The sequence below is a fragment of the Tachyglossus aculeatus genome, chromosome 5 (genome assembly GCF_015852505.1).
Source record: "Tachyglossus aculeatus isolate mTacAcu1 chromosome 5, mTacAcu1.pri, whole genome shotgun sequence".
Lineage (NCBI taxonomy): Eukaryota > Metazoa > Chordata > Mammalia > Monotremata > Tachyglossidae > Tachyglossus > Tachyglossus aculeatus.
Window position 1 is genome coordinate 75,289,363 of NC_052070.1, and position 72,089 is coordinate 75,361,451.

Sequence of the window (72,089 nt, forward strand, 5' to 3'; positions counted from 1 at the left end):
AAAGTGCTTGGCCCATAGTAAGCTTTTTAACAAATACCATAAAAAAGCTTAGAATGTGCTGATTGCTGTGTTAAGTGCTGTGATCCCTATGGTACCCCAGCAGCATGATAAACTGGAACCACAGTGGTACCTCATGTTAAGTGGGCACCTATGGATTCAAATGTTTGTCAAAGTCTTTCTCGGGAACAATTGAAAACTAAAGGGTTTGCCCTTAAGAGCATAAAGCTAACCACTAGAAGGGTGGGGTAGAGAGACGATTTTCCACATCAGCTTTTGGTAAATGGAATTCCAATCAGAGCAAACCCTCAGGCAATTTGTATGTTGCAAACCTGCTAAAAATAGAATTCACCCTAGCCCCGCAGGATATAGAAAAGTCACTTTCTCAGAGCTTAAAGGAAGAGAGAAAGCAATTTGTGAGCAAACAGTTCTTTGAAAGGTTCTCTTGTGGAATCTCACCTTCATTTCTCAGAGGTTCATATTTCTGCTGAGCCCAGCAGCAAGGCAGTTCTGGTTTTTTATCTATTTATTTTACTCCATGTTGCAAAAAGCACTTTTTTTTTAACACCCCAGGCCATTTCTCATCCCACCTGAGAGTTTAATTGGGAAGTTTTCAGGTTTTTCGTGCACCATACCTAATACGGTGCTGAAATATGTCCCTGCCTGGGCCTCTAAGGTCAGTCTGAACAAAAACCCTCCTAAGTCCTTATTTGGGTGGCTGCAGGTGAATCAACAGAACGGACAGTAGCTCACTTTTTTTTTCAGTTCATATTACTTTTAAGCTAGACAGACTGCAAAAAATAGGGTCTGCATCCTCTGGGGAGTATTTCATTGAAATAAACAGTTATCCCAAGGGGAATGAAATCAGAATGAATAATCACTGATTTTCACAAACTCTGAAATTCCAGGAAAAGATGACTATGCTAACTAATGATTACCCAAGTGATATAGGGTTTCTTTTATCCTGGAAATGGTTCTTCTGGCCTTGATATTTTTGCTTTTCTCTTCTTAATTTTTCTTCTTTCATTTCTTGTTTAATGTCAGTAGCTACTGAAACAATTTGACTGGGAAACTTAAATTGAAGTTTCATTCCTCTGCATCAGATAAATTAAGATTAAACAATTTCATCCTTCACCCTGGATGTCTTGATTTTTATGGAAAGGGATTATTTACTGACTGCTGGCATTGAACTAATCTTTGTACAGGGGATTGTTCAGTTCCTGTTATTCTTCAGTAGTTGGTTCAGAAGAACTGTAACTAACATTTTGCCATCAATGGAGAGTAGTGAGGTGTCACCAGTAGTTACTGTGATCTTGGTGAGAGCTGACTGAGTGCCTTGAAAGTTACGGTAAGGAGTTTCTGTTTGATGTAGAGGTGGATGGGCAAACACTGGAGGTTTTTGAGGACTGGGGAGATGTGGATTAAACATTTTTTTTACAAAAATGTTCCAGGCAGGAGGATGAAGTATGGACTGGAGAGGAAAAGGACAGGCAGCAAGGAGGTGGTTGATGCTGTAGTTGAGGCAGGATGTAAGTGCTTTGATCAGCATGGAAGCAGTTTGAATGGAAAGGTGGAGTCTAGAGATATTGTGCAGGTAGAAGCAGCACAGTCTGGTGACAAATTGAATATGTGGGTTGAATGAAAGATGAGCTGAAGATAATGCCAAAGTTACAGGTTTGTGAGTCAGGAAGGATGGAATTGTCTAATGGTGATGAAAAAGATGGGGTAGGACAGAGTTTGGGTGAGAAGATAAGGATCTCTGTTATGGATATGTTAAGTCTGAAGCCTTGGTTCGGCATCTAGGTAGAGATGTCCTGAAGGCAGGAGAGAAATCAGGACTCGAGTGATAGATTTGGGAATCACCCGCATAGAGATGGTAGTTGAAGCAAGAGGAGAAAATAAATTCTCCATGAGAGTGGGTGTAGATAGAGAATAGAAAGGGGTCCAGAACTGAGCTTGAGGGACTCCCACAGTTAGAGAGTGGGAGACAGAGGAGGAGCCTTCAAGGAGACTGAGAATGAGTGGTCAGAGAGATTGGTGGAGAACCAGGAGAGGACAGTGTCAGTGAAGCCAAAGTTGGATAATGTTTCCAGGAGAAGGGGGTGGTAAGCAATGTCAAAGTCAGCTGAGTGGTCAAGAAGACTGAGGGGGGAGTAGAGATCACTGGATTTGGCCAAAGGAAGTCGTTGGTGACCATAGGAAAATTTCCATGTAGTGAAGGGGAAGGAAACCAGATTGCAGGGGATCGGGGAGAAAACTGGAGAAGAGGGAGTGGAGGCAATAAGTGTAAAAAAGTCAAGGTGTTTGGAGGGGGATGCTAGGATGCAGTTGGGTTGATAGAGGCAGCCATGGGGTAAAGGGAAGACTTATTTAAGATGGGATAAATGAGCGTATTTGCAGCAATGAGGAAGTAATCATTGGAAAGTGCGCTGTTGAAGATGGTGGTCAAAGAGGAGACCAGTGTTTTAATAACGGGGCTCCGAGATGGGGTTAGAGGCACAGTTGGAGAGGGTAGATTTTGATAGGACCTGAGAGATCTCCTCTTGAGATATTGCAAGGAAGCATGGGAGAGTGAAAGAAGGGACAGGAGGAAGGTGAGACTGGAGAGGAACAGGGGAGATTTTAGGGCAATCGCACCTGATGGTTTCAATTTCATCTATGAAGTGTGTGGTCGGGTCATCTGGGGCAAGAGATGGAGGAGGCAGGGAGGACGGGGGGTGAAGAGGCAGTTAAAAGGCAGAAACAACTGGCATAGGCAGTGGAGTTTGTATCTACTCCAGAGCTTGAAACAAAGTAAGCACATAACAAATACCATCATTATGGAGAAGCAGCATGGCCTAGTAGATAGAGCATGGGCCTGGGAGTCAGAAGGACCTGGGTTTTAATACTGGCTTTGCCACTTCTCTGTGAAATGGGGATTAAGACTGCGAGCCCCATGTGGGGCAAGGGACTGTGTCCAACCCAATTATTTTGTATCTACCCAGCACATAGACCTTTGCCTGGCACATAGTAAGCACTTAACAAATACCATAATTATTATTATTATGGGGAAGTATTGTTGCTGGATGGGGGAAAGGGTAGAGTTGAAGCAGGTAAGAGTAAGTCTGAGATGGATGAGGTCGGCCTGGTCTCTGGATTTCTGCTAGCAGTGACCCACAGCTCATGCACCTGAGTGAATGAAGCATATCATGGAGGTCATCCAGGGCTGTCGGTGATGGCATGAAGAGACTGTAAGCTCCTTGGAAGTAGGGAACATGTTTTCCAGCTCTGATATTGCATTATCCCAAGCACTAAGTACAGTGCTGTACACACAGCAAGTGCTCAATAAAGACTATTGATTGAGAAGGGTTGAATTAAGTGGAGAGGGTGCAGTTGAGGGCATGGATTTGTGTGTCAAGGGAAGGTAGGTTGGGTATGGAGATAAAATGAGGCAAGGTGTCTTTGGAAAATTGAGGGGGTTGAAAGATTGGTGATTTCTGGGGGAACTACACTGATTTGTCAGGAGGGGATGTGTGGAAAAGAAGACAGGTGAAGAAGTTGTTTTAGGAAAGTGAAATTTGGAGTTGGCAAAGTTAGGTATTTTTCAGTAATTAGTGATGATGAGATCGAGTGTGTGTCCAAGTTGGTTCCCTAACTAAGCCTTCATTTTCCCTACTCCCTCTTCTTTCTGTGTCACCTGTGCACCTTTAAACACTTGACATTCACACTACCCTCAGTCCCACAGCACTTAGGTTCAAATCCCCATAATTTATTTTAATGTCTGTCTCCTCCTCTAGACTGCAAGCTCCTGGTGGGCAGGGAACATGTCCATCATCTGTTATACTATCCTTGTTTGGTACGAAACTCTTTACCCATTAAGAGCCCAAGAAATACCATCAATTATTGGATCTTGGTTTTGGTATTCCACCACTTGTTGTTCATGTTGCTTAACTTGTTTGCATATCGCAGTGCAGGTTGTTTTTAGTGTCTCTCATCAGGAAAATGAGAGGCTGCAAGGTGGTGTTGGTATACCTCCTATTTTGCTCCAAGTAGTTTTTTTTAAATCTATGCATTATTTTCATCAAACTAGTCCTGGTGGCATGGACTTGGCAGCTGTCAGGTAAACAAGTATAGAAAATTGCCAATTCAATACTTATATTGGTCCTTGTGGATAGGGTTCAGTGTTCTAATAGAGGTGCTGTTAGTTGCTGTGGATCTCTATGCAGACGTCTTTGTTCTCTAGGAGTTCAACGTTAAACCATGTTGGTAGTTTGGAACTCAATTTTTCCACCTACTTATTTGTCAATAGTATTTATTGAGTGCTTACTGGGTGCAGAGCACTGTACTAAGCATTTGGGAGATTACAATGCAACAGAGTTGGTAGATTTGCTCCCTGCCCCCCAGGAGCTTATAGTCTAGAGGAATAATCAGACATTTAAATACATTTTGGGTATGTACACAAGTGCGGTGAGGCTGAGGGTGTGGTGAATCTCAAGTACTTATAAACAGTCTACATATCCAAGTACATAGGTGATGCAGAAGGGAGAGGGAGGAGGGAAAATGAGGGCTTAATCAGGGAAGGCCTCTTGGAGGAGATGTGATTTAAATGAGGCTTTGAAGATGGGGAGAGTGGTGGTTTGTAGGATGTGTAGGCCTATAGCAGATTGTGGGCAAGGCGTTGATGGTGAAATAGACAAAATGGAGGTACAGTGAGTAGATTGGCATTGGAGAAGTGAAATGTGAGGGCTGGGTTGTAGTAGGAAATAAGTGAGCTAAGGTTGAAGGTGGAAAACTGAGTGCTTTAAAGCTGATTGACGGCAAGGAGGTTTTTTTTTTTTGTAGAGGTGGTTGGAAAAGAAATTTGTGGAGAGTGGGGAGATATGGACTGAGCATTTGTTCATAAAGATGATGAAGTTTGGGACACTGTTGATTTCACACTAGCCAAAACTAACATCATTTCCCCCTCCCCTCTATGCATCCCCCTCCACACACACCCTTTGATGTGCTTGGGATATTTCAACAAGGTCTTGCCCCTACTACTACCTGAAACTTCCTCCCCACCTCTTCACTAACTCTTTCCCTTTCATTTTGCCTGAGGAACTCAAGGGGAAAGATAAAAGCAAGGAAAATGGGACAACTTTTCCTGTCTCCCTGACCAACTGACTGAGGGATCTAGTGATCTCTTGAGCTTCCTCAGCACACATCTCCAACCCAAGTCTCCCCTCCAACTCATATCCTATGTATTGAGGGCTTGGTGGCTAACTATTCTCCCTCCCCTATTAGGCCCTTGACCACAAAAAACATGTCTGTTCTTTAATATAAACCCCAAGGGCCCAGCAGAGTGTCACTCACCTTGTGGATTGTTAAATACATGATTTCTGATTGAAACTCAATGGTTGAATGGAGAAAAGATAGTGATGCTCCTTCTTAACCAGACTTTAACTCTATCTTTCCAAAAGGCATTCCAGGCAGTCTTTAATGGTAGAAGTCCGGGTGGGGGGGAATTATGGGTCAGTAGGTTCAGCCTCCTCTCTTCAATAGAGTAGGAGCACCAATCCACAGAAGTGCCCCCTGTGAAATAGCTCGTCTCCTTTAAAGTTTGCCAGTAACCTAGTTCCATCAGAATGGGCCAAAACTACTGGGAAGAAGACCAGAAGTAGAGTGATCTTAGGGATGGGTCTTGGGAGTGTTGAAAGTAGAGTCTGCTGCCCCAGACCCAACAGTGATGTAGGTACCTCTGGTTTCTGGAGGTTGCGGCACCTTTAATCAGTACCCCAGGTAGGGTAGCTGGCATATATGCTACTGAAGCCCACTGTCTCTTTGATCAGGCATTTTCCACATCCAGTAGTTGGTCGAGTGAGTCTCAGGCAGGCATTAGATGGCTCTTGGTTTGGAGACTCATTAAGGGCTGAGGTGGGTTTGGGGAATCCCCATCCAGGGTTTCGATGGGGCCCAGATGAATGAGAACATCTCCAAGACCACCCTTCAAGCTCCCAGGTCCCTAATCCACTCATTTGTTGCCATAATAATCTTAAGCATTTACTATGGTCCAGGCACTATTCTAAGGGCTGGGGTAGATAAAAGCAATGGGGTTGTACACAGTCCCTGTTCCACATGAGACTCATAGTCTTAACCCTCATTTTACAGATGAGGGAACTGAGGCCCAGAGAACTTAAGTGACTCACCCAAGGTCACACAGCAGACAAGCGGTGGAGCTGGGATTAGAACCCATGTCCTTCTGACTCCCAGGCCTGTGCTCTATCCACTAGGCCATTCTGCCACCCAACTTGGGTGCAAGTATGAGGAGACTCAGTTGTTTAGGTGGCCAGCATTTGGCTTGTTTAGTTGAGGTGTTCTTTCAGCTAAAGACAGGGGGAAGGAGGTTGGTCATCTAACTTCCTGTGGTCCCTTTAGGTCCCATTATCCTATCACTTCCCCCAGATCAGACAAAGATGCCTGAGGTTGGAGCCCAGCTCTCTGGCTTCTTAATCTAGCCGCCTAACCATCAGACATAGAAGTAGCACTATTCTGGTGCATTTTAAAAAATAATCAAAAATAGCTTGTCAGAATAGTATCATGCATTTGCCCTGAAAGTCTTTAATTTTTAAGAGTGGTGAGGAGGAGGGAGAAGATGAAAAATTCATGATCTGGATCAGGCAAATTAGTAAATTTAGAAATCTAGTGTGAGCATCATCGTCAAAGCAGAGGAAAAAGCAAAAAAAGGAAACGCTAACACACCATCTGCACAGCCAGCACAACCCCAAAGGGAAAACAAAGTATCAAGGAGGAGAATGTAAATATTGTTAAGGGAAAGTCAGAGAACCCTCGTTAGAGAGAAATGAGAAAACAGTTATCTGAAAATAGGTCTATTTAGAACTTCATTATCAGTAATGAATAATCACCAACAGCAGTTATGAAAAGAGTAGGTGAAAATTCCTGAGTGAAATCCTCTTCTAAGAATTGAATTTTCATTTCCAAGAAGAGGTTTGAACTGTCCATTATCTCCCTCCTTCTCTCAAAATGTTAAAACCTGCCACCAGCAGATTCTATTTGCCTAGGTCTACTTGATAGGATCTGAAGGGAAGTTTAAACAAGGTGACAAATTTAAGTGTGGGAAATAAGGTTTAAAGATGATCATTCAATGGTATTTCTGAAGCCCTTACTCCATGCAGAGCATTGTGCTAAGTGCTTACAGGAATACAATAGAGTTAGTTAATACAACCCCTGGTCAAACGGATCTGACAGACTAGAGTGGGGAGACAGACATTAAGATAGTATAATTCTGGTATTTAAGTGCTTCCTATGTGCCAAGCATGGTATTAAACTCTGGAGTAAATACAAGATAATCAGTCCAGTCATAGTCCCTGTCCCACATGGGACTCATAGTCTAAGTGGTAGAGAGAACATGTATTTTTTTTTTTATAATATTTGTCGACTATGTACAATGTGTCAAACATTGTACTCTGCACTAGGCTAGATTCAAGTTAATCAGGTTGAACACAGTCTCTGTCCCACATGGGGCTCACAGCCTAGGAGGGAAAACAAATATTGAATCCCCATTTTGCATTTGAGGAAAGTAACACACAGAGAAGTTAAGTGACTTGCTCAAGGTCACACAGCAGGAAGTAACAGAGCTGGGATTAGAACCCAGTTTCCCTGACTCCTAGGCCCTTGACCAGACCATGCTAAATATAAAATACCTTCCTTCTGGGTAGGGAATGCTCAGATTCCACTTATTACATCATCCCCTCTCCTCTCATATACAACCCCCATTGCTCTCATCTTGAGGACTGGTAAAGTAATCATTAAGAGGTTGTTAAAAAGTAGAACCTAAGGACCTAAAGTGTGCCTCATTTTGAAGACATCTATGACCTTTCTAGACTGTAAGCTCCTGGTGGGCAGGGAACATATTTGCCAACTCTGCTATACTGTATTCTCCCAAGTGCTTAATACAGTAAGCACTCAATAAATATAATTGATTGATCCCAGGGCTAGGAGATAGAGAAATGGACTGGGAATGGTGAGTCTGAGGGAAGTCTTAGGGAAACAGACACCTGTCTACTTGTTTTGTTTTGTTGTCTGTCTCCCCCTTCTAGACTGTGAGCCCGTTGTTGGGTAGCAACCATCTCTATATGTTGCTGATTTGTACTTCCCAAGTGCTTAGTACAGTCTCTGCACATAGTAAGTGCTCAATAAATACAAATAAATGAATGAAAGTCTCTGGTACCCAGTGAGTTGTTTGTAGTTTGTCCTCTAGACTGTAAACTCACTATGGGCAGGGAACATATCAACCAACTCTATTATATTGTATTCCTCCAAGCATTTAGTACAGTGCTGCACAAACACAGCAAGTGCTCAAGAAATGTGATTGTAGGTAAGCAGACAAGCCACTTTATCCTCTCTGGGCTCAGTTTTCCCATCAACAGAAGCCACAAAAGAATACTCTCACCCTTCCTCAGAAAACTGCTCCATGGACAGGTAGAGGGGATCATTTAGTCATATCTATTGTGTGCTTACTGTGTGCAGAGCCTTTTACTAAGTGCTCAGGAGAGTACAGTATAAAAATAATCAGACACATTCCCTGCCCTACACAAGCTTACAGTCTAGATCACTGTACAATCAGTGTTTTAATCAAGAGCTTTGTTTTTCTTGAGAAAATGCTGGGTAAGGTGACTAAAAGACTGGTATAGGGATTTGATATATTTCACCTATTTGTTTTGTCACCTGTCTACTTGTTTTGTTGTCTGTCTACCCCCTTCTGGACTGTGAGCCCATTGTTGGGTAGGGATCGTCTCTATATGTTGCTGATTTGTACTTCCCAAGCTCTTAGTACAGTGCTCTGCACACAGTAAGTGCTCAATAAATATAATTGAATGAATGAATATATTAAAAGTTGGCATATAAAAGCATATGGAAACTATATTCATGAGAACTTTATTGCTTTCACACTGCACCATTTCTTTGAATCCAGTCACTCATGTGAATGAGTACTCATAATTGACTAAAGTAAACTTTTTCCAGAGGATCATTTTAGCATTTATCATCCATGCTTTTGTCAGGAAAAAATATCGCAGGTCACAATAGGGGCTAATAGGCCTATGACCCTTGAGGTTTGATCTGGAAGAAATTATCCAGTCACTAGGATCAAGAGTGAGAACTGCTTCATTGTGGTCCTGGCTCTGCTCCTGTTCACCGTGGCCTTGGACAAGTCACTTAGAAATTCTACGGTTCTCAGGGTTTTTTTTTTTTTGTTGTTGTTGCTTTGCCTTTTTTTTTGTAAACGAGATGCTAATACTTATATGTAAATCACTTTGAAATCCCTAGATGAAAGATGCTATATAAATGCAAAGTGTTTTTATTTGATGCTTTGTAGGTGTAACATGAGTGAGTGAAGGTTCTTATGAGGACCTTCACTTTTGTATTTCCTGACTTTCATGAATTTAAATAGGCAACCATAACATTGTTTTACTGGTGATTATTTTCTTTATGTCATTTCCCTGTTGTTTTTGAGACACTGAGCACATAAACAGAAAACCCACTTGCTATGCTAGAGCAGACCTTCTCAGCCAAGGGGACTAGGGGAGTTGGGGCAGTTAACCAAACAATTCAGAACTCAGCCCCATTCTTCAGCTGGGAAGATCTGGAATTAGATATCAGAGATGTTAGCTTATTACCTTGTTGCCCCAATCTTTGCTTGGACTTTGATAATCCGCATTCATTCCTGATTTAGGCTTCAAATATTATGATTTCTGTAGGTTCTCTGTGGGCCAGGTGGTTTGAAAATAAGTTAAGGAAATGGAACAATCATGCTCTTGTTTGTCTTCACTGAGAAGAAAACCAGTCTTCAAAGATTGTGTCAAATAAATAACTTATTTAAAAGATGAAATTCTTTACAAGTAAGATGATGCCCAAAATATGTATGAAAGTGCTACTGGAGGGGAAGGGGGCTGAATACTTGTAGGTGATGTGGAAGTGCCAGAGTGGCCAATAATAGGGAGATTCAAGATTAATCAGGGAAGACCTCCTGGAGAAGGTGTGATTTTAGTAGGACATTGAAGATGGGAAGAGCAGTGGTCTGCCAGATGTGAAAGGAGAGGGAGGTTCAGGCAGAAGGGAGGGCTTGAGGTCAGTGGCAAGAAAAATGAGAAACAGGAAAAATGAGTGGGCTGACATGACAGGAGGAGAGCGTGTGAGCTGAGGTGCAGGAGTAGAGTAGAGAAGATGAGTAAGGGGTAATGGTGATTGCATGCCCTAAAGTCCATTTATTCAATTGTACTTCTTGAGCACTTACTGTGTGCAGAGCACTGTACTGAGCACTTGGGAGAGTACAATACAATGGTAGACACATTCCTTGCCCACAATGAGCTTACAGTCTACAGCCAATGGTCAGGAGTGGCCAGCCACTGGAGGCTTTTGAAGAGTGAGTAGATGTGCATAGAAATATGTTTTAGAAAAATGATGCAGGCAGCAGAATGAGGTATGGACTGGAGAGGGGAAAAGCAGTAGGCAGAGATGTCTGTGAGGAGGATGATGCAACAGTTAAATTGAAGTATTACAAGATGACTGTGTTGTGGCAGTTTGGGTGGAGAAGAGATGCTATGGGTTTGTGAAGAGCTGACAGGATTTGCTTAGTGACTGAATATGGGGTGAGGGAGGGAGAGAGAGACGAGTCCAGGAAGATGCTAATGCAATGAATAAATAGTGCTATTTCTAAATTCCCTGAAATTAGGTTGCTCACCAAGATCTCTGGGCTCTGATTTTTAAAGCCTCATACTGTGTGAAGTGGGATGGTGTCTAATCACTTATAAAAACAATTGCCTCAAAAATTTGCCAATTGTGACCCACTCAATCACTTTGAAGGGCAATTGAAGCAAGTGTCTTTCATTTAAGGGTGTCCAATGCCAATTTTGTCTGATTAGCCAATTAAAGGGGCAATTATCTTTTTAAAAGAGTTTGGACTCCATAAATACTGGGAGTTATAAAACTTGCATGAGGGGAAAAAGTAAGGTAAGATGGCCATCTGGTCAAGCATGGAACCTCTCAATCAATCAATCAATCATATTTATTGAGCATTTACTGTGTGCAGAACACTGTACTAAGCGCTTGGGAAGTACAAGTTGGCAACATATAGAGACAGTCCCTACCCAACAGTGGGCTCACAGTCTAGAAGGGGGAGACAGAGAACAAAACCAAACATACTAACAAAGTAAAATAGAATAGATATGTACAAGATAAATAAATAGAGTAATAAATATGTACAAACACATATACATATATACAGGTGCTGTGGGGAAGGGAAGGAGGTAAGATGGGGGGGATGGAGAGGGGGACGAGGGGGAGAGGAAGGAAGGGGCCCAGTCTGGGAAGGCCTCCTGGAGGAGGTGAGCTCTCAGTAGGGCCTTGAAGGGAGGAAGAGAGCTAGCTTGGCGGATGGGCAGAGGGAGGGCATTCCAGGCCAGGGGGAGGACGTGGGCCGGGGGTCGATGGCGGGACAGGCGAGAACGAGGTATGGTGAGGAGATTAGCGGCAGAGGAGTGGAGGGTGCGGGGTGGGCTGTAGAAGGAGAGAAGGGAGGTGAGGTAGGAGGGGGCGAGGTGATGGAGAGCCTTGAAGCCGGGGGTGAGGAGTTTCTGCCTGATGCGCAGATTGATTGGTAGCCACTGGAGATTTTTGAGGAGGGGAGTAACATGCCCAGAGCGTTTCTGGACAAAGACAATCTGGGCAGCAGCAAGAAGTATGGATTGAAGTGGGGAGAGACACGAGGATGGGAGATCAGAGAGAAGGCTGATGCAGTAGTCCTGACAGGATAGGATGAGAACTTGAACGAGCAGGTCAATCATAATAAGTCTTTAACCATTCTTGCATGATGCATAGAATAAAATATCACCAGCAAAGCCAGCATCTTAATCAAATTTGAAACATCTATTAACAGATGTCCAAAATCAGATATCTCAAAGGTATTGCTGAGGAAGGTATAATAATAATTATGACATTTGTTAAGCACTTACTATGTGCCAGGCACTGTACTAAGTGCTGGGGTGGATACAAAAAAAAATCTCCAGTGGCTACCAACCTATGCATCAAGCAAAAACTCCTCACTCTTGGCTTCAAGGCTCTCCATCACCTCGCCCCCTCCTACCTCACCTCCCTTCTCTCCTTCTATAGCCCAGCCCACACCATCCACTCCTCTGTCGCTAACCTCCTCACTATGTCTCATTCTCTCCTGTCCCACTGTCGACCCCCGGCCCAGGTCCTCCCCCTGGCCTGGAATGCCCTCCCTCCACACATTCACCAAGCTAGCTCTCTTCTTCCCTTCAAAGCCTTACTGAGAGCTCACTTCCTCCAGGAGGTCTTCCCAGACTGAGCCCCCTTTTTCCTCTCCTCCTTCCCATCCCCCCCACCCTACCTCCTTCCCCTCCCCATAGCACTTGTAAATATGTTTGTACAGATTTATTACTCTATTTTACTTGTACATATTTACTATTCTATTTATTTTGTTAATGATATGCATCTAGCTTTACTTCTATTTATTCTGATAACTTGACACCTGTCCACATGTTTTGTTTCGTTGTCTGTCTTCCCCTTCTAGACTGTGAGCCCGTTGTTGGGTAGGGACCGTCTCTATATGTTGCCAACTTGTACTTCCCAAGCACTTAGTACAGTGCTCTGCACACAGTAAGTGCTCAATAAATATGATTGAATGAATGAGTGAATACAAGCAAATCAGGTTGGATACTGTCCCTGTCCCATGTGGGGTTCACAGTCTCAATCCCCATTTGACAGATGAGGTACCTTAATATTAGCCTGCAGCTTAAGGTAAATATGATCCGATTTTAGATATTTGAAAAGTATGAAGTCCTGATTGGACCAACCTGGTCGTTAAATTAATCAGGGAGTTATCAGGGGGTAAAACTAAGGAAAAGTTTCAGCCTCTTGGCCACCACATTTTATAATTGGTTCAGAACCCCCCAGATTTGCACCCCTACCTTCCTTCCCTACCCAAACATGGCCTTCCTCCATTCTCCCAGGATGATAGTAATGATGATAAAAATAACGATAATGATAACAATCACCCTGCTAGTTGTGGTTAGGGAGTGTATCTATTTATTGTTGCATTGTACTCTCCCAAGCACTTAATACAGTGGTCATCACACAGTAAGCACTCAATAAGTACGACTGAATGAATCTTTCTAAATAGAAAACTGCTTTGGGGTCAAAATCTGTTCCAAGGCAAAAATATTTTAGCAGCACACCAAAGGGTGGGGAAACAGGAAATTCAACATGGAAGCTGTGGCAACAGTCACAGAAATTTTATTTGGAGGCAGTATTGTTGGTTATTAGTCTTACTAATTATCCCTTATTAATCTCTGAAATTCATCATTCATATGGTCCATAAAAAATTGATTTGGTGGAATGTCTTTGCTTGCTTGCTCTCCTCTGTAGGATTATCTACCACTGTGAAATAGTCCTTTTTTTTTGCATTTTATTGAGTCTACTGAGGCAATTAAGCCTATGAGAACAACCACAAGAGTTAACTGTCTGGGACACACTGTTACATGAAGTCAGGAGAGCTAAATTCTGTCCCTACTTCACCACTGTGTTATCCTGACCAAGTAAGTGTCATCTTATGCCTCTGTTTTTATTTGTAAAATGGGTGGTGAATGAGGGAGAGATATCTGAGTGTTCCTATGTGCAGAGGACATGCTAAGCACATGGGAAAATACAGTATAGTTTGTAGACATGGTCGCTGTCCACAGAGAGCTTACAGTCTGGGGGTGGGAGCAGATACTAAAATGAATTAGACATTTGGAAAGAAACAGAGTATAAAGATATGCATACAGCACTCTGGGGGGTGGTGTGGGGTGAGTATTAAAGTGCTTGGGGTGCAGACCAGAGTGCTTGGGCAAAGCAGAGGGGAGGAGGAATAGAATAGGGAAGTGAGATGCAAGTCAGGAAAGGCTTCCTGGAGGTGATATGATTTTAGTGGGGCTCTGAAGATGGGGAGAGGGGTGGTCTGATGTGTTGAGGATCATTGCAACCAGCTTTATGAAATGGTTTAAGTTCCTCAGAAGAAAGCTAAGTCAATTTGGAATTTTATTATACCTATGACTTGAAGTAGTTTAATGAATTAAAAAGCTGACAAGCGGAAGTTAGGCCAAAGACCTTTAAAAATGCTGTTCTGCCAGAAAGTGCAATTAACAACTGTTCTCCCCACCTATGGCTACAATTGGTGGATTTAAATTATACTAAGAAAGAATCAGTGGTTCTTTGAACATGAGGAGATTTTTCTCAGTTCAACTCATTAGCATTATTGATTAAGGGAATCAATAAGCCATGCCCTAATAGTTCCGAACCAGATAATGGCATCAAAGTGTTGGCATTCTCAGTTGACCAACATTGAAAAGGAAGTAATTCCCATGAGATTAAAAATCCTTGTTCTGGAGATATAGTTGCTGATGGAAGCAGCCTCAACTATCTAATTTAAAAGTAGCCCTTACTGACAGGGTTTGGAAACAGTTCCTTTAATCTGATTCCTAATCTCCCTGGCTTTGAACAACTGTAAATAATTTAACTTAAAATAAATTAGTTGAAGCATGGATTTTTCAAGCTTTAAGTATAACGTGCCCCTTCACCCCTACCCAAGCCCAGGTAAATCAGATATTGGGTGCTTCATTTCACACTGGAAAGCAAGTTGAAATGCCAATTAAACACACTTACTTAAAAAGAGATATTGAACACTAACTCTGAGAATACTCTTTTAGAAATGTGCTGATGTTCTCGGTGCAATCTGGGTAAGCTGTTCATGTGAGGGAGGGGAACAACTTTGGGCTCACTGGTTCAGGATTACCTCACTCCACTTTGTCTCCAATGTTTTCTGTGATTTTCTTTAAACTCCAAATTAATTATTTCAGATTAGTTAGGAGGTTGGAAGCTGAATATCTACAGTTGGCAAGTGACTGGCAAGGATTTTCAAAAAAGCCATGCAGTGATTCAAAGATATTACTTATTCTCTAGACTGTAAGCTTGTTGTGGGCAGGGAATGTTTCTACCAACTCTGTTGTACTCTCCAAAGTGTTTAGTTCAGTGCTCTGCAAACAGTGAGCATTCAATAAACATGATTGATTGATTACCTCAGAAAAATCTCAAATCTAGTCTATGCCAGGGTTGCCCTGCTCTGTGCAGTAACCACTGGTCAGACATAGAAATACCGGGACAGAAATAGGCTCAGTAGCTACTGCCATCATCTTTGTTGGCTTAAAGATATTTCTTATTGCTACATGTGTACTATTTTTGTAGCCTAATAATCTTTCTTGTGGTCCCCAATGGCCAACCCACCTGCCACCTCCTGCTGCCCCCAAGAAGCCACAGGCAATAAGTTCTTGCCTCACTTGGCCATCAGATCTGACCTGTGCTCCTGGCTTGCACACAATTCCTGTGATTGATTAAGCCATTTTAAATAATAATAATAGCATTTAAGTGATTACTATGTGCCAAGCACTGCATTAAGTGTTGGGGTAGATACAAGATAACTAGGCTGTATATGGAGCTCAGTCTAAGCAGCGGGGGGAAAAGGTTTTAAGTCCCCATTTTGCAGATGAGGGAAATGAAGCACAGAGAAGTTTCGTGACTTTGCCAAGGTCAAACTGCAGATATGTGGTGGAGCTGCGATCGTCACCCAGGTTCTCTAACTCCCAGGCCTTGACTCTTTCCACTAGGACACATTGCTTCACGTAACTTAAGTTGTGTTCCTAAAGGACGGTTCTGGTGGGGTCCAAAGACTGAGAGAGAGGTGATGAGGGGGGAAGTGGGAGAAAGAAAAGGGGACAAAAAGTAGTGGAAGAAAAATGGGGACAGACATAAGGAATGGGAGGGAGGAGGAACTTAATTACTCTTCTTCTTCCATGAAACCTCATTGAGGGCAGGATCATGTCTACTTACTCTATTATACTCTCCCACTAGGAATAATGAGTGATATTTGTACTAAGTACTGTACTGAGAGCTGAGGTAAATACAATGCAATCAGATTAGACACAGCCCCTTTCCCACATGGTGCTTTCATTTTAAGTAGGAGGGAAATAATAATTATGACACTTAATTGCTTATTATGGGCCCCAAATTACAAGAAGTGCTGAGGCAGATGCAATGCAATTAAATTGTCTATAGTCCCTGTCCAACAAGGAGCTCATAGTCTGAGAGGGAGGAAGAACAGGTATTTAGTCCTCATTTTACAACTGAGGAAACTAAAGCTCAGAAAAATTGGGACTTGCCCAGTGTTACACAGCAGGCTAATATCAGAGTCCAGTTCAGAGCCCTCATCTCCTAACTCCCAGGGTTATGCTCTTTCCATTGTTCATTTATTCATTCAGTCGTATTTATTGAGCACTTACTGGGTGCAGAGCACTGTTCTAAGCGCTTGGAAAGTACAATACAGCAATAATGAGAGACAATCCCTGCCCACAATGGGGTTATCGTCTAGAAGGGGGGAGACAGACAACAAAACAAGTAAACAGACATCAATATAAATAGAATTATAGATATATAAGTGTATACATAAGTGTGGTGGTGGTGTGGGGGGGAGAACAAAGGGGGCAAGTCGTGGCGATGTGGAAAGGAGAGGGAGCAAAGGAAAAGGGGGTTTAGACCTGCTTAGTACAGTGTTATGCAAAGAGTAAATGCTCAGTAAATAATATTGATTATCTTCCTCTGCTATTGCCACTATCCACCCCCAGCATTTCTGCCCAGATTGGGAGACCAGGGGGCTATTGCCCCTAAGCCTTATGACTGTTAACCTGAACATGGCAGTGGGAGCGGTGGGTGTAGTGCAGTTGCTGAGAAAGAATCCCAGTGTGATTGTACTGTAGTCCCCAGATCAGGCCATCTGGGTGCCATTAGAACCATCAGAAAGCCTGGCTGAACTCACAAAGCAGCATATAAGATTAGATGGCATCTTCTGCCAACTTGGCCCAAAGAAAGTCAGCTTAAGGAATACCCATTAAAATAGGTGTCTTTATTGAACAATGTTAGGGACACATTTTTGGCTATCTAGATGATCATTCACTGCATAATTTGCAGGCCTTGACTGCACTTCTCTCTAAGAATGTTTTAATTTCTGGCTTTATTTAATATAGGCTTTCCCTTGAAAAGTGATGTAAGATGCCCAATCATTTCTTTTTAACTGATGGGCAACTTATAGCAAATGCTCTGTCTGAACACACATTGCTCATTAGTCATGTTTAAGTGTTACTGTTCTAGGAAGCAAAAATTTCAGTGCATCTGGACCCTTTCCTTTGCAATCAGGATAAAAGCGTACCTTGTTGGAATAGTAGGATTAGTAATAGCACTATATTAAGCATGGATGAGAATTGGACGTGACTCCTGGACAATCAGGGGATTTGCCATAAATAAAAATAATGGAAGGGCATCCAGACAATCTTGTCATGTCACTAGTTAATGAAAAAGGGTAAACAAACATGGAACAGTAAGCCTGGTGTGTGCGCAGGTATTGTCTCTATTGCTGAATTGTACTTTCCAAACGCTTAATACAGTGCTCTGCACACAGTGAAGGCTCAATAAATGCAATTGAATTAACAGTTAGTTGATTAAAGATTCTCTAATTCCAGCAGATCTCATCTACCCCAAAACTGGGAGTGGAAGTGTGGGAATGAACTTTCTATTCCTTACCCATAATTTGGTATCCACAAAAGACTTTATTTTAATTTTTCTGTACCTGTTTTTTTAAAATGGGGGTAAGCTTCCTGATATCCCTTCTGCATAAGTAATTTCCACTGGAACAGGGACTGTTTCTGAACTGTTTATCTTGTACCTATCCCAAAGTTTAGCAGAGTGCCTGCCATAGAGTAAACACTTAAAATACCATAGTTTTTTTCATGTCACACTGGATGAAAGGCTAAGAAAAGGAAATGGTTACGTGAACAAGAAATAGAGGTGCTTTAATCCAATCTTTAGAGTCAGGTCTCCCAGAAGTCTCAACAGATTTTTACTGAAGTGATGTCCCCTTTTCTTCCCCAGAAGGAATTACGTGGGAGTAATAATAATAATAATAGTTGGGGTATTTGTTAAACATTTACTATGTGCCAAGTACTGTACTAAGCCCTGGGGTGGATACAAGTATATTGGATTGGACACAGTCCCTGTCCAATGTGGAACTCCTTTCCTAGTCCTGTCCAAGTGCCATGACATTAGTCTGATTGGCATTTCATTTGGAGTGCCTTCTGCCTTAGCAATGAACCTGCACCCTGCTATCACCCTAGGGAGCCTCAGAAGACCTCCAGAGTCCTAGGTTTGGTGGGTGTTTTTTCTGGAGTCAAGGCTTCAGAAAGACTCACAGCCAAGGAGGTGGGGCTCAGAAAGCCAGCTGCTATCTGTGGTGATCCAGAGTACAGCACACACTGTGGAAGGGACTGTTGGCAGTGCATCAACAAACTGCACTTGCCTCTGGACAGTCTTTCCCCAAAATGGAAGCAGCTTGGCCTAGCAGGAAGAGTACAGGGCCTGGGGGTCAGAGGACTGGCTTGTTGAACAGAGATGCTATCCTGTCTTTTGAAGTACTAAAGCAGCGTGACTCAGTGGAAAGAGCACAGGCTTTGGAGTCAGAGGTCATGGGTTCAAATCCCAGCTCTGGCAATTGTCAGCTGTGTGGCTTTGGGTAAATCACTTAACTTCTCAGTGCCTCAGTTACCTCATCTGTAAAATGGGGATTAAGACTGTGAACCTGCCGTGGGACAACCTTATCACCTTGTAACCTCCCCAGTGCTTAGAATAGTGCTTTGCACATAGTAAGTACTTAATAAATGTCATTATTATTATTATTACTAAATCTAGAAGTCACAGTGTGCTAATGTGGAACCCTAAGAGAGTCCCTCACCTGTCTCTAAATAGCCATGGGCACCTGGACCCTGGGGCTAGAAACTAGGCATCTATTCTCAAGTGTCCAGAGATCAGCCCTCCATGATGAGACTTACACAATCAGTGGCAATAAGAATGCTGTTAAAGATCCAAGCATCTTCTAATCCCAGCTCACCAGTTTACTGCTGTGACCTTGGGTGAGTCACTTGGTTTCGCTGCCTCAGTTACCTCATCTGTAAAATGGGATTTAAAACTCTGAGCCCATATGGTATGTGTACTACCTGATTAGCCTGTATCTTCTCCAGTGCATAGTACTGTGTCTGGAACATAGGAAGTGCTTAACAGATACCATAAGAAAGGGGCATTTGTTCTTCAAGCCTCGCTGAACTCCATTTAGGTTGGGGCAAACAGTCCTCTGTGATCAGATCCACATAAGCAGTGGCAATAAGAATGCTATTAAAGATCCAAGTATCACCAGGAAATTGACTTTCATTAAGGATTAAAGTGTTCTGCTCCCTTCCCTTTCAGTTCCTAGGTGGCATGCCCACTCATTTCATTGGCAGCTGTGGGTTTGGGGGCTAGGGTGTTTGAGGGGGCAGGGGTGATCCAGCCTAATGATTGTGGAAAGCTCTCTGCGAAGAGCCCTAGTCAGGGATTCTCTCCTGACTTTGAGCCAAAGCCTGAGCCCAGAGGGATAAGCCTTGAACAACTCAGCTGCCTGAGCTGCCTACATCTGAGAGGGCTACTCATGGCGTATTCAGCCTGCTCAGCCCCAATCAGCCCCCTGTAGCATAAGAGCTCTTGGCAGGCTGTGACTTGGGAGTTTAAATACTGTTGATGCAATTTGAAAACCGTTAAACTTGCCTTGCTCGAAAACAGTCTTTGAATACACTCGTTTCCTTCACAGAGCTGAGAAATTTGTTCCACTCAGAAACCGAGAGAATCACTTCACTAAAGGGCGGTTAACTACTTTGATGAGTCTATTTAGAGGGCAATTTATCGCCTTATTTTGTTGCCTTTCTCATATCTTTGGGAAAATGGCTAACTACTAGAAAAGCATGGTCTAGTGCAGCTGGAAATTCGGTGTCTGGGCTGGCAAAAGTTAATTTTATCCTCGAGACACTTTCCAGTGGAACTATCCATTTTGGAAATTAATTTGCATGGGGCAAAGCAAATCCCTGGAGGAAAACTAATATGGCCAGGCCTGCCCTCTGGGGAAAAAACTAATGCTTCTCACACCCCTCATTATTTATCAAGAACCCAATGCTAGCAAGCCCGCCTTATACCTGACAATCAATCAATCAATCGTATTTATTGAGCGTTTACTGTGTGCAGAGCACTGTACTAAGCGCTTGGGAATTTGTACTTCCCAAGCGCTTAGTACAGTGCTCTGCACATAGTAAGCGCTCAATAAATACGATTGATTGATTGATTGATTGGGAAGTACAAGTTGGCAACATATAGAGATGGTCCCTACCCAACAGTGGGTTGACAGGCTACATCTACCTACCTCTGTGTGCCCTGCTTCCTTATTCTTCCTCTGAATGTCATCCATGACCATCATCAGGGCCATTCCCCTAGATTGTAAGCTCTTCGAAGGCAGGTATCCTGTCTACCTACTTTAATGTATTGTTCTCTCCCAAGTACCTGGCCCAGTGGAGAGAGCATCGTCCCGGGAGTCAGAAACACCTGAGTTCTAGTTCTGCCTCACTACTTGTCACTGTGTGACTTTGGGCAAGTCTCTTAACTTCTCTTTACCTCAGCTCATCTGTGAAATGGGAATTTAGACTGTGAGCCCTATGTGGGACATGGACTGTATCCAACCTCATTAACTTGTATCTATCCCAGTGCTTAATATAGTGCCTGGCACATAGTAAGTGCTTAATAAATACCATTAAAAAAGTGCTTAGTTCAGTGCTGTGCACACAGTAGGTGCTCAATCAGTACCACTGATTAATTCAATCCACTCATGGAACTGGGCTCTGTGCTTGCAGGGCTCTCATTCCTCCTCTTGCAGTGTGAATGCCTACACCCAGTGGGGAAGAGCCAGTGGGAGAGCTAAGAGAGAAAGGAGGGAGAAATGGCAGGATCTGGAGATAGAGCAAAGTGGGGAATCCAGTCCACTGCCTCCTGGCAAAGCATTCAATAGAGAAATTGTCCCTAAAAGAAAGAACAGAACAGCCAGAGTAAAATGGAAAAAAAAGGAAGTTCTCCAAAATTATAGAACTTCTCCCACTTTTCTAATTAAAAATGAACTGCTAAACCACAAGGTTGTCCTTGAAATTTCACACACTAGCTTTGAATTGTCCTCTTCTAGGTAATCATTGGTTACAGAGAATTGGGACAGCCAAATATTTACTTTTGGAGTGTAAAAGAACAAATATTTCAAGGTTTGCAGCATTTCCTTCCTGAGGATGGCTCAGGGGAGCTGTCATCCAAGAAGCAGGTCCCTCAGCCAGACAGGGGCCAGATCCTAAAATGTAGTCTCCCAGAAACAAGGTTTTGGTCTACTCTGTAAACAAATGGCTTTCCACCCATCCATGCAAATGGCAACAAAAACAACTAGCTGGAAATCTCCGTTTGATTGGACTGCAAACATGAATATGCTGAGAAACATTTGGATGGGGGATTTTTTTGGTTAAACAAAAAAATGTTTGGTTAAACATTGGTTCTCCCTGCTGCAAAGTCAATCTATTTATCCATCATGCTGTAGGCAAGTAAGAAACATTTTCTGTCCCAAAGGTTCAGAGAAACTTTTGTGAATGAAGTTGATTTTAGTAGTAAGAACCTGAAATATCATCACTTTTCCAAAAAATCCTTTACTGAAGACAGCTAATGAGGAATAAAGTAAGTTTCAGTCCATTTAGATGGAGAACAGATGTTTATCTTTTTTCTTACTGAAATGGCATGAGGAAAATTCAGTATCAAATTGAAAAATCTTTAGGGAATCCATTTTCTCTTAGCTTAACAGATGAGCTGCCTATATTAGTTAGCCCAGTCCAACATTTTTCTATTGGACTATTCTATTCTAATCTATAGGTTATGTCTTTGTATATTCTGATTGTCCTAGGAGTCCACTGATTAATAGCCAGCGGCTCTTGTGTCTTATCCCCCTCTCCCACCAGGTGCACTGTGCTGAGTGTTTGGGAAGGGTAAGTCGAAGTATGAGAAAAGTTACCAGCCGAAAAGGTGTTTATGTTCTAAATGGGAGAGGCAGACAGACAAGTAATTACCAGCAGTGAATCAGAATGAATGAATATTCAATCACTGCAAACATACAAAGCAGACTATGGATGTAAATAGATACATAGGTGTAAGAAGTGGGTGATGGGTTGATATGAATTGGAGTGTGGATAATTAGAAGTCAAAAGCTTATGTGAGGGCTCTGAAGGTCGGGAGGGCTGAGGTCTGGTAGACTGCTTCATTCCTTCATTCAATCAATCATATTTATTGAGCGCTTACTGTGTACAGAGCATTGTACTAAGCACTTCAGTGTTGGGAGACTAGCTACACTCCAAGGTGTTACTAGGAATTCTGCTATGCTATTTATAATAATAATAATGGCATTTATTAAGTGCTTACTATGTGCAAAGCACTGTGCTAAGCGCTGGGGAAGTTACAAGGTGATCGGGTTGTCCCACATGGGGCTCACAGTCTTAATCCCCATTTTACAGATGAGGTAACTGAGGCACAGAGAAGTTAAGTGACTTGCCCAAAGTCACACGGATGACAAGTGGTGGAGCCAAAATTTGAACCCATGACCTCTGACTACAAAGCCCGTGCTCTTTCCACTGAGCCACGCTGCTTCTCATGTTTGTTGAGTGTGGCTCAGAAGGTGTACTGATCTAGGCTGTTTGTGTGGGCAAGATATATGTCACTGTTTTGTATGTCCCAAGCACCTAATACTTTTGTCCACTACACCCAGGGAAGAGTCAATAAATGATACTTTTCATGGAACTGGTCAAGAACCTGTAATGGCTGATTGTTCATTAGAGATCTCAGCCACGCTGTTCCTTGAGACTGTTAGCTCATTACGGGCAGGGAATATGTCTGTTGTATTATACTCTCCCGAGCACTTAGTACAGTGCTTTGCACAAAGTAAGAGCTCGATAAATACAACTGAATGAATGAATGAATGAAACACTTCCACAGACTTCAGAGTTGTGGTTCTCTGAATCTCATTTGTCTGAGGCTGGGGATTTTTTAGCTTCTTTCTCATCTTGGTTGAGAAGTGCATTCTTGGATAGAGGTTCTGAATTACACTACTATTAAGAGGAGGAGGAGCAAGTAGAGCCCAAGGGAAAGAGCTCCAGTCCTAGTTCCAGTCCTAGTTCGGCAAGAAGGAGAATGCCTTGGGAATATTTCTGAACACTTTCCAGAAGGTGGACAGACCCAGCAAGAATTGTGAAAATAACGGGCTGATGTGGATGGTGGAGACCACAAAGGTTACCAAGACAACCACCAGCTAGGTCTTGCTGCTTCAGCACAGCATTGACACTGTAGTCATTTTGGTCATAATAATATTGGTAGTATTTGTAAAGTGCTTACTATGTGCTAAGCACTGGGGTAGATACAAGGTAATCAGGGTGTCCCACGTGGGTTTCTCAGTCTTCATCCCCATTTTACAGATGAGGGAACTGAGGCACAGAGAAGATAGGTGACTTGCCCAAGTGGATCCTCACTTTAAAAAGCAGCATGGCCTAGTGGAAAGAGCACAAGCCTGGGAGTCAGAGGTTCTGGGTTCTAGTCCCGGATCTGCTAACTGCTTGCTGTGTGACCTTGGGCAAGTCACTTAATTTCTCTGTGCCTCTGTTTCCTCAACTGCAAAATGAGGCTTAAATTAAATCAGATTGTTAGCCCCATGCGGGACGGGGACTGTGTCCCAACTAATTAACTTGTAGTTTCCCCAGCACTTAGAACAGTGTTTGACACATAGTAAGTGCTTAACAAATACCATAAAAAAAAACTGAGTGTGCCTGAACAGTCAACTCTTTCATTTCATTCTGTGTCGTAGCAAAAACAAAAATGGCAGGGAGGAGAGTGGGGCTGTGCAGAGCTCTTCCTTTAGAAGGAAGTGTAAACTCTAGGCTCTAAGCTTGTTGTGCGCAGGAAATGTGAATGTTATATTGTACTCTCCAAGAACTTAGTACGGTGCTCTTTACACACTAAGTGCTCAGTAAATACAATTGACTGACTGACTTTCTTTGTGCATGGTCTTTGTCCTGAAGTTTTCTTGACTGGACCTAGCCTCTACCATTGGTGGTGGAATCTCCCATCATAAACAATCATGCACATCTTGGGCTTTCTACTTGTTTTTGCCAATAAGGGTTTATAATGGACTTATGCTGGTATTTGCTTATGCCTCATAACATGATGATGTCATGTGGAGTGTTGCGGGCTGGCAGTGTGACTTGACCTTATTGTGCCTCTCTGGACAGTCCTCAATTCAGCCCCCTTCCTCTAGTTTTTCAGCCCTGTCCCTCTCATCTGGCACCCTCCCCTCCCCCAAAATCCTACCCCACCTCAGCACACTCCAATCTCCATCCCAACCCACCCCAACCCTGTCATCCTTTTCCCAGTGCTGCTCTTATCTCCCTCCCCACCTGTCTCACCCCCCATCAAGTTCACTCCCAACCAACTACTTTCTACCTCCACCCTGCATCATACACTTTTTGCACCCCGACCCTAGCCTCAGGCACCTGCAGTCTATGGAACCCCTGCTTCAGCATGGGAAAGCTTCCCTTCATCCATGATCTATTCTTGACCCAATCATTGCTCCTCTTCATCATTAGAGAAGCAGCATGGCTCAATGGAAAGAGCACAAGCTTGGGAGTCAGAGGTCATGGGTTCTAATCCAGCCTCATCACTTGTCTGCTGTGTGACCTTGGGCAAGTCACTTAACTTCTCTGTGCCTCAGTTCCCTCATCTGTAAAGTGGGGATTAAGACTGTGAGCTCCACGTGGGACAAACTGATTACCTTGTATTTCCACCCGCCCAGTGCTTAGAACAGTGCTTGGCACATAGTAAGCACTTAACAAATGCCATTATTATTATTATTATTATTATTATTATTATTGTTATTATTATTACTGAGACCTGGCTCTCCCCAGATGACAATGTCTCCCCTGCTGCTCTGCAGAATGGGCCTCATCTTTTCTCACGCCTCAAGATTTACTTGGAAAGGGGGAAGAGTTGACTTCCTTCTTGCTCCCCAATTCTGCTTTTGTCAACTCATCCCCCCCACCCCTCTCGTTCCCTTCCTTTGAAGCCTATATCATCCACCTCCACCAACCCATTCCAGTTACTAGTCACAGTCATCTACCACTCCCCAGACCCTACCTCCAATTTTCTGAAATAATATTTCGATCCATTTCTCATGTTCCGTCTCTTTCTTCATGTTCACTTTGATCCTTGGGAACTTCAATACCAGTGTGGATGACCCTGATGACCCTTCAACTATCCACTTTTTCTCATTCCTCAGCTCCAGTAACTAATGTCCCACCTCACTCACCAACTTGGACACATGCTCAATCTCATTATCTCTAGTCACTTTATATTTCTACTCTCACCAACTCTGAAATACCTCTAGTTGAACACAACCTCCCCATCTGCCTTCTCTTCCACTCATTCACTCTCTGCAACTCTGACCTGTTTCCCAAAAGAGGGCTCTGATCTTTTGACCTCCTCCAACCTCTAGTCATTTTTCCTTTTGGTTGCTATACTCAAACTAACTTCTCTTAAATGCACAGATAGATGCCTTCAACTCCACCCTCTCCACTGATCTCAACACCCTCACTCCTCTGTCCCTTCACAGATCTTGTACCACTAACCTACAACCCTGGATCACCTCCACAGTACAGTTACTCCACTTCTATGCTCAAGCTGCGGTGCACTGCTGGTGGAAATCAAGACACCTGGATGCCCTGTCTAGTTTTAATTTGTCCTCATCTGCTTTAATTATGCCCTCTTCTCCACCTGACAATTCTTCTCCATCCATGACTTCTATACTCATTTCTCACATCAGCTGTTCCAGTTAACTCCCTCCTTGACACCCTGCCCCCCACCCTAATCCCCCCAACTCCTTGTCATCTTTAGTCCCTATTAACCTGGCCATGTAATTTATTGATAAAAATGTAACCATCAGCTATTATCTAGGGAAGCAATATGGCCAACTGGAGAGAGCAAGGGCCTGGGAGTCAGAGGTCCTGGGTTCTAATGGTGACTCTATTACATACTTGCTGTGTGACCTTGAGCAAGTTTCTTCACTTATCTGTCCTTCAGTTTCCTCAACTGCAAAATGGAGAGTCAATATCTGTTCAATAAAGCAATTGCATTTATGGAGTGCTTACTGTGTGCACAGCACTTTACTAAGTGCATGAGAGTACAATATAACAGAGATGGTTAGACATTCCCCACCCTCAAGGAGCTTACAGTCTAGAGTCCTACAGTCTTGCATTTCTGCTTACACTGAAAGACCCCCATGGAGCTTGCTTATCTTAAATCTACCCCAGTGCTTAGTGCAGTGCCTGGCATGTAGTAAGCATTTTATCACTATTATTATTTATCTCAAAATCTTCCCTGCTCCTCTCCAGTCCCTCTCTCCTCCTGCCCCTTTTTTCTATTCTCTCATTGTTCCCAGTAGTATAACAAGAGGAGATGTCTCACTTCCTTTCAAAATATATTGCCTCCACCTCTAATCCCATTGCTTCACATTTTATCACAACACTAGCCCCCTTCTTCCCTCCCTCACTGCCATCTGCAACCATTCATTTTCCAGTGCCTTCTCCCCAACTGCTTTCAAACATGCTCATGTATCCCTTATCTTGAAAAAAACCCTCTCTTGACTCCATGGCTCCTTTCAATTATTGCCCTATATCCCTCCTACCATTCTTTTTCTTATAATGGCATTTATTAAGCACTTACTATGTGCAAAGCACTGTTCTAAGCACTGGAGAGTTTACAAAGTGATCAGGTTGTCCCAAGTGGGGCTCACAGTCTTCATCCCCATTTTACAGATGAGGGAACTGAGGCACAGAGAAGTGAAGTGACTTGCCCAAAGTCACACAGCTGACAAGTGGAGGAGCCGGGATTTGAACTGATGACCTCTGACTCCAAAGCCCGAGCTCTTTCCACTGAGCCATGCTGCTTGCCATTCCTCTCCAAACTTCTTAAGTGAGTTGTCTACTCCTTCTGCCTCCACTTCCTCATCTCCAATATACTCCTTGACCACCTCCAATACACACCTTAACCTCCTTGTTCTAGCCCACCCCTTCTCTCCACAGAAACTTCCCCCTCAAAGGACACCAATGACCTCAATTTTACGTAATCTGAATCCTAAACCTCTTCAACCTCTCAACTGCCTTTAAATCTGTGGGCCACACCCTTTTTCTGAAATGTTATCAAATCTGTGCTTCACGGACACTGTCCTCTTCTGGTTCTCCTCCTATTTCTCTTATCACTCCTTCTCAATCTCTTTCACAGGCCTCTCTTCTGCCTCCTTCCCTCTAACTGTAGTAGTTCTTCAATGCTCATTTGTGAGTTCCCTTCTATTCTCCATCTGCACCCACTTCCTTGAATAACTCATTTGTTCCCATGGTTTTGACTACCATCTCGACGCAGATGATTTCCAAGTCTATATCTCCTCTCTCCTCCTCTACAAGCTCACATTTCTTCCTGCCCTAGGACATCCCAGTGACAGCCAAATGTAACATGTCCTAAACAGAATGCCTCATCTTACCACCCAAATCTTGTCCTTTTTTTTGTCTTTCCCCTCTTACAAGTAGTGTTGAATAAGTTATGGTTACTGGTAAGTTTCCAGGCTGTGGTATTCTATCTTGTGGAGATCTAAAGATGATGGGTTCTCTGTTGAAATTAAAGGGGTTGACCTTGCTGGATTATGGTCAGTTAGCCTTAGATCAGTCTCTAACATGAAGAGAGTCTTCATTGCATAGGTACCAACTCCAGAGGGGGTGATCTCCCCTACAGTTTTCTCAGTAGGACCCTCAGCCTCACCTATCCTCATCAGGAGAAGCAGTGTGGCTCAGTGGAAATGAGCATGGGCTTTGGAGTCAGAGGTCATGGGTTCAAATACTGGCTCCACCAATTGTCAGCTGAGTGGCTTTGGGCAAGTCACTTAACTGCTCTGTGCCTCAGTTACCTTATCTATAAAATGGGGATTAAGACTGTGAGCCCCCCGTGGGACAACCTTATCACCTTGTAACCTCCCCAGTGCTTAGAACAGTGCTTTGCACATAGGAAGCGCTTAATAAATGCCATTATTATTATTATTATTATCCCATGTCTCTGACAAGACCTAAGTGCATCCAGTCAGGGCAAAAAAGACCCCAAATATTGCCTTTCTGGCCTTACTCCTCATCCATGTCCTCATTTCACTCCCACATTCAAAATGAAAAGTTAGCACCAACAGTTCATTGGTGTGCACAGCACTGTATGGAGGTTTGGGAAGTTACCATACAAATAAAAGATGTGATTCATGCCCGCCAGGAGTGGTACAATCTCTGAAGGCAAGGAGGGAAGGGGTGATGGGTGGAAGGGACTGTACAAATATAAATTTCAGTAACCCCCACAATCAGCTGTATTTAAAGTTTGGGGAGGTGAGAAGGAAGGGAATAACAGGAGTTATTGGGCTAATCGAAGTGAAGCAGTTTGATCCTTAACACAAATGTTTTGAAACCGGACTCACACAATCCTGTAAGCAAGACCTTCAGCCCTGGGGTAAGTTCTTGCCAGTGAAGCGACATATGCTCATTAATTTGACTTGCTTACTGTTCCATCTGGAAAGAATTCACGCACTGCCACCCTTACAGAGTGGGTTCTGCAGTGTCAGTGCCCCTGCTGCAGTACATATAGGGGTTTGCAGGCAGTTGGGAAGAAGGGAGAGTTGTCAGGAATTTAAAAACAACTGAGGTATATGATTCATAAATAATTGTTTCTAAAGTTGATGATAATGTAATTAATTTTTCCAGTTAATTTAAATAATCTTTCATCAAGGACTCATGGTTATATGCAGTTATAGACTTGACCAGATGAGGTCTTCCTTTTATTAGTTTGTGAGTCACGTAGCAGGGAAATATATTGTGCTATGAATGATAAATGGCGATTGAGGGGCTGGGTGATGTCATAAAATTTTTAACCCTTCTGGCACACTAGATTTGTTATTTATTATCAGCAAAACAGCCATTTGTAGTGACTCTGTGAGTGATGGATCAGACTCTTAACATTTGGCTGTCTTATTACCCTTCCACTTGGCTAGATCATTGCCAGGGATGCAAATGTGCTCATTCTGTTTGTCTCTCTTCTTCTTCCCCTTCTTGCCTCCTCTCTCCCTTTCCCTCTTCCCTTTCCCCTTCCCTCTCTCCCCTCTTCTTCCCCTTTTTCTCTTCTCCAACTCTTTCCCCAGTATCGAGGGTTTTATTTGTGATCGCATTATGATTACTATAAAACAAATGGGAACATGAAACAATACATACCTAATTATGCTCTTTCCATGCCCCTCAGCCATGGAACCAAGATGAAGATTACTGGGTGGTGACATTAGTGTCTGTTGTTTGAGTGCTATAAATTCTGAAAAATAACAATCATAAATAAAAGCACTGTAGGTGTGGATACATATGCTTCCTGGGCACTTAGAGGCAAGTTTTGTGCTGGAGTGTACTTGCTGGAATTTCAGTCTTTGCAGCTTCCCTTGGCATTAGAGCTGTAAGTGATGATAAAATGTCTAAACAAGGACAAAGGAACTGTGATGGGAAAGTAGCACTCATTTGGGCTTGCCCATAGTCTTCCAACTAGACATTCCCTTCTCCATCATCAATCCCTCTATGTTGAACAAGGATAGTTTCCTAAATCTCTCAGTTCCATGAAATTATCATTAGAAGCAGAAGAGTAAGAGAAGAGTCTGTTACCTCATCTGTAAAATAGAGATTGACTGTGAGCCCCATGTGGGGCAGGGACTGTGTCCAACTTGGCTTGGATCTAACCCAGCACTTAGTACAGTAGCTGGCACATAGTAAGAGCTTAACGAATTCCATTAAAAAATAAAATTAAAAAGGTGTGGCCTTCATCCATTAAAATTGGGTTGGGGACTCTCTGGGTCATTTTGAAAGTAGTCAGGGACATTGTTGGACTTAGTGGAAAGAGCACTGGCTTGGGAATTGGAGGTTGTGGGTCCTAATCCTGCCACTTATTGTTGACTTTGGGCAAGCCCCTTAATTTCTCTGTGTCACAGTTACCTCATCTGTAAAATGGGGATTAAGACTAAGAGCCCCATGTGGGACAACCTGATTACGCTGTATTACCTTAATGCTTAAAACAGTGATGATGATGATGGCATTTATTAAGTGCTTAACAAATACCATCATTATTCTTATTATTAATTAGATTGTAATCCATCACTTGTATTTATTCATACACCTCTTGCCTATTGTACCTTGTATTCTCAGTGGAGAAGCTGCACTCTCTCTGGGAATGTTGGGCCCTTTTTGAAGTTGTTTCCATTCTCATTCTTTGTCAGTTGACAATGACACAACTAGGACTGAAATAGGGCAGCTTCCCCAAGTTCATCCAGAACTGGGACAAGAAAAGGTGCAAAAGGTCCACTTGCTCAGGCTGCAGCCCTCTGAGCATGAAACTCATAGGCTCTAAAATCTCTCTTTAATGCGTATGTTTTCTGTAAAGTATTCTCTGAAGGCATTGTGTGATATCTACTTAATCAGCTCTTCCCCTTCTACCTATCCTCATTCCTCTCCCAGTATAACTCAGCCTGCACGCTTTGCTCCTCTAGCACCAGTCTACTTCCTGTACCTCGATCTTGTTTCTCTTGCTATTGACCTTTGACCTTTTGTTCTTGCCTTCCTTCTTGTCTTGAACTCCTTCCCCTTATATATCCTACTCACCACTACTCACTCTCCCCATCTTTCAAACCCTACTAAAATTTTACTTCCTCCAGAAAGACTTCCCTTACCTCTCATTTCCCCACCCTAGTCTCCCTCCCTCATGCATCATCTATGCACTTAATTCCATACTCCCTAAGTACTTTGGTACTAACTTTCCCCCCATCCCCTCAACATTTATATACATATCCTTCTACTGGGTTCTGTCCCCTACCTGTATTTTATATCAATGCCTGTCTCCCCTACTGGGTTGTACACTCACTGGTGGCAGGAATCATGTCTTTCAAATCTATTGTACTCTCTTAAGCACTTAGTTCAGTAATCCACACACAGTAAGTGCTTGATAAATGCCATTGATTCAGCCATTTCTCGTGTTTTATAGACCACAATTTATTGTAGCTTTAGCTGTTTCACTTTGTTTACCGGCAATATTCTAAATCAAGAAAACAGAGGTACATATAGTTTTCATTTTTGTGATGCTCATAAGGGATGTTTGATCAAAGGGAGTCAAAAATAAGACTCTAAAGATAGGAAGGAAGGACATAAATTCAATATGGACAGGAATTGGACATGGACTGTGTCTAAGCTGTTTAACTTGCATCAACCTCAGCAATCAGTCTGGTACCTGGAACGTAGTGTATAAAAAAAATCTTAAAAAATGATTGTGTTATTATTATCATTATTACTAATATTATGATATTTAAGAACTTACTATGTGCCAGGCACTGTACTAAGCACTAGAGTAGATACAAGATAATGTATCTACATTATACAGTAATGTGTCCCTGGGACACAGTCCCTGTCCCACAGTCTTAATCCCCATTTTACAGATGAGGGAACTGAGGCCCAGAGAAGTGAAGTGACTTGCCCAAGGTCACAGAGCAGACAAGTAGCAGAGCTGGGATTAGAACCCATGACCTTCTGTGTCCCAAGCCTGAGCTCTATCCACTAGGCCCTGCTGCTTCTCAGATTATCTTGTATCTACCTCTGCGTTTTATACACATAGTGCTTAGTAAATACCACAGTTCTCTGTGCCTCAGTTACTTCATCTGTAAAATGGGGATGAGTGTGAGCCCCATGTCGGGCAGGGACAGTGCCCAATCTGATTAACTTTTTTCTACCCCTGCGTTTAGAATAGTGCTTGGCACATAGCAAGTGCTAACAAGTACCATCATCATTATTATTACTTTGGTAGCTGTCTTTACTTCTTTCCCATGGTTTCCTTCTTGAAGGCCTGTTGGAAAAGGACTGGTGTTTAATTGGTTCTGGTGAGGGGCTGGGGCCCTGAACACCAGGCACTCCCCGTGGTCTCCAGTGCCAAAAAAAGTTGCTGCTCACTGGAAGGCTGGAGCAGGGGATGAGGGGAAGGCCAGAGGTCTGGGGAAGCTGGAGAGAAAGTCTGAGGAGTGGGATCAGGTGTAGGTCTGCTGGGAGAGGCAGTCACTACTGGAAAAAAATTTCTTATTCAGATTTGTGGGTGTGCCCATGTGTGTCTGAGCCCCATCAAGCTCTGCTACAAATTAGGCTCTGGAGGAGATTGGCTCTAGAGATAAAGTGTCCCTAAAAGAAAAAAAAAGACCTTTTAAACCAGCAGAGCTCAATTGACAAAAGATACTTATGTTCATTGCAGATCCATTATTTTTCAATTAATCAGTGGTATTTATTGAGTTTTTACTGTGTGCAGAAAATTCCACTGTGCTCTTAGAAGAATACAGTAGAATAGAATCAGTAGACAGGATCTCAGCCCACAAGGATTTTTCAGTGTAGTGGGAGACAGATATTAAAATAAATTACAGATAGGGAAAATGACAGAGTATAAATGTATGTGGGCCCAAGGATGGAGTAAACATAAAGTGCTTAAAGGGTACAGATCCAAGTGCATAGATGATGCAAAGGGAAAGTGAGGAGGGAAAATGATGACTTAGTGAAAGTTTCTTGGAGGATATGTGATTTTAGGATGACTTTGAAGGTGACGAGAGTGTTGGTCTGTCAGATATGAAGGGAGGAGGAATTCCAGGCCAGAGGGAGAATGTGGGCAAAGGATCTGTGCTGAGACAGAAGGGATCAAGGTAGAGAGTAGGCTGGTATTTGAAGAACAAAGTGTGCAAGTTGGGTTGTAGTAGGAAATCAGTGAAATTAAGGTCCCCTTCCATTCTCCATCTACACCCATTCATTTGGAGACCTCATTCCCTCCCATGACTTCAACTACTACCTCTGTATGGATGATTCCCAAATCTATATCTCCAGCTCTGATCTCTCTCCCTCTCTGCAGTCTCACATTTTCTCCTGCCCTTAATAATAAAAATAATAATAATGGTTTTTGTTAAACACTTACTATGTGCAAAGCACTGTTCTAAGCGCTGGGGTAGGTACAAGTTAATCAAGTTGTCCCACGTGGGGCTCACAGTCTTAATCCCCATTTTATAGATGAGGTAACTGAGGCTCAGAGAAGTTAAGTGACTTATCCAAAGTCACACAGCTGATAAGAGGTGGAGGCAGGATTAGAACCCACAACCTCTGACTCTTAAGCCCATGCTCTTTCCACTAAGCCACCCTGCTTCTCTAAGACATCTCTACGTGGTTGTCCTTCTGTCAACTCAAAGTTAACATGTCAAAAAGAGAATTGCTTATCTTCCCACCCAAACCCTGTCTTTCCCCTGACTTTCCCATCACTGTAGATAGCACCACCATCCTTTCTGTCTCACAAGTCCATAACTAGGGCATTATCTTTGACTCCTCTCTCTTATTCAACCCACATATTCAATTTATCACTAAATCCTGTTGATTCAACCTTCATAACAATGCTAAAATCTGCCCTTTGGTCTCCATCCAAACTGTTGCCACATTAATCCAAGCACTTATCCGATCCCGCCTTGATTGCTGTCTTGAACACCTTGCTGTCCACCCAGTCTCTTGGCTCTCCCCACTCCAGGCCATATTTCACTCTGCTGTCCAGATAATTTTTCCACAAAAATGTTCAGTCCATTTCCCCACTCCTCAAGAACCTCCAGTGATTGCCCATGCACCTATCAAACAGAAACTCCTTACCATTGGCTTTATCTCACCTCAGTGATCTCCTACTACAATCCAGCCAGCACACTTTGCTCCTTAAATGCCAACCTTCTCATTGTACCTCAGTCTTGTTATTTCCCCCATGACCTATCACCCGTATCATGCCTCTGGCCTTGTCTAACTTCCCTTTTCATATGTCGGACAATTACTCTGCCCATCTTCAAAACCTTATTGAAGGCACATCTCCTCCAAGAGACCTTCCCTGACTAAGCCCACATTTTCTCTTTCTCCACTCCCTTCTGCATCACCCTGTTTGCTCCCTTTATTTACTTCCCCCAACAAACCAACCCCTCAGCACTTCTGTATATATCCATAATTTATTTATTTATTTATTTGTTCATATTAATATCTGTCTCCCCTCCTAGGCTGTAAGCTCGCTGTGAGCAGGGAATATGTCTGTTATACTGTTGCGTTGTATTCTTCCAAATGCTTTATACAGTGCTCCACACAAAGTAAGGTCTCAATAAATACAACTGATTGATAAGGTAGGTGGGAGAGATCTGATTGAAATTCTTACAGTCGATGGTAAGGAATTTCTATTTGATATTGTGAGCCCGCTGTTGGGTAGGGACCGTCTCTATATGTTGCCAACTTGTACTTCCCAAGTGCTTAGTACAGTGTTCTGCACACAGTATGTGCTCAATAAATGCGATTGAATGAATGAATATGGAGGTGGATAGGCAACCACTGGAGGCTTTTGAGGAGTGAGGAGATATGGACTGAAAAATTTTTTAGAAAAATGATCTGGGTGGTAGACTGAAGTATGAATTGGGATGGGGAGAAACAGGTGGCAGGAGCTTTAGAGAACTCTGAGGATGGGAGAACCCCCTATTGTAATATTGTAATAAACAAATGATGTGGCCATCTTTTAAAAAGGAAAAAAAAAAAGCAAGATGACTTTCCTGGCCAGCTTAACATCAATAGCTGGTAAAATACTAGTGCAAATCATCAAACAATCAATTTGCAACCACCTAATAGAGCATCAGATGCTGGAAAGCAACCAATAAGACTTTGTGAAGAGCAGGTTATGCCAGACCAATTTAATTTCCTCTTAAGATAGAATAATACACCATGGACAAAGGGGAAGCAATAGATGTAATCTGTCTAGACTTTCAAGCTTTTGATCCCATTCCACATAGCATTCTCTCTGAACTAGAAAATCCATTCTTCTGTTTGGAGAGGGCTTATCTGGTCCAAAACTTTTTCTTTTTAGTGGTATTTGTTAAGCACTTAGTATATGTCAAGTGCTGTACTAAGTAGTGGGGTAGATTTAAGACAGTCAGGTTAGACACAGTTCATGGGGCTCACAGACCTAATCTCCATTTTGCAGATGAAGTAACTGAGGGGCAAATAATTTAACCGACTTACCCAAGAGTCACCCAGGAGACAAATGGCAAATTTTTGGGATTAGAAACCAGGTCCTCTGTTGCCCAGGCTTATGTTCTTTCCAGTAGGCCATGCTCCTTCTCAAAGAGTAGAGATTTGCCACCCAAAGAGTAGTTGTTAAAGATGAATCAATAACTCTAGACTATATGCTGCCCTCTACACTATAAGCTCTTTGTAGGCAGGGATCTTGTCTACCAACTCTGCTATTTTGTATTCTCCCAAGCACACAGTAAGTGCTCAAGAAATATGACAATGAAATGGAGATCAGCAGTAATCGATTATTTTGCTATATTCAATACCTTGACATGAAATAAAAACATGAAGAATCTGCTCAGCAAACTTATAGATTATATTTAATTGATCAGGGTTGGTATTAAATTGGAAGACAGGTATAAAATCACTGACTGTGAATGATCCTACAGAACTAGGAAAAATCAGGATAAGTGCAAAGTAGAATACTTAAGGATCAAAGGGAAACTGCATATCTGCAGGTTGGAGAAAGCCTGATTGATCATATTCATAGACCTTGAAATTAGCATTTGACATAATAATAATAATTATGGTATTTGTTAAGCATTTACTATGTGCCAAGCACTGTTCTAAGCGCTTGGGTAGATACAAGGTAATCAGGTTGTCCCACATGGGGCTCACAGTCTTAATCCCCATTTTACAGATGAGGTAACTGAGGCACAGAGAATTTAAGTGACTTGCCCAAGGTCACACAGCAGACAGGTGGCAGAGCTGGGATTAGAACCCACAACCTCTGACTCGCAAGCCCAGGCTTTTTCCACTAAGCCACACTGCTTCCATATACCATCTCTCACCTTGGTATGGCAACTGCTAAGCACATTTGACTTCCCACATCCTGCCTCTGGCCTGGAGCACCCTCCTTCTTTGTATCTGATAGACGATTACTCTCCCCTACTTCAAAGTCTTATTGAAGGCATATCCTCTATAAGAGGCCTTCCCTGACTAAGCTCTCCTTTCTTCCTCTCCCACTTCCTTCTGTGTCACCTTGACTTGCTCCCTTTATTCATCCTGCTCCCCCCCCAGCCCCACAACACTTATGTATATACCTGTAACTGTAATTATATTAAAGTTTGTCTCCCTCTCCGTATGTTAAGCTCGATGTGAGTAGGAAAAGTGTCTGTTATATTGTACTCTCCCAAGCGATTAGTATGGTGCTCTGCACATAGCACTCAATAAATATGATTGACTGTTTGACTTATTCTGTCACCATCACTGTGGATGCATAAGAAACTTAAAACTGGAATCAAAATTTCCTTCAGACTAATCAGGAAACTCTTCCAACTCAACAGGCTATGAGTGTCACAAAAGCGATTGAGTCAATAAAAAAATCATTGGCATTTATTGAGCTCTTACTATGTGCAGAACATTGTACTAATCACTTGAGCCATTTAGGAATAGCTGAATAACTGAGGCCTATAAAGAAGAAGGCACACACATGATAATCAGTTTTTTCAAAGTGGCAGCCTAGTGCTGTACACCTGAGCAAAGATTTACCCTGGCTACAAAGAATTTTAAGTGCTGTTACCAAATCCTGCTAGCTAGGGAGTACACTGCCCAGTGATACAAAGATAAACAAAGAAATAGCAATCAGAATAAAAAAAAATCAGGATGGCTTTTGGCAGATGGACAAATTTTGGGGACAAAAGGGAATCAAGCTAGAGAACAGATTGAAGGTCTATAGAGCTTACTTATATACCAACAAGGAACCTAAAAATGTTTCAAAATTCATAATTTCCTTACCATATGTTAAATGATGAGGACAAAGAACCTGACCTCCAGCCAATTCTCAAATCTCTAACAAAAAACTTCCTCTCTCAGGCAGTCAGAGACCAATGTGGATTATTATATTTCCAGTTTTCTTTTTATTAGGAGAAAGGTGGAGAATTTGGTTTCAATGAAAGTTAAAGAAATTTCACAGAATGAAAGATAGTTGGGAGGGTCAGAGGGGAGGGAGAAAGTTTTAAGAGGCAGTATGAGTTCTCAGGAAAAAACAGTGCAATAATGTAGTGAATGCAATACAATAATCCAGAAATACAATAATATAAAGTCTGTGCTATTCCTCCATTAGTCACCTTCAAACTCCCCTAAAGTCAGCTTTCTACTCTCCTTCATCTTTCCTCTTAATAAAGAAGTATATACACTATAAAAAAGAATGAAAAAAATCAATTTTCCCACTTCATGTTATTGAGACCTTCCTTTCTCCCCTCAAACTGTTTAACCAGGCAGTTCCAGGAAAGGAAAAACAGCAATCAGATTCCATTAAAATGCTCTCTATCTGCATTTCAATAATTTATTTTTGTAACTATCTTTTCTTCCCAAGATCCTTGAGATCAGAAAATTTCCTTTAAAGGAGAATGTCCTGGAGAAATGATTAAAACTATTTATGAAGTACCTTCCAGGATTAGGATTAGCTCATCAATCCTTTAATAAGAATCCCGTCTTCCTCAAATTACTGCCTTCAGAGAGCAAAAGCCCCTTTAAACTGTGTTGGAGAAATAAGGGATTTCCACTGGGCTTGCCACTGCTCTGGACAGGGAGAGAGCCAAGCTAAGCTTGCAATCATGTTTTATCCTGCCATGTTGGTGGCTCACTGCAGGAGCTGCTGCTGTTTTAAATGAATATTTGGTAACTAAAATACAATTAACAGGCTGGAGATAGACTTGCCAGCTGTTCACTCTCTATGAAAATCCTCCGGCAGGATTCCTTCAGTTGACATAGTACAAAGGAACTTCCCTCCTGCAGCAGGAGAAACAGAAAACAGATTGAGGCATTTGTGTTTGACCTGAGGTTCCTAATTTTTATTTTATGGCATGAAATATCTACTGAGACTGTTGCATCAATTCTCATCATCTACACAACATTCAGAAAACTGGAATTGTGATGATGGTGGTGATTCTTGTATTTTTTTCTCTGTCTTTTTACTCTCCCTCACTGAGCATAGTGGAGATGGAAGATTCCCTTCCCCTACTGTTCGTCTCTCGGTCTATTTTTATCTCTTTTTTAAATCTCTTTTTTATATCTTTGTATTTAATCTTTTTTATCTCTTTTTTGAGAGAAGCAGCATGGTTCAGTAGAAAGAGCCCGGGCTTTGGAGTCAGAGATCATGGGTTCAAATCCCAGCTCTGCCAATTGTCAGCTGTGTGACTTTGGGCAAGTCACTTAACTTCTCTGTGCCTCAGTTACCTAATCTGTAAAATGGGGATGAAGACTGTGAGCCCCCCGTGGGACAACCTGATCACCTTGTAACCTCCCCAGCGCTTAGAACAGTGCTTTGCACATAGTAAGCGCTTAATAAATGCCATTATTATTATTATTATTATTTTTTAACAAAGCCTAGTTTACTACTTCTTGAAACACCACCAGTAAATGAATTTCTCAGGAATGTTAGCAAAGAAATGATGAAACAGGAAAGACAATGGAGGTATTAAAATCCAGCAATTCTCTTTCTCTCCCAGGTTACTTAAAGTCATGAAGATACAGTTCCAAATGGGTTAGGGGGAAGTGGGCTAAAGCTAGAGAGGCTAGACATGAGTAATTGGGACTTTGGACTCTCCTTATTCATTAATGTAAGTTTGAGAAATTCCCTTGTAGAATCATTTTAGAGTGTGCTTTTGTTGTTGTCATTATTGTCAATCATCATCAACAGCATCATTAATATTTATGGTTGCCCAGATGTTATCTAGCTCCATAATGATCTAAGAAATGTCTTGAAGCACCACTGATGAATTTCCCATTGTTTCCAGAGGGTTAAGCTCACATATTTTCCTTTTCACTTTATTTAGCATTAGTTGATAGCAAATTACATGCCCGTTGAGGTGGTTTTTTTTAATGATACTTGTTGAATGCTTACTTTATGCCAAGCAATGTACAAGCACCGGGGTAGATATAAGATAATCAGGTCAGACACGATCTCTGTCCTACACAGTCCAAGTAGGAGGGAGATTGTGTCGTGATTTCCCATTTTCCTGATGAAAAAATTGAGGCACAGAGAAGTTAAGTGATTTGCCCAAGGTCACACAGCAGACAAGTGGTAGAGCTGGGATAAGAACACAGGTCCTCTGAGTCACAGGCCCATGCTGCTTCCATGCTTACAACATTACTGGGAATTTGGGCAATTTTATTATTCACTTTTCATTGCATTCTTCTTTACTGAAGGATTTCTTCCTCATTCTTCATTGTAGGTGGCTTTCAACCTAATGATTCCTTCCTGTAGGAAGACTCCAGATCTCAGAATTTGTCACTTATTAATATCTCATGTAAGTGGAGTCATGAAGTGTAATGGGAGGGGTCAACCAAAGAAAGAACATTCCCAGAATCCTGCTGGTTGCACCCTATGTTCCATATTGTGAGGTCCCCACTGTGGGACCCTTACTGCAGCAGGTTGGTGGGATGAGGTCTGGAAAGGTCTGGAAATCTTCTTTTGCCAACCAAGAACCCCTGTAATAGTCTTCTGGAATAATCTTCACTCACTCACAGGAAGGCCACTGTGAGCAGATTGTTTCTGTTCACTTGCTGTATTGTACTCTCCCAAGCACTTAGTACCATGCTCTGCACATAGTAACTGCTCAAAAATATGATTGAGTGAATTGAATGAATACAAGAATCTTTCAGGATGGGGGATTCCGCTCCAGTTTTTGGTCTCTTCTCTTTAAGACTAATCAATCATTCTGTTTGTTCTGAAGTTGGCCCTGTCCTGCTGAGGAGTTGGTTCACAAATGAGTAGTGATTCATTTGTGGACCAGTTTACCCACTCACTCTGGCTCTGCCATTTTCAAGCTCTGGAAATGTGTGGAAGCTGTTATTAGCGCTTCAGCATAAATGTTTCACAGGAAAATGTTAGCCACTGACCTTCCATAAAATTAATACTAGAATTTAAGTGGATGTGATATATGGTGGGGCCAGGGGAACTGAAATCAAGTCAATGGGAAGCTGAGGGGGAGAGAGGGGAACATGGATCTTCAGGTGTGTTAATTTTTTTTATGGTATTTAAGCACTTACTATGTACCAAGCATCATACCAAGTGCTGAGGCAGATACAAGTTGATCAGTTTGCACACACTCCCTGTCCCACATGGGGCTCACAGTCTTAATCCCCATTTTACAGATGAGGTAACTGAGGCACAGAGAAGTGAAGTGACTGCCCAATGTCACACATCAGACAAGTGGCAGAGTTGGGATTAGAACCCAGGTCCTTTTACATCCAAGCTCAGGCTCTATCCAGTAGACAACATTGCTTCATGATGATTTCTTAATATAGTCCCCAAACCAGTAGTGCTACAGTTCTAAAATCCTTAGTAATAATTATGGCATTTGTTGAGTACTTATGTTTCAGCCAAGCACTGTACTAGGTGCTGGGCTAGACACAGGATAATTAGTTTGGACACAGGTACTGTCTCAAATGGGGCTCACAGTCTAAGTATGTGCATATATCTTTGTGTATTAATTCATTCAATAGTATTTATTGAGTGCTTACTGTGTGCAGAACACTACTAAGCACTTAGAAAGTACAATTCAGCAACCAAGAGAGACAATCCCTGCCCACAACGGGCTCACAGTCTAGAAGAAGGGAGACTGACATCAAAACAAGCAAACAGGCATCAGTAGTATCAATAAAAATAAATATAATTTTAGACATATACACATCAAAACAAACAGACATTAATATAAATAAATATAATAAATATATATATACACATAAGTGCTCAGGGGCTGCGAGGGGAGTAGAGTAAAGGGAGCAAGTCGGGGCGATGAGAGGTGGAGCTGAGTAAAAGGATGGCTTAGTTTGGGAAGGCCTCCTGGAGGAGGTGAGCCTTCAGTAGGGCTTTGAAGGGGGGGAGTGTGATTGGCAGATTTGAGGAGGGAGGGCAGTCCAGGCCAGAGTTAGGACATGGGCCAGGGGTTGACAGCGGGACAGGCAAGAACAAGGCACAGTGAGAAGGTTAGCATCAGAGGAGTGGAGTGTGCAGGCTGGGGTGTAGAAGGAGAGAAGGGGAGGTGAGGTAGGAGGGGACAAGGTGATAGCTTTGAAACCAATAGTAAGGAGGTTTTGCTTGATATAGAGGTTGATAGGCAACCACTGGAGATTTTTGAGGAGTGGGGTGACATGCCCAGAACATTTCTGTAGAAAGATAATCCAGGCAGCAGAGTGAAGTATAGATTGAGGTGGGGAGAGACAGGAGGTTGGGAGGTCAGAAAGGATGATGATGCAGTAATCCAGTTGGGAGAGGATGAATAATTGTACTAATGTGGTAGTGGTTTGGATGCAGAGGAAAAGGCAGATCTTGGCGATGTTGTGAAGGTGAAATGGCAGGTTTTGGTGATGAATTGGGTATGTTCTGTGAATGAGAGAGCGGAGTCAAGGATGACACCAAGGTTGTGGGCTTATGAGATGGGAAGAATGGTAGTGCCATCCACAGTGATGGGACAGTCAAGGAGAGGACAGGGTTTGGACAGGTATGTGTATATATCTAATTCTATTTATATTGATGCCTATTGTTTTGATATCTGTCTTCCCCCCTTCTAGACTGTAAGCCCAGTGTGGGAAGGGATTGTCTCTATTGCTGAATTGTACTTTCCAAGCACTTAGTACAATGCTCTGCACACAGTAAGCGCTCAAGAAATCCGATTGAATGAATGAATGAATGAATATTCAAGTCCATACTCCACTCTGATGCCTGGATCACTTTCGCTCAAAAATGTACAGACCATGTTTCTCCACTTCTCAAGAGCCTCCAGTGGTTGCCCATCCACCTCTGCATCGAACAAAAACTCCTCACCATTATTTTTAAGGTACTCAATCACCTTGCCCCTTCCTATCTCATCTCACTTATCTTCTACTACACACCAGCCTGCACACTTTGTTCCTCTAATGCTAACCTTCTCATTGTACCTTGATCTCATCCATCACGCCACCGATCTCTCACCCAAATCCTACTTCTGGTCTGTAATGCCCTCCCTACTCACATCAGACAGATAATTGCTCTCCCCTACATCAAAGCCTTATTGAAGGTACATTTCCTCCAAGAAGCTTTCGCTGACCCAAGCCCTCCTCTCCTCTTCTCCTGCTCCCTTCTGCGTTGCCCTGACTTGCTTCCTTCATTTATCCTCCCTCCCATCCCCATATATATATGAATGTGTATATATCTGTTATTTATTTGTGTATATTAATGTCTCCCCCTCTAGTCTGTGAGCTTGCTGTGGTCAGGGAATGTGTTGTTGAACTGTACTCTCTCAAGTGCTTAGTACAGTGCCCTGCACACAGTAAGTGCTCAGTAATTATGGTTGAATGAATGAGTCAATGAAAAGGTGCTTTTTGATTGAACGGCTTCTTTAGATCCAAGAATCCTACTGGTGTGGAGACAATCAGTGGGAGGATTTGCAGAAATCAGAACTATGGAGAGGTACATAGAAGGTAAGGCAAGATCCTTGGTTGGAAGTTCGTTGTAGGGGATTTTCTCCATTTTGAGTCAGATGGGGTTAATTCACTCAGGAAAAAAAAAGGCTCCAGCTGGTTTTGAGGGACTTCCCCTGCCCTAGCCCACAGCCTTCCCTCCACATCACCTAGACTTATCCCCTCTGTTCTTCCCTGCCTCCACCTCCCAATCTCTACCCACCCAAAGGTGCTCACTTGAAGAAGCAAAGGGATAATTGGATCCAAACTTCATTTTGTTCTGAGTCAGGCAACAGCCAGTGTGCTACAAGAAAAGGCCTGTTAGCTCACCCTGGCCAACATAGTTATGTCTCTTGTCCTGGGGTCTAAAAAAAAAAAAATGAGATCTATATTAAAAAAAAGTTAGCTGTGAACCTAAGGAAAGCTAATGAACTTTGTCTTTTCTTATTGTCTCTTTGGGCTCTTCAAATAATCTGAATTTCAAGAGAGCACCAGCAGTATTTTCTGCAAACAAATATTTATATTTTCTTAGCCAAGTGATATGGTGGGCAGAGGGAAGGCTTACTTAGAGTGAAAGGACCCATGCACATTTTTCAGGCTGGTTAAAATATCTGGAGGCATGAAAGTTGAAGAAATTCATCTTCAAGGATGGTTCAGTATTACTCTGGTGATTTACAGGAGCTGAAGTACGGTTGGTTTTCCTCATGCTATTTTTGTCTGTGCTGGGCTTTCATCTATCTGTCTCTGAAGAGTAAATGCAAGGGGAAACTGGCCTTCACAGTGCAACCAGACATTAGATCAGTTCCCTAGGGCAGCACTTAGATAATAGGTTCTGAAAGTCTCTTGTCTGATTACTTCCTTCTAAGGAATCACCATGAGCTGTTACTTCTTAAAAAAAAAAAATCATTTCCTCTGCTATGGAATTGGAATGCTCCTTTATGGCAGTAGAGGCAGTGGATACATGATGTGCTGCAACAAGGGAAAATTAAGTGGGATAAGTGATTGCAATAAAACATTCTGATTTTGTTATGCATTTGAAATACTCCTACATTTGGAAGGTTTGCTCAAAAATGTCATTAAAATCAGTTGTATTTACTGAATGCCTAATGTGTGCAGAGCACTGTACTAAGTGCTTGGGAAACTACCTACAATACAAAAGACAAATCTCTTGTCCTTGGTCTCAAAGAAATGAGACTCAATATAAAGAAAAGTGAGCTGTGACCCTAAAGAAAGCTAATGAACTTTGTCTCTTTTTCTCTTGTTGTTGTTGGCTTTCGACTGAGTTTTCCATTTCCTGAATTGTCTTCCATCCTTTTCACTTTCCAAGTATTAGATAGACCTGATCCCTTCTATCCCCCTGTCTCCAGCAGAGAACCCCTTGCCCACCCCATTTTGGGGAGGGGAGCGGAGAGAAAGAACCAGACAGCTGCTGCTGAAAGGTCTCAGTGTTATTAGTCCATTAACACTTTGAAATTATTTAAATGTACAATATAGACTGGAGGAAGACATAATAATAATAATCAAGCAATCGTATTTATTGAGCACTTACAGTGTGCAGAGCACTGTACTAAGCGCTTGGGAAGTACAAGTTGGCAACATATAGAGACGGTCCCTACCCAACAGTGGGCTCACAGTCTAGAAGGGGGAGACAGAGAACAAAACAAAACATATTAACAAAATAAAATAAATAGAATAGATATGTACAAGTAAAATAAATAGAGTAATAAATATGTACAAACATATATACAGGTGCTGTGGGGAAGGGAAGGAGGTAAGGCGGGGGGGAAGGAGAGGGGGAGGAGGGGGAGAGGAAGGAGGGGGCTCAGACTGGGAAGTCCTCCTGGAGGAGGTGAGCTCTCAGTAGGACCTTGAAGGGAAGAAGAGAGCTAGCTTGGCAGATGTGGGAAGGAAGGGCATTCCAGGCCAGGGGGAGGACATGGGCTGGGGGTCGACGGCAGGACAGGCGAGAACGAGGGACGGTGAGGAGATTAGCGGCAGAGGAGCGGAGGGTGTGGGCTGGGCTGTAGAAGGAGAGAAGGGAGGTGCGGTAGAAGGGGGCGAGGTGATGGAGAGCCTTGAAGCCGAGGGTGAGGAGTTTCTGCCTGATGCATAGGTTGATTGGTAGCCACCGGATATTTTTGAGGAGGGGAGTAACATGCCCAGAGTGTTTCTGGACAAAGACAATCCGGGCAGTGGCGTGAAGTATGGATTGAAGTGGGGAGAGACACGAGGATGGGAGATCGGAGAGGAGGCTGATGCAGTAGTCCAGACAGGATAGGATGAGAGCTTGAACGAGCAGGGTAGCGGTTTGGATGGAGAGGAAAGGGTGGATCTTGGCAGTGTTGTGGAGCTGAGACTGGCAGGTTTTGATGACGACTTGGATGTGAGGGGTGAACGAGAGAGCGGAGTCGAGGATGACACCAAGTTTGCAGGCTTGTGAGACAGGAAGGATGGTAGTGCCGTCAACAGAGATGGGAAAGTCATGGAGAGGGCAGGGTTTGGGAGGGAAGACAAGGAGTTCAGTCTTGAACATGTTGAGTTTTAGGTGGCGGGCAGACATCCAGATGGAGATGTCCTGAAGGCAGGAGGAGATGCGAGCCTGGAGGGAGGGGGAGAGAGCAGGTGCAGAGATGAGATTTGGGTGTCATCAGTGTAGAGATGATAGTTGAAGCCGTGGGAGCGAATGACATCACCAAGGGAGTGAGTGTAGTGTAATGATGGCATTTGTTAAGCACTTACTTTGTGCAAAACGCTGTTCTAAGTGCTGGGGGGGGGTACAAGGTCAGCAGGTTATCCCACGTGGGGCTCACAGTCTTCATCCCCATTTTACAGATGAGGTAACTGAGGCCCAGAGAAGTTAAATGCCTTGCCCAAAGTCACACAGCTGACAAGCTGCAGAACAGGGATTTGAACCCAGGACCTCTGACTCCCAAGCCTGGGCTTTTTCCACTGAGCCACGCTGCTTCTCTGATAAGATATTAATATAAATTGTCCCAAAGCTAATGTTCTTAAAGAAACTCCAGGTAATAAATAAGACCCTAAGAATCTAACAGGGAAAGATAAGCTATGTGCTTGAGGAAGGATTTGAAGTCTAAGCCACACCCAAACCTATACATTTCTTGAACTTTGTATTTAGAATACTTCCATTTGGAGAAGTAACAAAGTCTGGATAATATACTTTTCTAGTTACAAAATTTTTTAAAAAGGGCCAGGGAATAGCAGACAGGCAGAGATAACCTCTGACTGGAGTTATGTCACTACTGAAGCCGTGTGGCCTAGTGGAAAGAGCTTGGGCCTGGAAGTCAGAGGACCTGGGTTCTGATCCAGGCTCTGCCAATTGCTTTCTGTGTGACATTGGGCAAATCACATAACTTCTTTGTGCTTCGGTTTCTCAACTGTAAAATGGGGATTAAATACCTCTTCTCCCTCCTATTTAGACTGTGAGTCCCATGGGGGACAGGGACTGTGTCCAACATAATTAACTTGTACCTACCCCAGAACTTAAAGCAGCACAGTATTCAATCAATGAATGGCATTTATTGAGCCCTTACTGTGTGCAGTACATTAAACTGAGCTCTTGGGAGAGTACAATACAACAGAAATAGCAGACACGTTCCCTGCCTGTAAAGAGCTTACAGTCTAGAGGAGAAGACAGACAATATAAAAAACAAGTAATTTATCATATCTAATTTTAAGATATATATATAAGCGACGTTCAGTTTGGGATGGGGCAAATATCATAGTCCAAAGGTCACAGATCCAAGTTCACAGGTATTGCAGAAGGAAGAGAGAGCTGGGGAAAAGAGGATTTAATCGGGGAAGGCCTCCTGGAGGAGATGTGACCTTAATAATGATTTGAAGGTGGATAGAGTGGTGATCTGGCATACATGGAGGGGGAGGGAGTTCCAGGCTTAGGGAGAGGACGTGGGAAAGGGGTCGGTGGCAAGATAGACTAAGTCAGGGCACAGTGAGTAAACTGGTGCTAGAAGAGTGGAGTGTCAAGGCTGGGCAGTAATAGGAGCTTAGTGAGGTGAGGTAGGATGGGGAAGCTGATTGAGGGCTTTAAAGCCAATGGTAAGGAGTTTCTGTTTGATGCAGACATGGATGGGCAGTCAGAGGTTCTTGAGGAGTAGGGAGACATGGGTTCAATGTTTTTGTTGAAAAATGATCTGTACAGTAAAATGGACAGTACAATGTCCTTTCTGCATCACCCTTGTACTTGTATTTGCACTATTTATTCACCCCTCAGTCCCACAGCAGTTATGCACATATATGTAACAATGATATTAATGTATGTTTCCCCTCCTAGACTGTAAGATCACTGTGGGCAGGGAGCATATCTACCAAGTCTGTTATTGTTACACTGCAATATGATTGATTAAACCTTTTCATGGAGCAGAGAGGTCCTTAAAGAAAATAGCACTGAGATAGTCTTTCACTTTTCAGTTCACCCCTTCTCTTTTTTAATTAAATTTTTTTCTTCAGTTTATTTTCCTCCTGGGTTTCAGGATTGGAATTAGTTCTTGAGACAGCCATGGTGATTTCTCTTGGTATTCTGTTCTCTCTGATATTTTTTCCCTACTCTTCAGGGAGATGGATCTTAAGCACCGGCCACCCTTAGGCCTGATACTCCTGTCAATCAATCAATGGTATTTATTGAGCGCTTGCTTTGTGCAGAGTACTGTATAAAGCTCTTGGGAGAGGACAATACAATAAGTTGGTAAGATATGACCCCTGCCCACAAGGAACTTACAGTCTAGAAGACCATGGAATGCAGGACCAACTGGACAACCTTCCTTTCCATGGCATTTGGGAGATGCATTTCAAAGACTAATGGGCCAATCTCAAAATTGCCCCCAATTTGGGAGTTTGGTGTGAAAGACAGGGAATATTTTGTCAACTGTGATGCTATTAAGGCATTACGATTTCTTCCTAAAAAGCCAGGAAGTCCAGAAAGTTGTCTCCCTCTTAGGACATTATTGCTTTCTAGTCCAGAATGTGATTAAGAAGTACAGAGCCTCCAGTGAAAATTAATGAATTAAAGAGAATTTGGGGGAAATTGTTCTGTCCCATTTTAAGGTTGTGTACTGTGTTTTGAAAGAAAAAGCTAATTAGTGGCTTAGCATTCATCTAGGAATGAATAAGGTTCAGAAGGTCATTTTTTTTCAATCCAACTAATCCATCCTAACTTAATCATTATTGCCGTTATCATTATTATTATTACCTTACATTCATGGAGGTCAAACATTAGATTAAGGACCTGCTGAGAGCTCACCTCCTCCAGGAGGCCTTCCCAGACTGAGCCCCTTCTTTCCTCTCCCCCTCGTCCCCCTCTCCATCCCCCCCATCTTACCTCCTTCCCTTCCCCACAGCACCTGTATATATGTATATATGTTTGTACATATTTATTACTCTATTTTATTTGTACACATCTATTCTATTTATTTTATTTTGTTAGTATGTTTGGTTTTGTTCTCTGTCTCCCCCTTTTAGACTGTGAGCCCACTGTTGGATAGGGACTGTCTCTATATGTTGCCAATTTGTACTTCCCAAGCGCTTAGTACAGTGCTCTGCACATAGTAAGCGCTTAATAAATACGATTGATGATGATGATGATTAAGCATTATACCAGAAATTGAGTTTGACAACAGCCCTTGGCCAGCAACTTAGCAATAAACACTCTAAATTTACAGAGCAAGAGGTCTATTTTCCTTCTGTTCCTGGTAGAGTTCCTTATATAATGAGATTCATCCACCTCCCCAAAAAGATTATAAAACTTACTTTGGTATATTCCATGGCTTGCATTTTCACACCAAACTCGGCTACTGTGAAATGATGGATGGAAATGGTTGAGTATTTTCAAGATATTTGGAGCCTCCTTCTAGCTATCTCTTCCACCTCTGGACTGAAAGCTCCTTGTGGGCAGGAAATGTGTCTATCAACTCTGATATATTGTATTCTCCTAAGTGTTCTGCATATAATAAGTACTCAAATACTGTTGCTCGATTAGTTGATTTGTCATTGCTGGAAATCTGGGGTAGATGTCTTCCCAAGGAATGATGGGGCAGTGACTATTCAGAGCCAGCCTTGTTCTTTTGGTCTAACCAATAGAAGGCATAGAAGGTAATTTGAAACTCCTCCTTTCCAAGGACTGCCCCACATTTTCTTCATGGTATTCCTTAAGCTCTGTAAAATGGGGAGTAAGACCGTGAGCCCCATGTGGGACAGGGATGGACTGTGTCCAACCTGATTAGCTTGTATCCACTCCACTGCTTAGAACAGTGCTTGGCACATAGTAAACACTTAAAAATACCATTATTATTATTATTATTATTATTATTATGAAGCTCACAGTCTTAATCCCTATTTTACAGATTAGGGAACTGAGGAACAGAGAAACTAAGTGACTTACCCAAGGTCACACAGCAAGCAAGTGGCAGAACTGGGATTAGAACCCAAGTTCTTCTGAGTCCCAGGCCTGTGCTCTATCCACTAGGTAACACTGCTTCTCACTGTGTGCCAAGCACTGTTCTAAGCACTGGAACAAATGCAGGTAGGAAACATTCCAAATGTGATAGAGTACAGTATTTAATTCCCATTTTACCTCTGAGGGACAGAGAGAAGTTAAGTGACTTGCCCAAGGTCACACAACAGACATTTGGTGGCAGAGTTGGTATTGGAACCCAGGTCTCTGACTTCCAGACTCAGACTCTTTCCATTAGGTCATGCTGCTCTTCTCATATTCTGAGAGGAAGCATACCTTTCTGGGCATATTGGAGGAAATTTAATTTTGAGGAGAAAAATATATTTAAGGAATGAAAAGGAGAATCCTATTAAAATATACTCCCATTTGCTCAAGGAAACAAATCCATTACTGATGCAGGCATCAATTCACCATCGGACATTTAGTAAAAGGATAAGCAGCTCACTGGGTTGTTTTGAAAACGCAAGTGTCATAACAAAATGGAAGAGGCCAATTTGGGCGGGTAGTCTATTAGTATATGTTGAAGTTCCTTGGACAGAGGTCTTATAAATGTTTACTAAGTTTTACAGTGAGTTAGCAGAATCAAAGGAAAATTGTGGAGGCTTGTATAAAATCATTCGCTACAAAGAATGATCGTAAAGAAAGCTAAGGAGAATAATTGAAAAGTAGAATTTCAATATCAAGTGTTTGACAAATGAGTTTTTTTGTTAATCTGCCTTTAAAGACCATTTAGCCTTTTATAACCTTTGAAATTTGGGTGCTTTTCATGTTGAATTTTCAAAGTGCTTGCCAGTTGGAGACTAGAGGCTAACTCAAAGACTAAATAGCCAATTGTTTTTAGGAAGTAGCTTTCTTACTGCACCATACTATAGAATGTCAAATATTTGCTATACAACACTTTTCTTACACAAACATTTAATTTGGATATGTCCACTGAGTTCAGGGTTTTTCAAAACAGTTTGTTTCATCAGCAAAAGTTTTCTAAATAGAAGTGTTTGTTTCAATTTGCTGTAGTTGAAAAAATGTTTGTTTTGCAAACAGTGGAGGCAGTGTTTCCACACATTTCTTTAAGCCTGGCACCAACATTTTAAATAGTGTTTTATTTGCTAAAATTCTTCCACACTTAGCATGGTCCTTCACAATTGCTTTGGAAAATATTTGTTCAGCTGTATGATACTTCCTTTATTTGTCTAAGTCTAGCCTACATATTTAGCTCATTCACTCAAAATCTGAAGGTGCGAAATGCCCTTTTGACATCAGGAGTCCTGGAAAATAAATGAAAATCAGGAACTAATGGTGGGAATGAGCAGTGGGTATCATTTATCTGGAAAGAAAATGTTCATAAAAACTCTTTCAGTTTTATAAATCCTATATTTAGACTCACCATCTCTTTTGAAATGTACTTATTGGTGTTTGGTAACAAGCAGAGAGAGAGGTTCAAGAGGTTTTTGCCATCAACTCCTGCATGGAAATAGCATTTGTAAAGTGGAGTTTTCTCATTCATCCAGTTGAGTGACCTAAAGAGAAGCTCTTTCAAAAGAGAAGAGACCATTAGTCACCTGTTAGTGACCTTCCATCCCTCCAGGAACAAAGGTCAAAGTGATTGGACATAATTATAAGATTGCAGTAAGAGTGTCTGGAGTAGGCAGTAGCCTCTACACAGAGCCGTGTCAATATCAATTCAACTAATAGGAGACTAGTTGAACAAATAGAAAGCAGTGTGGCCTAATGGATAGAGCATAGGCCTGTGAGTCAGAAGGACCTGAGTTCTAATCTTGGCTCTGCCATTTGTCTGCTGTGTGACCTTGGGCAAATCACTTAATTTCTCTGTGACTCAGTAACCTCATCTGCAAAATGGAGATTAAGATTGTGAGCCCATGTGGGATAGGGACTGTGTCCAACCTGATTAGCTTGTATCTATCCCAGTGTTTAGAGCACTGTTTGGCTTATGGTAAGCACTTAACAAATACCATCATTATTATTAGAAAAGGAATATCAGCCAGGGAATGCTAAGGCTCTTACCCAAGCCAGTTGTCCAAGTCAAGCTACCTGTGTTTCTCCCAGCAAATGCTGTGTCAGTGGGAGAGCCAATTAGAGATGCTCTATTTTGGGGAAGACTACCAGGTACATTCCACTTTCGCCTGAGCAGGTGGCAGAGCCATTTATGGAGCGATGTTGTGGGGCGGGTCTCTTTTAATCTAGCCTTCCTGGAAGAGTATCACAGATTAATGGAGCCTCAGTTCCCTATTTGAAAGGGAAACCTGAAAAACCAAGGAGCTTAGGAACAGTATGTGCCACAGAATAGAATATGTTGATGCTATGGGCAGGCTGCAGACATCTGGTTAGAGAGAAGTATTTCAAAACCACGAAGGAAAGTCACTGGGATGCAAAAAAAACCCCTTCTCAACAAATCTCTTTAGAGTTTCTTCCTCTCTCTTTCTTTCTTCCTTTCCTCTTCTTTGGTCCCTTTCTCTTCCCTCACTACATTTCTGTCTTACCTATCTGGTCTCCTAAGGCTGTTTGCATGCCTCCTCTTCTGGAGTCAGTCAATCAATACTGTTTATTGAGCATTGTATGTAGAGTGCTGTACTAAGCACTTGGGAGAGTTTAGTGTGGATAGACATGTCTTCTACCAGCTTGGTGCTTTCAGTTTAGAGGGTCCTGCTTGGATCTCTCAGTACAGAGTATGCCTGCTGCTTTCCTACACAGGCAGTCCTGGAACTTACAACACACTTGGTCCCTGGAAAATGTGTTTGAAACCAAATCATTGTTGGAACTTATTTGCTCATAGGAAAAAGGTTAAAAATGGGTGGATTGGTACATGAACCAAGGTTGAAAAGGCTACATTTCACAAAAAATAGCCAGAATTGTGTACTTGATCAATTATAGAATAATATGGCTAGTTATATTTTTATATTGTCAGAGAGGATCCAATTTATACTTCATTGGAAGTAATATGGAAGTGGCATATTCTGCTTGCTAATCAAAAAATCTCCCCACAATCAACAAGTTGCCTTTATTGAGTGTTTACTGTGTGCAGCATACTATCATAAGCACAAGGAAGAATACAAAACAAGAGAATTGGCAGACTCATTTCCTGCCCACAATGAGCTTATAGTCTAGTACCAGTTAGTTGTATTTATTGAGTGTTTACTGTGTACAGAGTACTGTTCTAAGCATTTGGGAGAGTACAATATAACAGACATATTACTGTCCACAATGAGCTTACAGTCCCCTTTTCTGTTTCCACCTCCAGCCTCTACTACTCTGTTTTCCTTCCAGCCTTTATACCTTCTTCTCTTCTGCACCCCCTATCATGGATTTTAAAATTATTGCCTCATTTCCTCACTGCTCCCAGGCATCCCTCCCCTGCTCTACTACCTGAACTCCTTCAGCTTGTTTCACTGAGTAGGCTAGGGTTCTAAAGTACAAATCCATGTGTTATAAAGCTGAAGCAGTGTGAAAATTTAGAAACTTTTGTAGGTGTCTTTTCTTGTAACTTGAAACCTCTTATGTCATGGATGGCCTCCAGCACTAGGAATAATGGAAGCGTAGAAAGGATAAGGTACTATAGTAGACAAATGATGTCTAATCCCATTTCAGCCATTAATTATGCATAAACTAAAAAGCCATCACAGGGTTAAACAAGTCCTCAGGGTAAGCACCTATTAGCTAACATGGATTTAATTTCCCCTATAAAGAAATGAACCCTCTAACTTCTTTCACATCGATCCACAAGATAACAGATGGTAGTGCCTTTCAATCACTCTTGCTGCGTACTGGATCCCAGGGGCTGGAAGACTAGGAAACACATTGTTCGTTCTCCTGTGACCTCTGTTCCCTAGGTAGAGACCCAGTTAAGTAATCCTCTTTTGCTGCAGCCTCTGATGGAAAGGTCAGCCAGAGGGTCAGCGTCAGTTATTTTCCTTCTTAAACAAATAGCATTAGTAGAAACAAATTCCTGGCCTTCTACTTTATCGAATGCAGATGTTTCCTTTTAAACTGGCTTATAAATCATTTTCATCAGCAAGAAACAAGGTTCATCATTTGGAGCAACTACTTAAGCAACCAGTGAGTACAATTAGAACTAAATACCCATAGGACCAAGGGAAGCCAGTTTACCTCAATCCAAGTTTTAGGTTTTTCTTTACCACCCAACTGGATTACACACAGATGTAAGTTATAAATCACATATCTGTGATTTCCCAATTTCTGGAAGGTTATTAGATAATCTATAAGTCATATAAAATATAAGTTCTGAAGTTTAGTAAATAATCAACTCTTTACTACAGAGCAAATCGATCAATGGCATTTATTGAGTGCTTACTGTTTGCAGAAACTTTGGGAGAGTACAACACAACAGAGCTGGTAAACATAATTCTTGCCCACAGTAAATTTACAGTCAAGAAGGGCAGACAATTATTCAAAGAAATTATGGATATGTACTTAAGTGCTGTGGAGCTAAGGGTAGGATGAATGTCAAGTGTTTAGTATAGATCCAAGTGCATAGGCTACACAGAAGGGTGAGAAGTAGGGGAAATGAAGGGCTTAGTTGGGGAAGACCTCTGGAAGAAATGTGATTTTAATAAGGCTTTGAAGGTGGGGAGAGTGATTATCTGTTGTATATGAAGGGGGAGGGATTTTTGAGCCAGAGGAATGGTGTGGGAAAGGGGTTGATATTGAGATGAGATTTAGATGCAGTGAGTAAGTTGGCATTAGAGGAACAAGTGTACAGACTAGGTTGTAGTAGGAAATGAGAAAATTAAAGTTGGAGGGGGAGAGATAGTTGAGTGCTTTAAATCTGATGATAAGGAGTTTCTGTTTGATGCAGAGGTGGCTGGCAACCACTAGAGGTTCCTGAGGGATGGGGAGATGTGGGCTGAAAAGTTTTTTGGGAAAATTATCTATGTAGCAGAGTGAAGTAAGGAATGGAATGGGGAAAAATAGGAGGCAAGGAGTACAGTGTTGTTGCAGTAGTCAAGGTACAGAATGATGATGGTTGCATCAGCACATTAGCATTTTAGATGGATAAGATGGATTTTAGCAATGTTGTGATGGTAGAATTGACAGGATTTGGTGTCAGATTGAATGTGAGGGTTGAATGAGAGAGATGAGTTGAGATTTGTGCCAAGATTAAGGGTTTGTGAGACAGGGAGAATTGTGCTTTTTTCTACAGAGTTGAAGAAGACAAGAGGTCATGGGTTCAAATCCCGGCTCCACCGCTAGTCAGCTGTGTGACTCTGGGCAAGTCATTTCACTTCTCTGTGCCTCAGTTCCCTCATCTGTAAAATGGGGATGAAGACTGTGAGCCCCCCATGGGACAACCTGATCACCTTGTAACCTCCCCAGCACTTAGAACAGTGCTTTGCACATAGTAAGTGCTTAATAAATGCCATCAAAAAAAAAAAGAGGAGGACAGGGCTTTTTGGATGGGACAGTGAGGAGTTCTGTTTAAGACATGTTAAGTTTGAGGTGTCAGTGGGAGAGCCAATTAGAAATGCTATGAAACCAGGAGAAAATGTGAAACTGCAGAGAAGGATTGGTCAGAGCTGGAGAGGAAAATTTGGGAATTACTCATAAAGATGGTAGTTGAAGCCATGGGAGCAAATGAGTTCTCCAAAGAAGTGGGTGTAGATGGAGAATAAAAGCGGACCCAGAAGTGAGCCTTGAGAGACTCCCAGAGAGGGTGGGAGGCAGAGGAGGAGTTGACTCAAGAGACTGAGGAGGAATGGCCAAAGAGATACAACATGTATGTTCATGCAAATTCGTAGTCAACATCCTCCCTCATACTTTGAAATCAGAATTCTCTGGAACTCGTTGAACCTTCAGGAGATTGGAAAAAAGGGCTGTTCGCTCAAGCATTACCTGTATAGGGGGGAACGTTCTCAGAGACAAGACTACCACTCCCATTTCCATGGAATCACTTCTCTCCTCTTTGCTTCCCCCACCCCTACCCACCTTGAAATAGGTCAGGTCCTTTAACCTAATCACCATTTCCAGAAGGAGAGAAGAAAATCAGCTGCTTTTATTTTTTGCAACAGTGATTCGTTTAAGCCAGTGTACTCTGAGTTTCTGCAGTCCAATGTCTGTTTCCATAGGAACAGAAATGGCAGCCAGCAGCAGGTTTGTCAGTTGAATCTAATAATCTGCTGAGACTTCTGTGAGCTGAATAACATTCTTGAGCCAGCATTTGGAGTTATCCAGGCCCAAGGAACTCTCAAAACCTTTAGTGAGCATCCTTGAGCACTGTGCTTTGAATTGGTTGTAAACACTTTCTGGCTGGGCATCCCTAGGTGTCTTGGGCCTACATGGGGGCAGAAGAAGACTGCTGACATTCGTTGTCTGACTCTTCCATTTTGTAAACTCAATGTTGCTGTATGCAAAGGTGTCTCAATAGAAACACTCCATTGTCTTCCTTGTTGCTACACCAGGAATCTTCTCTCCCTGCACGGGGCTTGTCCTTGTCCATCAGTTATGCTGAGCCCCTTGGGCCTCTCTTCCCACCCCGCCCCCCCCATCCAAAGTATTATAATATAGTTAACCTCTGCTAGGGGGCCCTTCACTAACACAGTAATAATCTGGGGACATCTGAGTATCTAGAAAAAGAGGGTATTTTCCAGAAAGGTGGCAAGGGACAACTTGTAGTATGTGTTGGGATCTGTGGTGCTGGAAATCTTGTGTTGCTGGCCTAGGAATCTCCCAACATTTTCCCCTCTTATTCTTTGGTTAGCGAGCAGAGGGGTAGGGCCCTCAATCCTCCAAATGAGTTTACTTGGATCAGCAGGTGCTCAGTAATTACCAATACTCCTCTTTCTTGTATGCTTTGGAATGAGCCTGCACTCAGCAATAGAGGCATCATGTGGATGAGCAAATGACCATGGACTCTGACTTAGAGAGTCTGTCTCAGGAACCCTGATGTCAGAAGCCCCTTGTTTCATCTGTATTCTCCCTAGGTGACAGGTTGGTTGGTCCTAAGAAGCCCATGAATCCAGAGCTTGGTTTTCATTTGGAGCTGTCAGTGTTCTCACCTGCTTTCAGTTTCCCAGCCTCTTTGTTAATTCCTTTGAGGATTTTCTTGTGGGAAAAAGTTGGCTTTTCTCTACTAAGAGGGTGAAGAAGATGGTGCTGTTGTCTACTTCTACTTCAGGGGATGCTGGCCACAGGAAGTATCTGGAAGACCCTCCACACAAAATGGAGATTACTCCACTCCAGGGAGCACCAACCAACCACTCTTTGATGGTTATAGAAAATGCTCAGGGAGTGCTTGACCTCCATGTGGAGGAAATAATCTACCTCTCTGTTTCCTTTTTTTATGGTATTCATTAAGTGCTTACTAGGTGCCAGGCAATGTACTAAGTGCTGAGATAGATTCAGGGTATTCAGGTTGGACAAAGTGCATGGTATTCATTCATTCATTCAATCAATCATATTTATTGAGCGCTTACTGTGTGCAGAGCACTGTACTCCCACATGGTGCTCACAGTCTTAATCCCCATAGAGAAGCAGCATGGCCTAATGGCAACAGCATGGCCTAATGGCAACAGCACGGGCCTGGGAGTCAGAGGATGTGGATTCTAATCCTGTCTCCATCACTTGTCTGCTGTGTGACCTTGAGCAAGTCGCTTCACTTCTCTGGGCCTTAGTTCCCTCTACTGCAAAATGGGAATTAAGACTGTGAGCTCCACATGTGTCAACCTGATGACCTTGTATCTACCCCAGTGCTTAGAACAGTGCTAAGCACATAGTAAGTGCTTAACAAATACTATAATTACTCAGCTGCCTTTGATACTGTCGACCATCCCCTTCTCCTCAATGCATTATCCAACCTTGGCTTCCTCTCCTGGTTCTCCTCTTATCCCTCTGGTTGTTCATTCTCAGTCTCCTTCACAGGGACCTCCTTCCCCCTTCCCCTTCCATTGCCTTACTGTAGGGGTTCCTCAAGGGCCAGGTCTTGGTCCTTTCTGTTCTCCATCTATACTCACTCCCTTGGTGAGCTCATTCACTCCCACAGCTTCAAGTATCTTCTCTACGCTGATGACACCCAAATCTACATCTCCCCTGTTCTCTCTCCCTCCCTCCAGGCTCGTATCTCCTCCCACCTTCAGGACATCTTCACCTGGATGGCTGCCCGCCACCTAAAACTCAACATGTCCAAGACTGAACTCCTTGTCTTCCCTCCCAAACCCTGTCCTCTCCCTGACTTTCCCAGGACTGTGGACGGCACTACCATCCTTCCCGTCTCACAAACCCACAACCTTGGTGTCATCCTTGACTCCACTCTCTCATTCACCCTACACATCCAATCCACCACCAAACCCTGCCAGTCTCACCTCCACAACATCACCAGGATCCGCCCTTTCCTCTCCATCCAACCCACTACCTTGTTGGTTCAATCATTTACCCAATCCCACCTGGATTACAGCACCAGCCTCCTTTCTGATCTCCCATCCCTATCTCTCCCCACTTCAGTCTATACTTCACTCTGCTGCCTGGATTATGTTTCTTCAGAAATGCTCTGGGCATGTCACTCATTCCTCAGAAATCTCCAGTGGTTGCCTATCAACCTTCACATGAAGCAAAACCTCCTCATTATTGGATTCAAAGCTCTCCATCACCTTGCCCCCTCCTACCACACCTCCCTTCTCTCCTTCTACAGCCCAGCCCTCACACTCCACTTCTCTGCTGCTAACCTCCTCACTGTGCCTCGTTCTCACCTGTCCTGCCATTGGCCCCTGGCCCATGTCCTTCCCCTGGCCTTGGATGCCCTCCCTCCACACATCAGCCAAACCAGCTCTCCTCCTCCCTTCAAAGCCCTACTGAGAGCTCACCTCCTCCAGAAGGCCTTCCAAGACTGAGCCCCCTTATCTTCTGCTCCTCCTCCCCCCCATCATCCCCACTCCCTCCCTCTGCCCTACCCCCTTCCCCTTCCCACAGCACTTGTGTATATTTGTCCATATTTATTACTCTATTTACCTTATTAATGATGTGTGTATAGCTATAATTCTATTTATTTTGATGGTTTTGACACCTGTCTACTTGTTTTGTTTTGCTATCTACCTCCCCCTTCTACTGTGAGTCTGTTATTGGGTAGGGACTGCCTCTATATGTTGCCAAATTGTACTTTCCAAGCATTTAGTACAGTGCTCTGCACACAGTAAGTGCTCAATAAATATCATTGAATGAATGAATTTTATAGATGAGGTAACTGAGGCGCAGAGAAGTTAGGTGATTTGCCTAAGGTCACACAGCAAAGTGGAGGAGCGGGGATTAGAACCCAGGTCCTTCCGACTCCTAGGCCTAAGATCTATCCACTAGAACATGCTGCTTCTTTGAACTGTATTCTGTTAAGGCAAAGATGTCAGGACTTACAGTCAAGTCAGGACAGAATTACTCCTGTATAAAACCTCTTCAGGCTTCTGATAAGATCCTTCTAGACACTGTTAGGTAATCAAGGAAGTCAATCAATAGCATTTATTGAACACTTACTGTGTTCAGAGCACTCCATTCATTCAATTGTATTTATTGAGCTCTTACTGTGTGCAGAGCACTGTACTAAGCACTTGGGAAGTACAAATAGGCAACATATAGATATGGTCCCTACTGAACAACGGGCTCATAGTCTAGAAGGGGAGAGTCAGACAACAAAACAAAACATGTAGACAGGTGGCAAAACCATCAGAATAAATAGAATTATAGCTATATTCACATTATTAATAAAATAAATAAAGCAATAAATATGCACAAGTAAAATAGAGTAATAAATATGTTCAAATATATATGAGTGCTGTGGGGAGGGGAAGGAGGTAGGGCTGGAGGCGATGGGGAGGGGAGGAGGAGAGGAAAAAGGGGGCTGAGTCTGGGAAGGCTTCCTGGAGGAGGTGAGCTCTCAGTAGGGCTTTGAAGGGAGGAAGAGAGCTAATTTGGCAGATGTGTGGAGTGGGGGCATTCCAGGCCAGGGGAAGGATGTGGGCCAGGGGTCGATGGCCTGACAGGTGAGAACGAGGCACAGTGAGGAGGTTAGTGAGTGCCTGGGAAAGTAGACTGTGAGCCCACTGTTGGGTAGGGACTGTCTCTATATGTTGCCAACTTGTACTTCCCAAGCGCTTAGTACAATGCTCTGCACACAGTAAGCGCTCAATAAATACAATTGATTGATTGATTGAAAGTACATGTCCTCAGTTGAGGATTGCTCCGATACATCTGCTTACTTTTCTTGCTTTTAGTCAGTCACCTAGATGAAATGCTCTCCTGGATTCTTGTTGCCCTCTTTCATTGTACTAAGGAGGATTCATTGTTCTGTAATGGCACCATGGTAGATGAAGGCATTGGCTGTTTTTTCTTCTCTGTTTCCACTAGGGAGATTGTGTCATCCAGTAGATGTTCATATTCCTTCCTCGTGCCCTTGTTGAGGAGCTCTCTTTGGTGAGCGCTCTCACCTCAAAATCACTGAATGAATCTGGGTTCCTACTGGTGAGGAGCCTGATAATAATAATAATAGTATTTGATAAACCCTATGTGTAAAACAGCACTTCTAAGTTCTGGGGTAAATACCAGTTAATCAGGTTGGACATGGTCCTTGTCCTGTGGTGGGCTCAAAGAGGGTAGTGTTGAACCCTTATTTTACAGTTGAGATTGAAGCACAGTGCAGTTAAGTGACTTGCCCAGGGCCACACAGCAGACACTTGGCAGAGTCAGGATTAGAACCCAAGTCTTCTGACTCCTAGCCCATGCTCTTTCTGCTAGTCCCCAATGCTCTTCATGTATGCATAGTGAGAGGCCCCACAGATCTCTGATTGTTCTTTACTTCCACCAGAGTGAATATGAGGAGTGCTGGGAGGTGCCTGGTTTAATGCTCAGTTAATGCATTCAGGTGGCTGTCCTGAAATAACTGAGGCAGTCACTGGTAGTGCAGGTGTCTGGGTTGTTTTGCTCCCAGTATACATGGGGCACCGTGGCACTGCTGCTTCAGCTGATGCAGGAGGGCCATTAGGAAGGTAAGTGGATTTTCCTATGTGCTGTGAACTCACAGCTGTATGGGTGCTTCTGTGCTAAATGGGATTTCTCTGTACTTCCTGATGACTTACGGGAGGCTTCATTATAATGAGAGTTTTACATGTGCTCCTGGAAAAAGCTGTTTATTACCCAGGAAAAGTGTAAAGCCAGTTTTCATTTCTGATTGCTCAGTAATATCAGCTGGTGCCCTGTACACCTAGTTACCCCTTGAAGCTAGTTTAAGCCTTGGATGTTTTGCTAGGTGATTTCTGGGCCTCAACTCTTAGCTATGACATCTTAATTTTTCTAGCTCCATGATTATGGTGTGCTTGGAGAGCCTCAAAAATTAGGGATTAAGGTCTGAATCTATCAAACAGCTGCTCCTTGGGGGTGCTGGTGCCTCTTGTGATACTCTCCATTGCCAGGTGCCTGTTCTCTGGGGTCTGTCTGGGTGGCATGGAGTGGCCTGGACAGGACTATAAGACTGTAGAGTGTAAGCTCCCTCTAGACTGTCAGCTTATTGTGGTCAGGGAACATGTCTACAAACTCCATTGTATTGTACTCTCCCAAGCACTTAGAGCAGTGTACTGCACACAGTAAGAGCTCAATAAATAGTATTGATTAATCTATTGACTGATTAGGTTTCAAAAAGCCTCACATGTCTTCACTTGCTTCCAAACTCTCAGTCTCAGATGTGAATTGCTTTGAGTATCTTCCTAAAGGGGGAAGTTTGATTTTTTTTTTTTTTTTAAACAACTCAGTACTTCAGATTGTTTCCTTCCTCCAGTTTAGGTGAAGAAAGTTTACATCAGGAAGGCTGTCCACCCAAAGAGAGGCCTTAGGTCCTAGAGGTGTATTTAGATGGGCAGACCTATTCATTCATTCACTCATTCAATCGTATTTATTGAGCACTTACTGTGTGCAGAGCACTGCACTAAGCACTTGGGAAGTACAAGTTGGCAACACATAGAGACGGTCCCTACCCAACAGCGGGCTCACAGTCTAGAAGGGGGAGACAGACAACAAAACAAAACATATTAACAAAATAAAATAGAATAAATATGTACAAATAAAATAGAGTAATAAATACGTACAAACATATATACATATATACAGGTGCTGTGGGGAGGGGAAGGAGGTAAGGCTAGGGGGATGGGGAGGGGGAAGAGGAGGCTCAGTCTGGGAAGGCCTCCTGGAGGAGATGAGCTCTCAGTAGGGCTTTGAGGGGAGGAAGAGAGCTAGCTTGGCAGATGGGGGGAGGGAGGGCATTCCAGGCCAGGGGGATGGCGTGGGCCGGGGGTCGACGGCGGGACAGGTGAGAATGAGGCACAGTGAGGAGAGTAGTGGCAGAGGAGAGGAGGATGCGGGCTGGGCTGTAGAAGGAGAAAAGGGAGGTGAGGTAGGAGGGGGCGAGGTGATGGAGAGCCTTGAAGCCCAGGGTGAGGAGTTTCTGCCTGATGCGTAGGTTGATTGGTAGCCACTGGAGATTTTTGAGGAGGGGAGTAACATGCCCAGAGTGTTTCTGCACAAAGACGATCTGGGCAGCGGCATGAAGTATGGATTGAAATGGGGAGAGACAGGAGGATGGGAGATCAGAGAGGAGGCTGCAGTAATCCAGTCGGGATAGGATGAGCAATTGAACTAGCAGGGTAGCAGTTTGGATGGAGAGAAAAGGGCAGATCTTGGCAATGTTGTAAAGGTGACACTGGCAGGTTTTAGTGACGGATTGGATATGAGGGGTGAACGAGAGAACGGAGTCGAGGATGACACCAAGGTTGCGGGCTTGTGAGATAGGAAGGATGGAAGTGCCATCAACAGTGATGGGAAAGTCAGGGAGAGGGCAGGGTTTGGGAGGGAAGATAAAGAGTTCAGTCTTGGACATGTTGAGTTTTAGATGGTGGGCAGACATCCAGATGGAGATGTCCTGAAGGCAGGAGGAGATGCGAGCCTGAAGTGAGGGGGAGAGAGCAGGGGCAGAGATGTAGATTTGATACCTATGGATATCAGGACCCCAAAAGCAGGCAGTGGTAAGAGGCTTCAGAAATGTTAACTTGGCCCTCATGGGCAAATCTAGCTAACTCCATCTTGGCACTCAACGTTGTTTACCTGTTGCAGATTCGGGCTGAAATAAATGGTTTTAATCCGTGTGCTACTGGCCACTCTCTACAAAGCTCTCTTGTTTTCTGTTCCATGTCCAATAGTCTCTTTTTCAAATTCCCAGACAAAAGAAACTCCCAGACAGGAAATGGAAAACCCTAGGCCTATATTGTTTAAGCAACACTAGTTTCCTGCTGTGCATTTACCTGCTGGGGTGGGCTTTGATATAAATCTAAAATGTTTTCAGAACTATTTTGGTAGAGCAGAATTCATTAAAAAATGGAAATTCTCAGCCTATTCGAACCATTAATATAATTATGCCTAATTACACAATTTGTGTAAATTCGTGTAATTATGTCATTAGGGAAAGCAACTGCATAATTATGGCATGTATCAAGGCAGAAGTATTTGTTGAATCAAGATTGAGGGAATGAAACCCCCTGTTCGATCCCCCACTGTGCCCCGCCTTCACTTTCCAAACCAGATGGTAGAATTCTAGTCCATTTCACCAAGGTCTGGGCCTGAATCTTTCATGTCACAAGTGTAATTGCTCTGTGAATTGTAAATCCCTGGCCCTGCCTGGCTATCCAGCCTCCACTGCTGCAGGCCACAGAAACCTGTCTTTGCAAAATAAGGGTCTAGGGCCCGCTGCTAAATATGGATGACCTCGAAGGTGTGACTTCAGCCTGGATTTTCATTACCGCAGAATTATGTTTTCCTTTAGCCATGGTGACCAAGTCTAATGTATAGGAAAGCTCTTCTTCTTTCCCCACTCCTCCACCTATCTGGGATAAAACTATGATGGAGCAAATCACAGACTCTTCAGGAACAATGAAAAGATGCAACTAACTGTTTCTCTAACACTGAGGGTCAAAGCTCCATGTCCTCCATCCTGTCCCTCCCTCCACTATTTAGAGTGGGTTCAGCAAAGCCCCTCTAGGTCTCAGAACTGACCACTGGGGTTCAGTCTGGGTGGAAGGAGGCCTTATAAATCTTCTAGACTCTAAGCTCATTGTGGGCAGGGAATGTGTCTATTATTGTGTTTTACTCTCCCAAGCACATAGTACAGTTCTCTGCACACAGTATGTACTCAATAAAAATGATTGATTTATTGTAAGAAACTTCTCAGGGGTAGATTCTTAGACCCAAGGTTAACTGACGAAACTGTCAACCACCAACTCCTCAATTCCTTATAATCTGAGAATCATTCTCAAAAATCTCCTCAAAAATCCTCAAAAATCTCCAGTAGCTACCACAACCTACGCATCAGGCAAAAACTCCTCACCCTCGGCTTCAAGGCTCTCCATCACCTCGCCCCCTCCTACCTCACCTCCCTTCTCTCCTTCTTTAGCCCAGCCCACACCCGCTGCTCCTCTGCTGCTAATCTCCTCACCATGCCTCATTCTCGCCTGTCTCGCCGTCGACCCCCAGCCCACGTCATCACCCAGGCCTGGAATGCCCTCCCTCCAAACATCCGCCAAGCTAGTTCTCTTCCTCCTTTCAAAGCCCTACTGAGAGCTCACCTCCTCCAGGAGGCCTTCCCAGACTGAGCCCCCTCCTTCCTCTCCCCCTCCTCCCCTTCCCCATCCCTCCTGCCTTACCTCCTTCCCCTCCCCACAGCACCTGTATATATGTGTATATGTTTGTACGTATTTACTACTCTAATTTTTTGTACATATTTATTCTATTTATTTTATTTTGTTAATATGTTTTGTTGTCTGTCTCCCCCTTCTAGTCTGTGAGCCCACTGTTGCGTAGGGACCGTCTCTATGTGTTGCCAACTTGTACTTCCCAAGCATTTAGTACAGTGCTCTGCACACAGTAAGCGCTCAATAGCTATGATTGAATAAATGAATGAATTCTGTCCATTTTGGGTGTTTTTTTTTTGAGAACCCAAGTGGGTGGGATAGAACCCACAATCCAGCCTTCTCAGCTGTAACTTCTTGAGCCGACACAAAATTCTTTCATTTGTTTAGGTAAGATGGGGGCAGATCTGGGCTGCTGGATCCATCATTTTGAATGGAAGAGAAGATGGGACAACACTTGATCCAAGGCTACTTGATCCAAGGCTACAGTCCCCCTGATCTCACAACCTCTTCTTCACTAGCATACAAGCTAAGTCATTTCAGCCAGTGTAGCAAGTAGAAGGACTGAGGACATATCCTTATACTCTGCTGCTTCTACTATTTATGATTCATTTTAATGTCTGTCTCCCCTTTTGGTCCAAAAGCTATTTATGGGCAGGGATTGTATCAACCAACTCTGTTGTATTGTACTCTCGCAAGCACTTGGTACAGAGCTCTGAGCAGAGTAAGGTCTCAATAAATATCACTAATTAATTGATTGAATGTGTGGAAGAAAATTTTATGGACTCTGCATTGTGTCAAAAGGGGTATGTCAGAGACAAGTTTATTACTACTAATGCCTCTTCTAGCACTAGTAGGGAACAGTGGTTGATGAACAGAGTTTCCTCTACTGGAGAAGCAGCATGGCATAGTGAATAGAGCATGGGCCTGGAAATCAGAAGGTCATAGGTGGAAATCCCAGATCCTCCACTCATCTGCTGTGTGACCTTGGGCAAGTCACTTCATTTCTCTGTGCCTGTTACCTCATTTGTAAAATAGAGATTGAGACTGTGAGCCTCACATGAGACACGGACTGTGTCCAACTTGATTTGCTTGTATCCACCCTAGCACTTAATACAGTGCCTAGCACATAGTAAGCACTGAACAGATACCATTATTATTACAAGTGCTTAGTACAGTGCTCTGCACACAGTAAATGCTCAATAAATACGATTTAATGAATGAATGAAAGTCCAACTCAACTTAAAGCAATATGGAGTTTATATTCAGTTGGTACAGCATCCTAGCTTCACACATAATTGAAGAGCACAATACATGGTATATACTTTAGGACAAACAGCAGTAAATTTCTACTTAGTTAATTGCTTGGCCCTGCCTGGTTCTCCTCAGAATAGGGGTTCAGTGGACAGCTTCCACTGACAAGCCAGTCAGGGATCTTGACCTTGCTAGGGGAAGAACAGCTCCATCCTGTCTCAAGATCTTGGCATACTAACCTCTGCAATAAGGCAGGCATGTGGACAGGGGAAACAAAGGAGGAGAGTATAAGTGATGCACCCGCATTGAGTAAATGGCAGCTTGGTAAGACAAAATGGAGTTCAGGCCTCTAAAGGTCCATCATGGTCCATCCCTTGGTAATCTACCTCTCCTATTGTTCACTTAAGCAAGATCGTTAGGAGACAATCAAGCAGGTCTAGAGACAAAACAGCTCAGAGGGAATGTTTGGATGAGAAAGGACTAATGCAAGGCCTATACTGTTGTGTTTCCACAAATGACACAAATTGAAGTCTGTTTCAGGAGCTACAGTAATAATAATGATGGCATTTGTTAAGCGCTATATGCCAAGCACTATTCTAAGTGCTGGGGAGATACAAGGTAATCAGGTTGTCTCATGTAGGGCTCACAGTCTTAATCCCCATTTTTACAGATGAGGTAACAGGCACAGAGAAGTTAAGTGACTTGCTCAAAGTCACACAGCTGACAAGTGGTGGAACCGGGATTAGAACACCTGACCTCTGACTCCCAAGCCTGTGCTCTTTCCTTTGAGCCACACTGCTTCTCTACAGTAGCTCAGAGATCAAGGGGCTCATCTAAGTAATGGGGAGAAGGGTTGTGAGGGCCAGGAAAGAGAGTGAGAAAAGACAGGACAGAAGCCCTGGGAAGAGGGTAAGGAGATTAGAGAAGGGGGATAAAGAGAGGTGGGGGAAGAGGAGAAAGTCCATAGGTAGTGGGGAGAGCAGACTGAAAAGCCTGATGGTGCAATCTGAACACCCTATTGGAGTTCTGACTATTGAGCTTGATTGCCTTTTCCCCAGTCCATAATACTGTATTTATGGGAGAATGTTGAGTACTAGAAACCTTTGGGGTTAATTAATAATCAATAAGTGGCATTTGAGTACTTACTGTGTGCAGAGTACTGTACTAAGCACTTGGACAAATACAATATATCAGTTGGAAGACATGTTTCCTGCCAACAAGGAGCTTGCAGACTAGAGGGTGTAGAAACAGGACATAATCATTCCATAAGTCACTTAACTTCTCTGGGTTTCAGTTTTCTCAACTATAAAATGGGGATTCAATACCTGCTTTCCCTGCTACGTAGACTGTGGGACAGGGACTATTTCCAACCTGATTGATTTGTATCTACCTCAGCGTTTTGAACACAGAGAAAGTGCTTCACAACTACCATTAAAACAAAAATCCCTGCTGGTAGTGATTGCATTATCAAGCGATGATGGGTGATAGAATCTCCCATTGTCAATAGATGAGCCTCCCTCCAGTCGAAAGGTCTTCAGGACCAAAAACTCATGCTAGTGGTTCATTCAGAACCTTCTATAGACTGGAAGCTCATTGTGGGCAGGGAATGTGTCTGTTTAGTGTTATACTGTAGTCTCTTAAAGCACTTGGTACAGTGGTCTACACACAGTAAGCACTTAATAAATATGATTGATTGACCAACTCTCATGTTCCCTTGGCTCTGCCAGTTCCCTTTGAGGCAATGGATGCAATAATTATGTAGGCGGCAAATGGCACAAGTCACTGTGAAGTGCATGAAAGACTTTTGCAGACAAAACCCATTGATGTAGTCAGAGTGATGGCAGCAGAGTCACTGCTGTGCTGGAGTTCTCCAGACCAGCAGGGTGTTGTCAGGATAGCCTCCATAGTAGTTGCAGTGGTCTCAGTTGCCCATATTAGTCAGCTATTTTTAGAATTTCCCTCTATAAAGTCCAACTACCACCTCTCAGTAGTGGGAGCGTGAAACAATTGGGAGTTGGTACAGGCCTGCTGGGGCCATGCCGTCAGTGCCGGAAAAACCACCTGGGGCATGTCTAGTGGTTCATTCATTCAATCGTATTTATTAAGCACTTACTGTGAGCAGAGCACTGTCCCACGGTTATCAGCAACAGGTGTTCAGGACATTGGAAGTGGTGGGTGGATTAAAATATGTCCAGGAAAGGTATGAAATATGTATAACTCTTGTGGTGTGGTCTCTACCCTAACACTCAGCACAGGCTTCAGCACATCATAAGTGCTTAATAAATATTACAATTAGTATTTTTTATTAGTAAGAAGCGTGCACCTGAAATAGAATTTACTTTAAGAAAAGGAAAGTTAACCTTTGGGTGAAAAATGATGAAAACATTCATTTCTCTGGATTTACTGTCTGTAGATTTTTTTTTCTCCCTCTCTGCTCTTTTGCTGTTTTGCTGTTATTTTATTCTAATAGTCATTCTGCCTGTTCCAGAACTCACCTTCAGCAGGGTGAAAACTGACAGAGATACTGATTGTGATATCCTCAAGGGACAAGGATTGTATTTAATTCCCACTTATGTATCCTCTCCAATGCTTAACACAGTGCTTTGCAAAATCAATCAATCAATCAATCATATTTATTGAGCGCTTACTATGTGCAGAGCACTGTACTAAGCGCTTGGGAAGTACAAATTGGCAACATATAGAGACAGTCCCTACCCAACAGTGGGCTCACAGTCTAAAAGGGGGAGACAGAGAAGTCTTGCAGAGAAGTGCAAAAGTAAGTGCTTAATAAATGCTATTATTACCTGGCTTAATGAGGAACAGCATTGACTAGTAGATAGAGCACAGGCCTGAGAGTCAGAAGGAGCTGGGTTCTAATTATGGCTCTGCCACTTGTCTACTGTGTGACCTTGGACAAGTCACTTCACTGGGCCTCAGATACCTCATTTGTTCAGTGGCGAGTTTATATATATATATATAAATATTAAAATATAAAATATATATATATACGATGACATTTGTTAAGTGCTTACTATGTGCAAAGCACTGTTCTAAGTGGTGGATAATGGTGGATAGTGGATAGTGGTGGATAGTGGTGGATAATGATTGTCCCGGCTCCACCAACTGTCAGCTGTGTGACTTTGGGCAAGTCACTTCACTCCTCTCTGGGCCTCAGTTCCCTCATCTGTAAAATGGGGATTAAAACTGTGAGCCCCCCGGGGGACAACCTGATCACCTTGTCCCCTCCCCAGTGCTTAGAACAGCACATAGTAAGCACTTAATAAATACCATTATTATTATTATTATTATTATTATTATTTTGAGTCCCATATGAGAACAGGGACTGTGTCCAACCTGATTAACTTGTATCTACCCCAGCACTTAGTGCCTGGCAAATAGTAAGCACTTAACAAATGCTAAACAAAAAGCCCAAGGAATTGCCCTAAAGACTTCATATGCTTTATGAAGTAAATAAAATCCTCAAATCAGATTTGGATATTATTTCTGGTTCCAACACGTTTCTGTAATTTCTGTTATTCTACGATTTCTTTGATTTTAAAGGACCTGTCATAATGCTACCCTATGCTTAATCATCAAAACAGACTCTCTGTGTGATACTTTTAAGTCCAAATTTTCAGTGGTTCTATCGCAACATTTTTATGTGATGTCCTAGAAAATGTGTAGCTAAAGTTGGTGACCAGCAACCTTTCCTCTTATCCAGGTGTGCAGAATGTAAGAATCTGTGGGAGAGCCAAGGAGGAGGACACACTTGCTGTTGTCATTTTTTGCCCTGAAGGGAAACAGTTTGGGAAGGAACCTGGCCCAGACAACAAATTTATTATAGGGGCTCCGGGAGATGATGAGAAAATGCTTGCCCCATGAAGTGTCAGTTAACAGATCTGAAGAGAAGGAGCTAGATTGAGAAGAAAAAAGACCCTGTAGGCTTGGATGAAAGGTGATGTGGTTTCAGAAAGTTCTTGGTGGGAAAGCAATTGGTTGGCTACTTGATCAGAAAGCACCAGCAAGTTTTTTTACTGTGGTTCTCAGGGGGTGCTTCAGAGGGAGGGGAGACCATTCTCACTTGCAAAAGTACATTAATAGTGGAATTAAGATGAGGTCCTACCAGATGGTAAGCTGTTCCTTTCATCCTGGACTTTCCTCGTTATTTAATGTTATTGGGCCTTAATCACGGGTTATAGTGTGAAAAGGTTTAAACCCAGATAAGAATTTTGCTTGCAAAATAACCAGGATAGTAGCTTAATGGGAATAGAAAACAAATCCAAAACAGTTCACTAACAATTTAGTCCAAGCAGCATTTGACTGTAAGAGCTCCTGAGAGTAAAGATGCCAGTGGATTTATTCAGCCTCAGGAAGCCAGGACCTAGCACTGAAACAATGGCAATCATCTTATCAGCCCTGTGTTGGCCTGTTTGGGGGACTCCAAACCCTGAAGTGACTTGGGGGTTACAGTTTGTGCTGCCAAGGTTTTAAGTCAGTCTTCAGTCACATAGGGGAATCCACTCCAAGCCACAGGGACATGGGGGAGTCCTAAATAGAATGGGAAAGTTCTCCATTCAGGGATTCTGAGCATGAAGAGTTTTAGTGTCCTCCTAAGTAGGTCCAGTCTTAATCCCCATTTGAACAAAAGTAACTGAGGTACAGAGACGTTAAGTGACTTGCCCAAGGTCACACTGCAAGCAAGTGGCAGAGGTGGAAGTAGAACCCAGGTCCCCTGACTCTCAGGCCCATCCTCTTTCCCCTAGGCCACACTGCTTTAATCAAGGAAAAGTGCAAATCAAATGAAAGAGTGTCTGCAGGCATAGTGGCAATAGGCAGGTCTGTTGAATTATGGGGATTGTACTATTTACTTTGGCCTTTGGATTATATAGTTGTCTTACTGAAGTTGTTGGGAGTCACCTACTTCTGACCCCAAAGGAACTTTTTTTTTTTTTTTTTTTACAAATTAGGAGAGTAATAGTGTTGCGTGTGGTCAGTGGAAGGATTTTCCAAATGAAAACAATGACCTGGTGACTTTTGGATACAGAAACTCCCATTGAAATTAATGGGACTTTTGCATCATTAACTTCAATGAGATGGTCTAGTAAGAAAAGTACACAGCCATAATGTGTAATAGTACTTTGTCTTACTTTTGATGGGTATGATTACATTCTAAATGTTCTCCTAATTGGTGGTGCTGACACAGAGTCCAAGAATCTGAGAGTTTGAAAGTAATGTAAAGACCAGCAGCGTGGCATGGTGGAAAGAGCCTGGGCTTGGGAGTCAAAGGTCATGGGTTCTAATCCCGGCTCTACCAGTTGTCAGCTGTGTGACTTTGGGAAAGTCACTTAACTTCTCTGTGCCTCAGTGACCTCATCTGTAAATGGGGATTAAGACTATGAGCTCCACGTGGGACATCCTGATAATCTTGTATCTATCCAAGCGCTTAGAACAGTGCTTGGCACATAGTAAGCGCTTAACAAATACCATCATCATCACCACCACTTGCTTTCAGACAAGGCTACCCTGAAATGTTTTAAATTTTGGCTCCTCAGTAGGAAGAGACTCAATAGTGTCCTTGGACTATTCTAGAACCTGGTAGTCTTCGCTGTTAGGAAGTTCTCCCTAACTGAGAAGCAGCCTAGCCTAGCAGAAAGAGCATGTGACTGGGAGGCAGAGGACCTGGGTTACAATCTCAGCTCTGTCACGTACCTGCAGTGTGACCTTGGGCAATTGATTTAAACCTCTCTGTGCCTCAGTTCCCTCATCTGCAAAATGGGGATTCTAAATGGGCTCTACCTTCTTACAATGTGAACCATAAATGGAACCTGATAATCATGCATCTACTCTAGTACCTAGTACAGTGCTTTTTTTTCATAATGGTATTTATTAAGTGCTTACTATGTGCCAGGCACTGTACTAAGCACTGGGGTAGATACAAGCTAACAACAGTCCATTTCCCATGTGCGGATCACAGGCTTAATCCCCACTGTACAGATGAAGTAACTGAGGTCCAACATGGGGCTCACAGTCTTAATCCCCATTTTACAGATGAGGTAACTGAGTCACAGAGAGGTTAAGTGGCTTGCCCAAGGTCACACAATGGATAAATGGTAGAGCCAGGAATAGAACCCACATCCTCTGACTCCCAAGCCCATGTTCTTTCCACTAAACCATGCTGCTTCTCACATGTCTGCTGTGTGGCCTTGGGTAAGTCACTTCACTTCTCTGTACCTTGGTTTTCTCATCTGTAAAATGGGGATTGAGAATGTAAGCCCTATGTAGGACAGGGACTGTGTCCAACCCAATTAGCTTGTATCCAACCCTACTGCTTAGTACAGTGCTTGGCACATATTAAATGCTTAACAAATACCACAATCATCATCATTATTATTGAGTGGCACTAGATGTATGGGAGCTGTGGGCAGCCTTGGCACCCAGAGACTGGAGGCCTTCAGTCTGATGTGTGAGGCGGAGAGGAAAAAAGGAGGGAGCAGGCATCAGGAGGGTCTCCACCATGACCAGGTGGCATTTCCTGTTGTACCTCTCCCCTAACCCCCTTTCCACATTTCTTTCTCTGGGTGATCTTCTGAAAGAAAGGTGGCTGCTGGTCAGGGTCAGAGAAAAAGTGGGGTGCTTACAAATCTCACCCTCTAGACTGTATGTTCACTGTGGGCAGGAAATGTGTCTACCAACTCTGTTATAGTATACTCTCCCAAGCACTTAGTGCATTGCTCTTCATGCACTAAGTGCTCCATAAATACAAGTGTTGATGATGGTGCCAAGTTCCCCTCTTCCCCCGTCAGTACCAGTGACACCCCGCAGTGTGGCGGTTACCCGTGAGTGAACATACACACGGTAGTCGGCAATGTGTTATTATTATTATATAACTCTATTATATTGTACTCACTTTAGTACAGTGATCTGTCCACGGTAAGCGTGCAAAAATTATGATTGATTGAAAACTGTCAGGGTCTGTGACGGGGTGCAATTTGTATTAGAGGCATTTGGTTGGCTTACAAATTTATCTGGGCGCCCTATCAGTTCTAC